The sequence below is a fragment of the Daktulosphaira vitifoliae genome, unplaced genomic scaffold (assembly GCF_025091365.1).
Source record: "Daktulosphaira vitifoliae isolate Bord-2020 unplaced genomic scaffold, ASM2509136v1 Scaffold_5, whole genome shotgun sequence".
NCBI lineage: Eukaryota > Metazoa > Arthropoda > Insecta > Hemiptera > Phylloxeridae > Daktulosphaira > Daktulosphaira vitifoliae.
Window position 1 is genome coordinate 869,158 of NW_026099576.1, and position 72,089 is coordinate 941,246.

Genomic DNA, 72,089 nt, shown 5'->3' on the forward strand with positions numbered 1-72,089 from the left:
CACTGTGCTACAGTTTTTTTGTGTTTGTCACTCTTTTTTTTAGTTCTCACTGGACCGATTTTTCTCAACGATATGTCAAAAGATTACAAATCGTATCTAGCTAAAGACATTACCCTCAGAAATTGAAAAATTTTCCCTCATTCCCCATAAATAGTGAAAATCCCCCAAAAAATTACCATTTTTAAAATCGTTAAATTTTGGGATATTTTTCATTTTTTTACTAAAAATTTCCATAACTTATTGAAAAATGAACTTATCAAAATAATTCTTTTTTATATTAAAACCTTAGATATTTTCCTTTCATTTGGTATAATTTTTTTAAAATCTGACCCTTTACCTGCCCACAGAGGGGGATTGAAATTTGCAATTTCTGCAAAAAAATTTCACTATTTCAACTTAAGTTTTGAAATTGTTCCAAGTATACTCCGAGCTTCATACATATGTGGAAATAAAGCTTATGTTGTGTACTATATGTTCAAAAAAAAATTTTCACGAAAACATATCTTCTATGTGAAAATGGTTGCCGTAGATAAAAAATATGTAATTTTGTTATTAAAATTTACGATTTCATATTTTATTTTTTCAACTTTAAATTACTATAACTATTTGAAAAATGTATGGATCAATACAGTTATTTTTTCATAAATATTTTAATTTACTTCTTCCATTTGATATACATTTTTTGAAAACCTGACTTTTGGCTTAACCACAGGAGGGTTTCAAAATAAAAATTTTTACACACAAGTTATATAAACAAATATTATATAAAATTTATTGACATAGAATATAAAGTTATAATAATTGTCTGCGACAATTATTTTTTTGCAATTTTTCCTTTATTCTTTTTGAGTTTTGTTTTTGAATAATCCACTAATTTCTTAAAATTAAACACTATATAGTAATACAAAAATAACAAAGATGTTTGGGTATTTTTGACCAAGGTTGGATATTTGGGAATTTGGTCAATTCAGGAGCAACGAGGGTTTAGAACAGTAAAGACAAGTAGATATAAAAAGATATGTATTAAGTTACTCTCATAGAGGTATTAAACGCTGAAGTATTTTTGTAGTGGCCGGGATCTTGGCCTCCTATCTGACATCCAGTCGAAGCGTGACGTTAACTGGTATGTGCTTTAGTGGAAATACTGAGGCGTTCATGGAGTTGCGGAGGCCTCCTCTCAGACACCCAGTCGGAGTATATGACCAAGCACTAACTAATTATTAATAATTAAATTAAATTATGTTTAAAAGAATCTATTGCTTTACCATTCTTTACTCAGATTATTAATTCTAAATAATTGGGTTAATATGAATTGACTTACTTTATTAGATATCTTACGTTCAGATTTATACAGTTCCTTTTAAATAAATAAAGTATTGACGCAAAATAATTGTATTCGATACTGTTTTAAAATGTATCGACGACAACACGGAGTCGCGGCTAGTTTGATCAAAATAAATAGATAGAACAATTCTGAATTCTTTATTGAATTCAGATTTTCAAAAAGGAGAGAGAGAGAGTGAGCCTCTTTTAGAAAATCAGCGCCTTTTTATATTATTTTTAAATATCCCCATCATGGGTTGTTGCCGTTAGCGCTTTTAGTGATTTTCAGTTTATTGTATAAAATTTGAACATAACATGATAGTTATTTTAAGATAAGATGCATAGTATACAATAATCAATTTAACATGTATATACATAATAAGCTATTATATATTATATATTATACAGAGTGTTCAGTAAACAAGGAAACGAATTTCTATTGTACTCATTGTTTGTAACAATTTAACTGTATCTTAACTTACTGAACACCCTGTATAATAGCTAGTGTACAAATGTGTATATATTATGACAGATAAATAAATTATTTGTTTGTATACAATTAGTATTAAATATAGAGTAATAATTTTTTATTGATAAATGTAAGATGAGTAATGGAGAACATTGTGCATATTACGACAACTATCTACAGATTTGTATCGAAGTGTTTCTTATGATAGTGACTTTAATCACTGTCAGATATCATCTAAACTAATCCCAACTATGCCGCGACACTACTGTGCTAGGATTTTTTTATTATTTATTTTTGTTAATTTTCTTGAAAATTATTTGTCAAAAAAGACGAACTTAATAAAAGGTATCCCCTTGATATTAAAACGATTGTTTAAATTATCTTCTTTTCAAAAGAACATTTGTTCTCATAACTTCCAAAATCTGTGATAATGTTTATACCTACGAAAATATTTAATTATTTAAAGTCTAAAATAATATTTGAAAGTCTATAGTAATTTTTATAAATATTTTTTACTCATCATAATGGAGGAGTGCATACTTGTATCTAACTAAATGTTTCTAGAATCCACACATGACTCAGTTACAAATATGTTGACCTTAAATTAAAATAACTTTAAAGTTTATAAATGTGTTGATGTTTTTATATAATAATTATAATTATTTATTTGTACTGTCTATATGAAGTACAAAAAAAAAAAAAATGAAAATGTTTTGTGTATAAAATACAAATACTATTAAAAAGTATTTAATATATATTTTTCTAAAATTATTACAAATTTTCAGAATACCAAAATTAGATTTAAATATAAGTATTTAGATATTTTAACAAGACTATAGAAAAGTGATGAATAGATATTTTTAAAAATTTATTAATGAATACATTCATGAAACTTCCGACCTGACTTTAAAATTTGTTCACTCAGTTTTAAATCCAGTCGAGAACATACTAAAATAAACAAAGATTTCATCATTTTTTCTTTTATCTGGTACATGTATTAATAATTTAGTATATACGTTTTTATACTATTAATCAAATAAATAATTTTATAATCAAGAAGCCTCATATATATATACACCAGTTATAGGTTCAAATTAAGAAAGACTTAGAGGGGCTAGACACTTCAAAATTTCAGAAAAATTACATATATTCATATATATTTTTGTTGAAATTACGTCTTTGTTACAAATTTAACAAAATTTGTATTATAATTTTGGCAACTATTCGCAGTGTTAAAACTATAAAAGTACAATTTGAAAAATATTAATTTAAATTTTTTATCTCCTACTAGAGATAAATAATCCTACTAAAGAATTATTTCGTTTTAACGTTTAAATTCAAGTAAATTTATAGAAGCTTATATCATTAAAAAGAAAATATTAATTTGAGAACAATTAAGTCGTTCAATTGCAAAATCGAAGAAACATTTTTTTTTAATTTTGCTTTTTCTTGATGGATTTGCTAATAATAATTAAAAATGATAAAGAAAAATAATGAATATTATTTTTTGAACATATGAGTGTTTGAAACAGAATGACTCAGTTTTACCGAAATTTCAAAAATAAATAAAATTTAGTTTTGGCAGAATAAGTTGTCTGATAAGTTTTTTTATATCATTGCAATGACAGAATGTATTTTTTTATAAAAGGTCAGGACACTATAGCAAAAGAAAAATATTATTACCTACGATTTAAAAGTGATATAAAGGAATAAGGGTAAAACACCCCCACTCGAGTGGTGAACATCTGTCGATGGAAAGGCAGTCCATTGGTTCTCAGACGATCTTCAAGATCCTCAAGTAAAAAAAAACCGTTACACACGTATAAATAATACTTTGATTCGTTAGTACATTTATACCTATGTTTATACATATATATATATATATAAAAGTAATAAGTAGTATGTCCCTAGTTCTATTACTATCTATATTATTATTAAAGATAGTATGTAACATGTTATATGCTTTAGTAGTCCACACTGGTCGACAACACGAGATCTATTCTGTTCTTTGTGTGTAGAGCCTTGTACGTGCGGTTGCTCCGTGTCCCAACTACCTATCCGCGCTCCCATCGATTGCTGTTAAGCGGGTCTGTGGCGTGCCTTCTACGTTCTTGTAGGCATCGCAGCAACCAGTTTTGGTTCAACAAGTTTATCCGACCGGCGTTTCGTACACGAGTGTATACCAATACGTGTATGCATGGTGTATCTCCGAGCATACTCCCACCGCTGGGTTTCCGTATGTTACTGCTGCTGACTAGGCATTGTAGCACACATATTTGGTCGTTTTTTCCTGTATACCCTAATAAAATAGCCGCCAACAAAATTCCTAAGTGCGTCGCCGCGTTCATTAAAACGATTTTCGTTAAAATTTTGATGATTACGTGAAGTAACAGTGCTAAAATGTTTGTAATAATGTTATTTCGATATATTTGATGAATTTATTGATTTAAATTTAACGCATTTTTAGAGAACTTGATTTAATGTAAAAATCTTGTGTATGATTTTATCGTGTTCAGTGATTACGATAAATTATCAACTATTGACAGACTGGAATATTGGATTCAGTTATGTCACTGGTCGTTAAACTTTGATAACCATAGTGGGTAAGTTAATTAAACTTTTATATATACTTATATTTGATATAGCTATTGTAACAAGATTATAAATGGTAACCATTTAATTTTTTTCTTGTTAATCTTTTGTAATATTCACTCTATATAGGTTTTATTTGTGTTGTTTTATAGTTTTAAACAAAATTATATTCTTTAAATGTAAATATTATTTTTTAGTTTAAATAAAATAAATTGTGGTAAATATAGACACGATTTGAATTTTTATATTTAAAAAAATTAATAAGCTGATTGATTATTTTAAATGTCTTAATAATTTTTATACATTCTTACTTTATGCTTGAAATCAAAACGTACAAAATATTTTTAAATTTATGCTCCATAAAAAAATAAATAAAATTTATGTTCTTTAAAATGTTAGTTACCTTGAATTATAACTAACTTTTATAAAAATATTTGTGTGATTATTTTATCAAGTAATATGTAATTCAAGTTTGACTTATTATTCCTTTAAAAGATTTAAGATCGTTTAGAAGGAAAATAAACATATGTATGTACAAAATACTTTGTACTTATAAAGGTAGTAAAATTAATTAATATATTAGCCATATTCTTCAACTACATTTTAGTTTTGATACGAAATTAAGAATGTATAGAAGGTCTACTATAATGTGTCTTTTTCCTATTGCCACTTTTTCTTAGTTCTTACTTTACGATACGTCAAAGAACACTTAAACGTATCGTATCTAGTCAGTCATTACCTTCAAAAATTTTAAAAATTTCCCTCTCTAAAATGGACTTTTACTTCCACACAATGAAAGATTCAAATAGCAACTTTTGTTAGGAAAACCTTTTCAACTTTATTAATTTGGTGTAAAAAATAAATGTTTCAAGTTGTTATTTTTATTTAAAACTACTGTAACATTTTGAAAAATTAATAAATTAAAACAATTTTTTTTTTTTTAATTATTTTAGATATTTCCTTTTTATTTAGTATCATTTTTTTAGGAATATGATTCTTTATCTGGCCACAGGAGGTTAAAAGCTGTAAGTTTTAATTTCATACTAAATATTATTTCTATAATACGTGTTTAATCATATATTATTCTTATTTATCATAAATCTAGTAATCAGGATATGATTAGGGAAATTTAAATTGATGGTACATTGGAATAATCCAACAATTCCTTTTAAAAATTAAACTAAATCATCTGATTTTCATTGTACCATTTTTTGTGATAGTGATTTTAATTACCATCAGATATCTTATATATTTGTACACATTATGCAGTACTGTTTAAGTTTTTAAATTTTTAAAAGTACTAGCAACCGAAAATTGAATAATAAGGTTTTAGTTTAAAACCCTACATTTTATCTAAACCTTTAAGATAAATTATTGAATCATCAATAAGGAAAATACTTTTTTACAAATATATAAATTAGTTTCCTATAAGAATATAGAATAAAAAAAAAAAATTTGAAAATGAGGTTTGAGGCCAACCCAACCCTACTTGGCTCTTTCTCAAAAGTACGTTATTTCCCATAATAGATTCACGATAAGTGCAATTTAAAATAATACTTTTTATTAGGAGATAATGTTTTGATACAATTTCTTTATTTTAAACGAAATCATCTAAAATTTTTTATTTTATGAATAAAAAATCAAAAACAATATTGATGGGTATTTATTTATGTCACAGGAAAATTTACTATAGACTAAGTTGAGGAATTAATAAAAAAAAGTCTTAAAAACCTAAAATTGCCCGACCATTAGTGATTTAAATTAACTGTTGGAACGGCGTGATACCTTCCACACTTATGTAAGTCTCGCCGGAAGCGAAAAATTAGAGCAGTGAGCGTTGAAAAATTTTACCGATTTCATCGTTTTATATATATATGTAAAACAATGTAAAAAAACCCAGCACAGGAGGTTCGCGGCACAGTGGTGACGTGGCATAGTTGGATCAATTATAATGATATCTGACAGTGATTAAAATCACTATAAAAAAAAACGCTTCGATGCAAATTTTTAGATAGTGTTTAATTTTAAAAAATTGGTGGATTATTCCAAAAACTACATGATCTGCTATTTCCTTATTATTATCCTGAATGAAAAAGGGATTATTAAAAATATTATTTCTCATAAAAAAATTGTGTTGATCCATACACTTTTCAATAAATTATAGCATTATAAAGTTAAAAATGTAAAAAATAAAATCAAGAATTTTCACACGAAAATAGCATTTGGTAACCGTTTTCATCACGAAGACAAGTCCAGAGGTCAAATATTTTTTTTCATAATAAAATAATATTTTTTTCATTATCTTTAATTTAAGATAAATATAAAAGTGTCAGACTTTTCGGATCATTTTCAAAAGTCAAGTTAAAAAATTTCTACTTTCTATAGCATTTTTATGTTTTGAATCACCCCTGTATTAAGGGAAATGGTCCGATTTAAAAAAAATGTATGTTGAATGAAAGAAGTATATAAATATTATTTCTCATAAAAAAATTGTATTGATCTATACATTTTTCAAAGATTTATAGTGTTATAAAGTTAAAAATATGAAAAAGAATTTTTTTACAAAAATCGTATTTTTTTATTAACTTTGATGACTGTTTTCACCATGAAAACAAAATAAAGTCCGAAATTTTTTTTTTAATATTAAAGTATATAACATAAGCTTTAATTTAAAATATATATAAAAGTGTCAGTATTTCCGGAACACTTTCAAAAGTTAAGTTGAAAAAGTTGTCATTTTGAATCCTCTCCTGTGGGCTGGCAAAGGGTTAAATTTATAAAAAAAATATACCTAATGATAGGTAGAGACATCAAGCATCCATAAAAAAAATTATATTGATTTGTTCATTTTTGAAAAAGTTACGGCAGTTTTTAGTAAAAAAAATTGAAAAAATTTCGAAAATTAGCGATTTTTATATTTTAATTTTTTTGGAGGTTTCCCCCATTTACGGGGAAAAGGAAATTTTTTAAATTTTTGAGGGTAATGTCTTCGACTAGATACGATTTGTGATATTTTGACGTATCATTGAAAGAAATCGATTCGGTGAGAGCTGAGAAAAGTGGTAACAGACACACAAAAAAAAAAAAAATACATCATAGTAAAATTAATACTTTCTCAGCTTCGCATCAAAGCTAAAATTTTGTTCAAAAAACAATATAAATATACTTCAAAGTAAAATGGATTCATTCTGATCTACGGATAAAACCTAAAATAATGTGAATTTTTGACAGAAAATGAAGATGAGTGAGTGCCAATAACCGACATTTTTTCTTTTTTTTGAAATTATTTAGGAGGCACTAAATTTAAATAATTTTAGTATTAAATTCTTAAATATTATGTGTACTTAGAATTTCTATTTTTACACTATTAGTTTTTCTAGTGAACGTACAGTTCTCGTTATCACATAAAACAGTTGAAAAATTATTTTGTACCAAAAATTATAAAAAATGGAGCAAGCCGGTTATTGTACTAATCCCTTCAATATTTTCTTTATAAATTGTAAGTAACTATATCATTAACAAGGATGGAGTTAATTTGCTCTTTACTAGTTTTTTAATTATTTACTAGTAGATGTTTATCAGTTTATTAGGAAGTTTTTTAATTCAACTGATAAGGTTAACATTGCATTAACAGAAATTTTATTATATGAGATATTGTAATATTTCATGAAATAAAATTCGTAGAAAATAATAAGTGTATTTGATTCAAAACTGTAAAACGCATGTGCGTACTTATATTCCTCGCGGTCGATGTTGTGCGCGCGCTTATCCTTCTAAGTAACAATTGGTGCACCTTAATTCATACTGTACAGTTTTGTATCTAAATAATTTTACTAATACAACAGAATTTATCAGTGCTATCTAAAGAAAATATTTGTAATGGATTTAAAATTTTTGAAATCAAATTAATTTTATTTAATTTTTACTACAAATGAGATCGTTTAGAATCCTAAATAAAGAAATTATACAGACATTTTGCAAATCATGATTATAATTGGTTTTTATTAAATAAATACTTAGCGTCAAAATTAATAAACAAATTTTTAATTTTCCTAATATTAATAATAAACATAAAATAATTTAAATATATAAATAATGAATTAAAAATATATTTAGTATAATATAAGAAAATATTCCACTCATTATTATGTTACATTGTTTTTCAAATTTTTGGTCATGGTAAGTAATTTATGATAGTGATATATTTCTTATAGTTTGATTATTTTTTTTAGAATTGGACTTATTAATAACTTATTTAACGAGTAAATAAATTATTTGATGTGATAAATTCAGGTAAAACTATAATTATAGGCACAACTAGAATACATTATTGAGAGTGCTAATTATATTTTCCCATAACTCTAAAATATACTTTATACATCAATTTACATAATTTTTAAGATTCAATTTGTCAATTTAGTGTCTTAACCCCTTTAGTCCCTCTTGAGTTCTGACGTTTCGGACTCAACTGCAAACATGGATATATCCTCAAGCACTTCAAGTAACAAGACAATCCATGAAAGCTTTAACACATTCATAACCAAGATATTGATAGTAACTACTATCATAACATGAAACTAATAAGTGAAAAATAAATATAGTTTAAAAGCGTGTTTTTTAGTTTTTTAAACTATATTTATTTTGTAATATATGTGTTCTTATATGTAAGTTAAAATAATGATATAATAAAAACTGTTTTATAACTATTATTTCAGGGTTGACCCAACAACTACATTATCTAATTCTAAAGTCTTAACCATGGCTACATTAAAAAAGGTAAATATACACAATTATATAAGTAATTTCATTATTCATTCGTTATTATCTGTGTGTAGTTTATAGGTAGTATCTTAAAGAGTGTTGTGTTATAAATGATTGTTAACTAAACAATAATATTTAAAATACAAACTACTGGGAAAAATAATGATCTTACCAAAAAAAAGCTCTTTTGAGATACTACGTTTAATATTAAGAGATCTTGGTCAAATCCACGAATCGGTAGCTACACGGGTATGCCCAAATATTGTCCCTATATCCTTAAATGGATTTTAATTACCTAAACGAGATACAGGCAAACGTGTACCTTAGTTACTAATGAGATTATAATAAAATTAAACTATTGATTTATATCAACAACAAAGTAAATTGATTACAAATTATATATTCAGTTAATATAAGTTATGTGTAATGTAAATATGTCTGACCTAGTTTAGTTGGTTAGTATATATATCCAAGTTAGACGAGGATGGTTGGTTATAGTTATGATGACAATTGGCGATAGACAAGTTGTTGAATAAATTAAGTTAAGTTATTGACAAAATGAATAAGGTAAAAACTATAATTATAGTTTTACAGTAACTTTGGGCTACAAAGTAAAAACATCACATCAGCACCTCGCTCTATGCTAATTCACATTTATTAAGAATTACATTAGCAATTAAGAATTCATTATTCAACGCGTTTAATATAAGTAGTAATAATATTGTAATAAATGTTCTTATAATTTTAATTGCTTAAATAATAAAAAGCCCAAGATTGCATTATAGTCGGAATTATTGAACTAGCTACATGGAATTTTCAAAAAATAAAAATAAGGGCATTTTAGTGCAGCCTGGGTGGAAGTAAAATATAAAACAATATAAATTATAGATTCAAAGATTTTTTTTGGTGGGTTATTCAAGTAAAAAAGAATTTTTTAACGAAATAAAAAGGGTTTAAGGGTGGTAGAATGGAATACCCCGGCGGCACAATTTCTATATGTGGCCATATACACATAACATAAAATATATAACCTAGCATTATGTATTAAAATGATACGTTAAAATGTTTTAAAAATTAACGAAAATAATAAAAAAAAAAAAGACTGAGAACAGTGGGGACGTGGCATAGTTGAGTCCAGTATACAGAATGATTGAAATCTGTTAAGACACTCATTTTCTCAGAAAATATTGAGAATTTTAAATTTTATTATAGAGAAAAAATATCAAGTTCAAAAAACTCTACAATAATATGTAGTCAAACCATTATTCTTTTCGTCCCTTCAAGGATAAAAACCCCTATTTTAACTTTAAAATATGAAAGAAAAAAAATTACAAACAATTTTGTTGTTATAATTTTTAGCTTCGATGCGAAGCTGAGAAGGTATTGGTTTTACTATGATTTGTTTTTTTTTTTTTTTGTGTCTGTTACCACTTTTTCTCAGCTCTCACCGAACCGATTTCTTTCAACGATACGTCAAAATATCACAAATCGTATCTAGTCGAAGACATTACCCTCAAAAATTGAAAAAATTTCCCTCATTTCCCGTAAATGGGGGAAACCTCCAAAAAAATTACAAATTTAAAAATCACTAATTATCGACATTTTTTCAATTTTTTTACTAAAAACTGCCGTAACTTTTTCAAAAATGAACAAATCAATATAATTTTTTTTTTATGGATGCATGATGTCTTTACCTATCATTTGGTATACTTTTTATAAATTTAACCCTTTACCAGCCTACAGGGGGATTCAAAATAGCAACTTTTTTACAAAAATTATCTTTTGAAAGTGTTCCGGAAAGACTGACACTTTTATATATACCTTAAATTAAAGCTTATGTAATATACTTTAATTTGAAAAAAAAAAATTTGACCTCTGTACTTGTCTTCATGTTGAAAATGACTACCATATGCAAAAATATGCTATTTTTGTGAAAAAATTCTTGATTTTATATTTTACATTTTTTAACATTGTGTTATGGACCAACACAATTTTTTTATGAGAAATAATATTTTTTAATTATCTCTCATTCATTCGACATACTTTATCTTAATCAGGATATTAATAAAGAACTAGCAGATCATGTAGCTTTTGGAATAATACACCAATTTTCTTAAAATTAAACACTATCTAAATCTTTTTATCGAAGCGTTTTTTTTTTTAAATCTAATCTTTTTTTTATAGTGATTTTAATCACTGTCAGATATCATTATAATTGATCCAACTATGCCACGTCACCACTGTGCCGCCAACCTCCTGTGCTGGGTTTTTTTTTAACATTATGTTGCTATAACTTTTTAAAAAATGAATGAATCAATTCTATTCTTTTTAATAATAAATACTTTATATATACCTCTTTCATTTGACATACTTTTTTTTTAAATCAGATCATTTCCCTATATACGGGGTGGCTTCAAATCTAAAAAATGCATATAGAAAGGAGAACTTTTTCAACTTAACTTTTGAAAGTGTTCCGGAAGGTTTTACCCTTTTATATATATCTTAAATTAAAGGAAATGTAATACTTTAATATGAAAAAAAAAATTTGACCTCTGGACTTGTCTTCATGGTGAAAATGGCTACCGAATGCTATTTTTGTGTGAAAATTCTCGATTTCATAATTTACATTTTTTACTTTATAATGCTATAACTTATTGAAAAGTGTAAGGATTAACACAATTTTTTTATGAGAAATAATATTTTTTAATAATCCCTTTTTCATTCGACATACTTTATCTTAATCAGGATATTAATAAAGAACTAGCAGATCATGTAGCTTTTGGAATAATACACCAATTTTTTAAAATTAAACACTATCTAAAGATTTGCATCGAAGCGCTTTTTTTTTATAGTGATTTTAATCACTGTCTGATATCATTATACTTGATTCAACTATGCTACGTGATCACTGTGCCGCGACCTGTGCTGGATTGTTTTTATCCGATTAACCATTCGTCCATTACAGCTTGTTAAAGTTAAGTGATTTTTGACCAAATTTCTATTGTCATTTTACTGTATTAAATACAGAAGTCATTATTTTTATTTGCTGTTACATGAACCAAATTTTATTGATCAAGTTATGACAGGTAAATTAGCTATAAAAATTTACTACGCACTAAATGAGTAATAACAATAATAGATTGAAACCGGGTTTTCGGTGTATTATTAATAGCTAAGTGATATGCCACCGACTCGAAAACACCTCTTGGTCGGGGCACCCAGTATCTTCGCCTATTATGGACACGACTTGACTAACTAAAAATTTAATGACAATACTCTTTGACAGAACAAATGTAAATTTTATTATTACTAAACACAATATTACATAAATTAATCTACCGTTACTACACAATTATATATTTAAATTCTTTATATGCAAGCTGGTTACTTCGTTAAGCCGTATACAAGGACCAGACACGTTCTTCAAAACATGAACCCGTGGATGGGCATCCAAAATTTCTTTTCCTTTTTTTTGCTATTGAATTGGCGATCACGGAACTTAGCTGTGGGCTCTCAAGTTGCAGCGCTCCACTGTCCGTCATAGGATCGTTCTTAATAGCATAAGCGCCAAAACCAGACTCGCCATACGCACTCAACGCGTAACAAAACTCGATCGCGTGAACCGGTGGTATGCAAGTGGCGCTACAAATGATGGGCGGCCAAACACTAAGTCTATGGTTTTGTAAGACTAAAGGATCTAACAAAAATACCGGTTGCACTGCCACCGCTATTATGAAACATAATATGTGACAATATTTTTTCTGGAAATCAAAATCTTTAAACAATTATAAAACGTAAACAGTTGTTCGGATAAAAAAATTATAAGAACAAAATTGTTTGTAATTTTTTTTTTTTCTATCATATTATCAAATCAAAAATAGTGGTTCCCATTTAAAAAAATTATAAATAAACATTTTTATCCCTGAAGGGATAAAAAAAAATATTTAACTTCATATTATTGTAGAGTTTTATAAACTTAAATAATTTTTCTTTTTACAAAAATTTAAAATTCTCAAAAGTGTCTTACCAGATTTCGCTCACCCTATAGATTTAAACTTACAGTCATTACAATCACAAATCATAATAAACTATCATAAAGAAATTACAAAGGAAAATTATTTACTTTTGTAGTTGAAAACTTTTATCATATCAAATCTAATTCGACAATGAATACTTTAAGAATATTAGAAATTAATGATTTTAATAATTAAAATCATTAATTTCAATTTAAAAACAATTATTGTTTTTATGAATAAAGTAACGCTTCGATGCAAATCTGTAGATAGTGTTTAATTTAGAGAAATTGGTGGATTTTTCAAAAAGCAANTGTAGATAGTGTTTCCTTTAGAGAAATTGGTGAAATATTTCAAAAGCAACATCAACTCTTATTTCTTTAATTATATCCTGATTAGTAGTTCTTTGATTTTAAAATATAATATATGAATAAATACTAATTATAGTTATTAAATTTAGTTTGAAATTGATATTCATTAATTTAATATTGTAATTTATACGGAGAAATTATAAACCTAATAACGAAGTTACATTTTGCTTAACTTTTACATGTATAAAAATTTAAAGGGCTTAATACAATATTGTTCAATAAAAACTGTTTGTTACTATAAATAAATGCACTGGACAACATGGAACTTTCATCAGAAGCAAAAATATACTTTTCTAAATCAACTTTTCGCGTTGTTTTCAAATTTGCAATTAGACTTTTTCTATAATTTCTAATTTTTTATATTATTACTAATTACATATAAAATAATAATTAAAAAAAAAAAAATTGTTTTCGAATTGTTACTGCTATGATTTTTAATATGTNTTGTTTTCAAATTATTACTGATTTGATTTTTAATATGTTAAAAATAATCGGTTCAAATTTTCTATTTTAACCTATTTTTTTTTTTCTTTAAAGTTGATGAAAAATTTTTGATAAAGTTTTGTGAAAGTTTATAGCAAAAAAAATTGAATGTGTTACCATAACTTTTAGCTCAATTACAAGTTTGAAATTGACATCATTAAATAAAAAAATTTTTGAGAATTAAAAAAATTGTATCGTTAAGATTAATATGCAGTTAGGAAGTTTTATAAATACTATTTACAGAATATTTATCAGAAAAACTGATTATTTTTTTGCATTTTTATCGTAATAGAACACTTAAATAGAAATCTACTATGNAAAGCTCAATATTTTTTTGCATTTTTATGGTAATAGATAACTTAAATAGAAGTAATAGTAATAATTTCCTAGTAACTTTTGGTGTTTGAAAAGNCCTAGGAACTTTTGTTGTTTGTTGAAAAGATTCTATAATTGAAATATTCAGAACTTAATTAATTTTAATGATTTACTTTAACTAAATGAACCAATCAAAACAAAGTTGTTAAAAAAATATACTCGATTGAGCGTATTATAAAATTTGATTATATTTGTAAAAAATTATTAAATTACAAAGTAAAATGATTTAATTTTGTAGTTGAAACCTATCATATCAAACTTGATTCGTCAATAAATACTTTGAAAACATTAGAAATGAATGATTTAATTGTCTTTATGGAGAACATGTAATTGATAAATTAGAATTTTTTTTTCAATTTTTGAGGGTAATATCTTCAACTAGATACGAATTGTAGTCATTTGACGTATCGTTGAAAAAAGTTAGAGCAAAGAAAATAAATGATAGTCACAAAAAAATATCNAAAAAAGTAGGTCAAGTTAGAGCAGAGAAAATAAATGATAGTCACAAAAAAATATCTTCTCAGCTTTGCATCGAAGCTAAAACTTAAAATATAGTAAAATAATTTTAATACGAATAAGAAATTTCTTCTTACAAGGGGCGACTAAAGTGATGGGATCCTTGATCTTTATTGAAGTTATTGAATCTAAATGAGATAAAAATCAAACGAGTTAAAAATTTATACTAACTTTAAAAAGAATTAAGAAAAAATGCAAAAAATTCATTGCTATACGCGGGATGGAACCTCGTACCCCAAGCGTGTAAAACATAAATCTTACCAACTGGGCAACCGTACGTCGATGCCGTGAAATTGAAAAAAATTGGCTATTTAAGCTAAATTAAATTTCAAAGTTATTTTTCTCGACTTAAAAGAAGCAAACAAATTTAAATAAGTTTAACTGTCTATGCTATATTAATTTTAATTTATATAATATTTATGAAAATCTGTACTCCCATTGTCAGATATTTTAAAATAAAATAAAATACAAAACCCAGAATTTTAACACAAAAATAGCAAATTTTTGAATACGGTAGTCATTTTTACCATGAAGACAAATCCAGAGGTCAAATTCTTTTTTTTTTCAAATTAAAGTATATTACATAAGCTTTAATTTAAGGTATATATAAATGTGTCAGTCTTTCCGGAACATTTTCAAAAGTTAAGTTGAAAAAGTTAATTTTTTGTAAAAAAGTTACTATTTTGAAACCCTTTCTGTGGGCTGTTAAAGGGTCAAATGTTCACAAAAATATATAAAATGATAGGTAAATATCTAAGGTATCTATAAAAAAAAAAATTATATTGATTCGATCATTTTTAAAAAAGTTATGGCAATTTTAAGTAAAAAAAAATGAAAAAATATCGAAAATTAGCGATTTTTAAATTTGCAATTTTTTGAGGGTAATGTCTTCGACTAGATACGATTTGTGATCTTTTGACATATTGTTCATCAAAATCGGTCCAGCGAGAGCTGAGATTGAGCGTTCACAGACACAAAAAAAAAAAATAAAAAAACACATCATAGTAAAATTAATACCTTCTCAGCTTCGCATTAAAGCTAAAACACATAGTAAAATAATTACTTCTCAGCTCGCATCGAAGCTAAAAATTGAAGGTTAATAAATGTGTAAAATGGATAAAACGTAAAAAGGATAAGTTTTGGTATCTTGGGAGTTAGGTAATATTCAATAAATTATGTTAAATATCCCTTAAAATTGTATAACATATTTTGATTTTTACGTAATAGATTGTTTATGGTTTGAATGCATAGGTTAAATTGTGCTTACCTTATGTCCTATGTCTAGTAATAATATTTTAATTAATCCAATGTTGATTTTGTATATTAATTGCACTGCGTTTTAAACACAGTTCACACTTCGCGTTGTATGGTCAATATAATTATTTACGATAACGATTCACATTTTAATAATATGACTTCATTACACAAAATCTATAACTGATTTTTATATGAAATAGATTCTAAACACTATATTTTTTATCTTTGTTGAGTGAGTATATTTCTTATATCTTCCCCTGGCCTGGCCGAAACAAGATTTAAAAATATTTATATATATGTAAAAATTTTATCAAGCCGATAATGTAGTGACCCAATGTGTCCCGACGCTGACGTCTTGAATTGATGCGGCACAATGATCACCAAGACAAAATTTAGACACTAAAAATATATTCGTAAGTTTCCTTGTGCTGTCCTCCAGCGCGATGTTCGTTAGAACAAAAATATTAAACTCTAAGACTAGCTAAGACCCAATAAGAAAAGTTTACAATTAATTAATAAATATTTAAAGTTGGGTTGGATTTATTATTAAAATAAAATAACTTAAACAACAGGGTTTAATGTTTGAAATATTAATTGACGTTTATTTTCATCATAAGAAAAAATAAATAAAACATTATTATTTAATGAATAATTAAACTTTAATAAAAGAATCATCAAAATAAAATTTTTTTTTTAATTTCTGAGTGTCATTTTATTTGAAAAATATTCTAAGTCCAAATTAATTAAAAGAAATGACCTAGTCCTAGAGAGCGAGAATCTTGAATAGAGTGTCGCAAATTTGTGTGTATTTTAATGTTACTGAAAAAACTGGTTTTAACGGGGAGAAATGGTTTTTTATAGTCAGAAGCGGAAGTTTAGCGATCTCCAGCATGATCTTGGAAGTGAGGCCTTCTATTCTAATTATTTAATTACAAAGGGGAACTGCGCGTAGTCATTACTTAAAAATCTGTACAATAAGTATATTCTTAATATGTGACATACAAACGATAACATCATATATTATCATATGCTAATATTATTATTGATAATATAATATTACAGAATACAGTTGTGATTACGCAACCAATTCGGAAAGTGTCAATAGGTACTAGTCCTTTAAATTCACCTCATGTTAAAAGATTACCATCAGCTGCTGTTACATTACAAGGATGGCTTTATAAACAAGGAAGTGAAGGATTAATGTTATGGAAAAAACGATGGTTTGTTTTATCTGAATTTTGTCTTTTTTACTACAAAAGTATGTCTTTTTCGCACAGGTATCAAATTTTTTAGTACAAGAAAACTTTTTTTAATGTTTTTAAATATTTTAGATGATGAAGAAGAAAGATTATTGGGTTCAATATTGCTACCATCATATAAAATATCCCCGTGTTCACCTTCTGAAGATAAAATTTTTCGGAAATTTAGTTTTAAGGCTGAGCATGACAATATGAGAACATATTACTTTGCAGCTGATTCAAGGGAGCTCATGATTCAATGGATGGATGGTTTAAGTTTAGCTACAATTCTTCAACAAAATAATGGGTATTACATACACCACCAATACACATAAAAATTCAAAATTGTCATTTTTCTGATATTTTTCCATTTCTCTCATTCTTTATCTTAATCACTTTTATTATAATATTTAATTATCAACTAGACTACGGTTTTATAACCACCCTATGTAAATATTTATATTATTTGTATGTATTATGAAAATACCACAAAATTAACACATTTTATAATACTTCCATTTTTTATCCACTTCGAATAAAATTACCAATATTTGACATAAATACCATACAATAGGTAACATTTATATACTGAGTGTTTGATAAGTAAGGAAACAATTTTTATAAACAATGAGAACAAGAGAAACCTGTTTCTTTACTTACTGAACACTCTATATGTAGAGTGGAATAGATCTAACTGACAACTCATAAAACTTTTGATCTACATAACATTTTATTTATTTTTTTAATCAATTTTTACAATATAGAACTTAATTTAAAATATGTTTTATGTTATTTTTCGCAATTATAAACAAATATTTTAAAAATTATTTTTTTTAAGATTTTAAGGTTATCATTTTATAGATAAGTTTTAAAGAAAAATTTTAATACCAAAAACTCTTATTTTAATTCAGTAGTTACGTTTATATAGCATTTTGAAGTTTGTTAAATTTTAATTTTTTTTAGTATTTTTTTATGTTATCAAATGTTAGTTTATATTAGAGATGTTAAGTTCGTGAACGAATAGTTCATTTGAACTATTCATTTAGATGAACTATTCTGAACTGTATCAGTACCTGTAACTTAACAGTTCACAGTTCGAAAAAAATTGGTAGCAATGTATAAATGAAATAGTTCGCAAACTTCTTTAAAAATTCTCTGTGGTTCGTTGTTCGAAACCTGTAAATGGTTAATAGCTGTTTACAATTAGATAACAAATAAATTATATTGTTAAAATGCTACACGGTTCTTAACAGTTTAACAATAAAATAAATTCATACAATGTACAAATATTAGATCAGATTTCTGATTTAACTTAGGACTACTGGTCAATATATCCACCTTGGATTAGGTGATAATGATAACATGAGCCACGAGGGTATTGATAATAATTTTTTCTTAGTTTATGATGTTCAAGTTAAGGTATAAGGTTAGTTTATAACTTAATTGCCCATAAGTAGTGTGAAATACTACTGAACTGTGTACTGCTGTACTAATAGTGATAAAATTAATAGTTCATTGCCAAACAATATCAGCATGATCAATAAAATTAGTGAACTTGGTATACACTAAACGTAATAAGTAAACACTTATTACGTTATTTACTGGTAACAGTACGCCGATTTCTTTTCCATGAAAATTATTAACATTTGAATAAGAATTTATAACTGACATGAAAAAACAAGTAGTAGAATAATTAAGATTAAAAAAAATTATAGAAACATTGTCTAAAACATGTTGAGTTTTTAATTAAATACGTTCATATATTATAAATTTAAAGGTGAATAAGTGCATTTATTATGAAATCTCCTAACAACGAATATCCTATAATAGTATCATTATAATGATAGGATCACGCAAATTAAAAATTGTTATCACTTTTAACTTTGCTAACCATGAAAATTAGAGATAATAATTTCTGTATAAAGCACGTTAAACGTAATTTTATCCATGTAAAAGAAATCGCCTACTGTTACCAGTAAATAACGTAATGAGTGATTACTTCCGTATTTTACATAATATAGACTAACATTTGATACCATAAGAAAATTGTAAAAAAAATCAAAATTTAACAAACTTCAAAATGCTGTATAAACGTAACTACTGAATTAAAATAAGAGTTTTTGGTATCAAAATTTTATTTTAAAATATATCTATAAAATGACCATCTTCAAATCTTAAAAAAAATTAATTTTTAAAATATTTTTTGTAATTGCGAAAAATAACATAAAACATATTTTAAATATATTTATATATTGTAAAAATTGATTTAAAAAAAAAGTACAAAATGTTATGTAGATCATAAGTTATACAGGGTGATTTTTTTATCATAACCCACTCAATTACTTATTGAATAATAATAATTAAAATTTTTTTTTTATTATTATCTTTAGTTACACATTATTCTTGAATTATTAACTATGTAATACTTTTTAAGTTCATCCCTTATGCCTGGTAAGGGTGTCAACTTTGTTTTTTTAAATGGTAACACATATTTTTAATTTAATAAAATGTTTGAGTTTTTAATTCAATAATAAATGGCATTTGAATTTTGACACGACTTACGGCGCAAAAATGTANATTGACACGACTTACGTCGCAAAAATGTGGTCGACACTGGTTTTGAGGGTAGAGACCCGTGGGCCGTTTATTAAATGAGCGACAACAGATTATGTTAACAAAAATAAAACAAACCGAAAAGATTAACACAGTAATAATAATCTTCGCATAATATCGCGGCACTTTCGCTGACGTCGACGACGCGATGTCCGGCGTAATCCTTGGACGGCAAAATGGTTAGCAGCGTTGTAGGCGACAGTGCGCGGGTGCGGATCGGTTGGTCGACATTGTCACTTTCATAACGGGAGGAAGACTCTCGCATTATTTGCGGCGGGTCGTCGTCGGCCGTTCAGCATTTGCTGGACTTTGCACCGTAGCGTAGAACACGCGGTGTTGGTCAGTCAAATATTCATAGTAGGGCGACGGCTGATAAAGGTGGCCGAGTCGCGGGGCATCGTGTATAACAAAGCGACGCGGGCCGTGTCAATTTTTAATAAAACTTAATTTGTTTATTAGATATAACATTTAAAGTTTCAAATTTTTGAGTTAATATATAGGTATAATATACAAGGGATTACAAATACAGGTAGCTAATTGGTTTTTTATGATATTGCTATCACAGTCACGGATTGTTTATTATCAATTGTAACTATCAATAAATATACCTTTTGTATTGTCAGTTGGTGTATTTATAAACTCACAACAATGTACCTTACTATCATTGATAATAACAATGCTGTGTACCTGCTAATATCGATGTCATAAAAAATCAATTAGCTACCTGTATTTGTAATCCCTTGTGTATTATACCTGTATATTAGTTCAAAAATTTGAAACTTTAAATGATTATATCTAATAAGCTAATAAAGTTATATTAAAAATTCAAATGCAATTTACTATTAAATTAAAAACTCGAACATTTTATTAAATTCAAAATATGTGTTACCATTTAAAAAACAAAGTTGACACCCATTCAAGGGTAATAAATGAACTTAAAAAGTATTACACAGTTATAAATTTAAGAATAATGTGTAACTAGAGATAACCAAAAAAAAAAAAAAAGTTTAAATTATACTTATTCTGTAAGTTATTGAGTGGGTTATGATAAAAAAATCACTTTGTATGTGGGATGATTGGTTTATCACAAATCACTCGATTATTCTCAAAATAAATACAATATGGAAAAAAAATATTTGGTTTTTTTTAGTTAGATATATTTTTTGATTTATGAGATATTAATAAATTTTTAGGATCATCCTTATAATGTATAGGGGTGTCAACTTTATTTTTTTTAAATGGCAAAATAAATATTTAACTTGCTTATAAAATAGGAAATAATTTATCCCAGAAAATAACTAGTCTATAACAACTTTTGGACTAATATTTTAGAAGTTATTAACAATTTAAAGTAATGACTAGTGGTGAAAATTGGTGTTGCTATTTGTTAAGAACAGGACTGACCAGTGAACGAACTCCTATTCTTACGAAGGCGACAAGAGAAAAGCCGGTTAGTCAGTTGATTTTCTAGTGTGACTATCTGATTTATTTGTATAGGAATGTGCGTGGAGTGGAGGGATAGGGAGGAATTGGAACAATTAAACTAAATAAAAATTATAACATCAAGTATTATACGAGTAAAAGTAAATACAATTTGTCCCATGTGTAAGCCAATTAATTCCAATGCTATAACTATCTTACCTGTAATATGTGCTCAGTTAGGTCTTTATAATATATGATTTGAGATAGTGGACTGTATATGTGCTCAAGAGTGAAATGAAAATATGAATATTCAGTGCGACATGATTCAATGAAATAAGTAAGTTTATTGCAATGAGCAAAGTACAAGAGTATGATTTAATACAGACTTAAATTCAATTATTTTGTACAATTCTATTAACAAAGTAAAGTAAGAAACTAGCAGGTATTGAACAAAACACAAGTATAATTGCTATGAACGTTAACAAATTAAGAGAGGGATAAGTAATAAAAGTGGTCAAGAGAAGTGGTTGAATCAAATATATGAAAACAAAACAATTGGTATCAATTATAAGTTTATAATCAAATGGTCAAACATTAGAGTTCAATAGCCAAAGGACAAAGTTAATTTTAATAGTGCAAAGACCAGTGGTCGATTAAATCAAATTGTAATAATAATATAAGAAAAGACTAATTTCATTACAATAAACAATTAATCAAATAAACTATTAACTGAGCCACTCAACTATTAATTTACTTTAACTTATGTGGACTAATGGATTTGAATTGCTTTGTACTACCATAAATAACATAAAAGATAATCATAGCATAAATTACTAGAAACTTAACTACAATTTTAACTTATCTAAATTCTAAATTAAATAATACTGAACAACTGTACCAAGGGGCTCGCACTTTAACAGTTTGCTGATTGGGTTTTAATAGAAGAATTGTATTGTTACAATCCAGAATAGAGTTAATAGATTTAAAGATAGTTTCATACAAATGACAATGTACCCTATGGGTAATGTGAGCTAATGTGCGAACCACAAGGTATATAAACAACAAATATTAAATAAACGATTAAAATTATTACCAATTAATATTACACAAATTTGGTTTCGTATTACGCTGCCGATTCAAACAGGCTAACAAAACGAATTGACACCAAACGGACGATTTTTGTTGTAACAAAAGAAAAATATAATGTTTAGGTTAGGCGGATAAAAAATAGTTTACAACGAGAGCGATATAATAACGCGGTTTTTACAATAACAAAGACAACAAAACAAGCGACGGTTCTCGAGAGAGTGAATTAGAAACTATAACGGCCAAGCGTCCGATGGGGAAGTGTTATCACCAGATAGTACACTATCAGTATGACCAACTTGAGTGTTCACCCGAACACTATTTTTATCACTAGTCATTTTCCGGCCTTACTCTTAGTCGCATCTATGTATATAAATGAGTATAACATTCAATATGTTGGTCCAAAAGTTGTTATAAACCAGTCATTTTCTTAGTTAGATAATTTTCTATTTTATAAGTTAATTAAGGGATTATGTAAGGAATGATCCTAAAAAGTAATTAATAACTAAAAATTTCTTGATTAAAGAACTATTTTAAGTCAATTATTTATAGAGAATATACTCCAGTATTCATTTACGCTATATGTATTAAAATACTTGTAACTCTATAAGTACTCATCCTAAAATTGTTAAAAATTGTTAAAGATTAGTCACAAGTGATCAATTCTTATTACTAAAATTATTATTGTCCCATTTAAATTTTTTGTAAAAAACCATTTTGATCAGTAATGTGAGAGTTATTAGTTTAAACTGTGCAACCCTATATTAACAACAGTTTAGAATGACATTGCATTGAACGAATCAAATTTTTCTTAAGCTGCCGGTACTATTGTACAATATAATTTAAATTAAAAATTGAATACTAATTATTTAAATAAAGTAAATTTATTTTTGATCATTTTTCATATACATACATATCTTTTTAGCACTTATTTCAATTGGACAGATGATATTCTACTTATAACTCTTAATAACTATCCGCGAGGACACGCAAATAAATTTTACATATTCTGAAAGCTAACAAAAAAGCTAAAACAGAAGTCGACTGTATATTTACAATTTGTAAACAAAAACATACATATTGTGTAACTAAATAAAAAATAAAATAATAAACGGAATAACTTGTATGCACTGGTATTTTTAAATTGTTATTACAAATACATATGAATAAAAAAACAAATTAATAAAAATTTACCTCATTATGTAGGCTATGTTAAACGACTAAATTAATTTTTAATAGGTATACTGAACGAAATATGAAACTTCTTCAATTCTCAAATAAAATGGAATTTCAAAACTCAAGTTTCATAAATTCATCGATTTATTCAACACCAAAAAATTTAAATAATACTGAAATAAACTGTAAGACTTATAATAATCAAATTGCTCAACCTCTTTATGCAAATGCGCCACCTAAACCCAGACGTGTAATAGATTCCCTAGACGAACATCGTCAAATCGCTCAACCTCAATATAGTCATTCATCTTTAGTGAACAATATTTATAAAATATCATTGAATAGCTCCGAACGTCGCACACCTGATGATTATGGAAGAAATGATTTTAAGTATTCTAATTCAAGTGAGTACGAAGAAGTTATCGATAAATATAATACACCAATCCCAATTCATTATCGAGAGAAGAAACACTTTTATAGACCTCATAGTGCTGATTTTTTGGATTACGACACTAATCAAATTTATAAAACTCAAACACTGGGTATAACTGATTATAAGCCTTATGAGTATAATACTGTTGAAAATAACAAAAGACCAAAATCAAGTCTAGATTTTATTGATGATTCCGATAGCTATTGGTCAGAGAATGCTTATGCAGAGAAAATGAGACAAGCATCTTTAAGTCTAAATAAAGATAGCAATTTTAAAGTTAACACATCAGCTTTATCGCTAAAACAATTGGGAATCTATTTAAACGATGTAAAAACGGAGCCTTTTGGTGAATGTTTATTCCAAATTAAAAATCAGAGAAATTTCATCAAAGAACAAGAAAAAAGATGGAGTGACTATGTTAACTCATTTAATAGGTCAGCCAGTGCCAGAGTAACACGAAATATAGAAAAAAGTAGTCACGAATTAAATAAACAAAAAAGAAGCACGAGTTTACAACGGAGAAATAGTGTGAATTCTAAAGATAAAGAAAAGAAATCACAGCAGGTTTGTAAAATTTATTTGTTCTTGATAAAATTATAGTTTTAAAAAAAAAAAATTTCCATTCTTAAGCGAGAAGAGTCAATGAAACGCTTATTAGATTGGAAACAACGTATGTTACAATCAACTTTAACTAGAAAATCATTGGAGTCTCCTAATCGAAGTTCTGCTCAAAGTGAACTTTCAATATATTATAAAAAAAAAAGAGAAAATAGAATGACTTTAAAAAACGATGGGAATAATTTTGGAAAAAAGTTAGCTAACGTTAATTATAACAAAGCTCCTGATTATCTTATTAACGAATTAACAATTGAAAATGATTTTAATTCTTCTGAAGATGAAGGTAAGAATAATTATAGTAGCTTGAACATTTAAATTATTTCAAATTGCTATATATATGCTGCATTTATAATTTTTACATGTCGCCGACTCTTTGGATAAAATCCTGTATCTTGTCGTTTAGAGATTTTTTTTGAAGAATACATACTACAAAGCTTCATAATAAGCTCTTTTTAAATAAATTTTTTTTTATTCAGTTGATAATGATATATATGATCAAAATTGTTATGGGTATTCATTTTATTTTTATTTAAATTAATTTCTCTTATAGAAACTAGTAAATTATATATGTTGCCTATAAAAATAATTAAGTTGATATCTTTACAAAATATAAAAAATTAATCTAAAAATTAATTTTTATTTGGTAAATTTACTATATTTATTTAGTATAATTATTATAGTCTGAAACAACTTTTTAAAATCAACAAATTTATTGTTATACAAACGAAAAGTATTTTATTGTCGATAACATTGTGGGGACGTGGCATAATATATATAGTTGGTACAAATATTGATAATATCTAATAGTTATTAAAATCACTATCATAAGAAACGCTTCAATGCAAAGCTGTAGATAGTCTTTAATTCTAATGAAAAATGTGGATAAATACAAAAGCAACATCAACTCCTTAATCCTTAATTATATCCTGATTAGTAATTATTAAATTAAAAAATACAATTTATAATTTTCAATTATATACTATATAATTTGTATAATTAATTGTTTTCAAATTATTATTGATTTTAATTTTTAATATGTTAAAAGTAATCATTTTTAACTAACTTATTTTATCCTTTGAAGTGAAAGGTTATAATTAAAAAATATATATAAATTTATTACTATAACTTTTAGCTCAACTTGTAAGTTTGAAAATTGACATCATTAAATTGAAAAAATGGTATTGTTAAGATTATTAATATGCAGTCAAGAAATTTCATAAATACTATTTATAGTAGAATTATCAGAAAAGCTCGATTTTATCGTAATATATCACTTAAATAGGAATCCTAGAAAACATTTCTAATTAACTTTTGGTGTTTAAAAAGATTCTACAATTGAAATATACAAAGAACTGAATTAATTTTAATAATTTAACTAAAAAAACCAATAAAAAAAATTGTTAAAAAGATCTACTCAATTGAATGTATTATAAAATTTAATTATAATTGTAAAAATCCATTCTTAAATTCAGGTGAAACTAAATATCATTTTTTAGCTTCAAGCCGAGCTAAAAGATTATAGTTTTACTATGTGTTTTTTTTTTGTGCCTGTTACCACTTTTTCTCAGCTCTCACTGAACCGATTTCTTTCAACGTTACGTTGAAAGATACGATCAAAAATCGTATCTAGTTGAAGGCATTATCCTTAAAAATTGAAAAAAAATTCCCTCGTTCCCTGTAAATGACGGAAATCTCCAAAAATATTACGATTTTATAAATCAGTAATTTTTGACGTTTTTTCTTAAAACTACTATAACTTTTTTAAAAATAAACAAAACTTAAATTTTTTTTTCATTGAAACATTAGATATTTTCCTTTTATTTGATATTACTTTTTTGAAAATCTAACACTTAACCTGTTCACAGAAGGGATTTAAAACAGCAACTTTTTTTTACAAAAATTAGCTTTTTCAACTTTAATCATATATCAAATTAAAGCTTATGTTATGTACTATATCTTATGTCATTTTCGTGTTGCGAAGTTGAGAAGGTCTTAATTTTACCATGATGTGTTTATTTATTTTTTTATTTTTTTTTGTGTCTGTTACCACTTTTTCTCAGCTCTCACCGAACGGATTTCTTTCAACGATACGTCAAAAGATCACAAATCGTATCTAGTCGAAGACATTACCCTTAAAAATTGAAAAAAATTCCCTCGTTCCCCGTAAATGGGGGAAACCTCCAAAAAAATTACAAATTTAAAAATTACTAATTTTCGACATTTTTTCAATTTTTTTACTAAAAACTGCCGTAACTTTTTCAAAAATGAACATATAAATATAATTTTTTTTTATAGATGCTTGATGTCTACCTATCATTTGATATACTTTTTTTATAAATTTAACCCTTTACAAGGCCACAGGAGGATTCAAAATAGCAACTTTTTTACAAAAATTAACTTTTAAAAGTGTTCCGGAAATACTGACACTTTTATATATATCTTAAATTAAAGCTTATGTAATATACTTTAATATTAAAAAAAAAAAATTTGGATTTTATTTTGTCTTCACGGTGAAAATGGCTATCGAATGCTATTTTTGTGTGAAAATTCTCGATTTTATTTTTAAAATTTTTAAATTTATAATTCTATAACTGTATGGATCAAAAATTTTTTTATGAGAAATAATATTTTTTAATATTCTTTTTTTTATAAGATATTCTTTGTCTTAATCAGGATATTAATAAGGAAATAGCAGCTCATGTAGCTTTTGGATTAATCCACAAATTGTTAAATATTAAACACTATCTAAAGATTTGCATGGAAGAGTTTTTTTTATAATGATTTTAATCACTATCAGATATCATTATACTTGATATATTTATACGTGATGGGATCCTTGATATTTATTGAAGTTATTGAATCTAAATGAGATAAAAATTAAGTGATTAGAAAATTTTTCTGCAAAGTGCAAATTTTTAATGCAAAATATTAATTGCCACAGACGGATTCGAGCCTGGAACCATAACCGTGAAAGACAAAAGTGTTACCGATTCGGCAACTGTTGGTCGCTTTTGCCGATTAATAAAATTGGCATTTTAAGCTACCAATTGGTTTGGTTGGGTTGGGTTTAAAACTTTAAAAAAGCAAAATAATTTAAATAATTATAACTTCTTATGTCTTATGAACTTTATTCTTAATAATAATATAAGCTTTAATTTAAGATTATATAAAAGTGTCAATATTTCCTGAACATTTTCAAAAATTGAAAAATCTTAATTTGTGTGTAAAAGTTATTTTTTCGAATTCCCTCTGCGGACAGTTTTAGAGTAAGATTTTGCATCGAAGCGTTTTTTTTTTTATAATGATTTTAATCACTGTCAGATATCATTATACTTGATCCAACAATACCACGATACCACTGTGCCTAGACCCCCCTGTGCTGGGTTTTTTATGCAAAAGTTTCTATTTTGAATCTTCCCTGTTTAGGTAAAAGGTCAAATTTTCAAAAAAATTATATAAAATGAAAGGGAAATATCTGAAGTTTAAACGTAAAAAGGTATTATTTTGATTTTTCCACATTTCAATAAGTTATGGAAATTTTTAGAAAAAAAAAAAAATGAAAAAAATGTCAAAAATTTACCGATTTTAAAAATTTTAATTTTTTGAGGAATTTCTATCATTTACTGGGAACGACGGAAAACTTTTTAGTTTTTGAGGGTAATGTCTTCATCTAGGTCGATATTTGATCTTTTGACATATCGTTGAGAAAAATCGGTTCAGTGAGAGCTGAGAAAAAGTAGTGATAGGCGCAAAAAAAAAAACACATCATGGTAAAATTAATACCTTCTCAGCTTCGCATCGAAGCTAAAAAAATGTTTTGGTTTTAAACTGTGAATATATAATATTTCATTCTCTTAAATGTTGTGTATTATGCTAATTTTATTGTGATCTATCTATGGAGCTTTATTTTAATAATTATTTATAATGGTTATAGTTTACTTCTTGCTATACTATTAACTAACCAAAGGTTTTATTTTTTTATTAATAAAAACTATTTATTCTATTGAATTTTTATACTGCTGTTAATGCATGGGGAAAGATATTTTAAAATGTATTATTTAACAATTTTGAACAATTATTTATCCTAGAATCAAAAACGAGGACAAATCAAATTGAAAATAATATATCAAGCACAAAAAACACAAATGAAATAACACCAGATTCAAAATACTATAATACTAAACAATTTTACACCAAATCAAATGTTAAACAACAATTATCTGACGTGACTGCTAGCTCAGTAAATTCTTTTTTAAAAAATGATATTCTTATTCTAGATAGTCGTCAATCTGATAGTGGTTATGGTACGTTACAAATGGGTAGCGTTCTTTCTTCCAAAGATCCCGATATTGACCAGTTATTAAAATTAGATTTTGATAAACAGAATAGTATACAAAAACTTATTAAAAACTTTGAATCCAAAGAAATGAAAGAGCCACTTCAATTTCTGTCTTATCGTACCAATGAAGCTCAAATATCGTCACTGAAAAAAGAAGATGTTCAATATTCATTTGCTCAAAATCCACAATCTGTTAGAAATTTGTTAACTAATTTCGAAAAAAAAAAAGAGAGATGTGTGTTTAGTGACACAGAAACACTTTTATACGAAACTTCAAGTGACACTGAAATAATTTTACCAAATATAAATCACAATGGAATTACATTTACTGATGATGATGACCCAGATATTCAGAAACAAAAATATGATTCCAACGATGAACAATATTACTTACCTATGACACCATCAAAAAAATCAGTTTTAGAAGATGATATTTCAAATTCAAATTTATTAATTATAAATACTGAAGATCAAGAAAACTATGTTGAAATGTCTCAAAGTACAAAACCAATATTAGCTCCTTCTTCAAAACTTGATAAAAAATCGCATTATGAATACATAACATACAAAACAAACTCCAATTATGAACCAGTGTATACAGAGGTTAAAACAAAAGTGTTACCAGATATTTTAGATTCTTCAACAAGTTTAAATAAAAATGCCTTGAAATCGGATAGTTCTGACGCTGACGATGAAGCATCAAAAGATTTAGATTCACTTGACACACCTTGTCATCCTAGATTTAGTTTATCAGATACTTTTAGACCAGCTTCTTATTATTTAGGAGCTGCTACGAATGATGATGTACACGATTCATCGGATAGTGATTTAGTTTCCCCGCCTCCAATTAATTTTGAAAAAATTAATGAACTCAAAACTATTAGAGACAAAATGGAATCTCTTATACAATCTGTATCAGAGTCTGACTCAGACTCAAGTAAAAAAGAAAAACAAACTATGCCCAATATTGATTTAGACTCTATAGGAAGTAGAAACGGTTTTTATGAAATTGATTTAAATTTAGATGATTATTTAGAGAAAAAAGCATTAGATGATAGTGATAGATTTTATGTAAATTATTGTAAAAGTTTAGAATCTAAACGTTTAGATAATGTTGAACCTTTAATTGGCGCACCTTATTATTATTCAGATATAGCGAATGAAAATTTAAGTTTATTCATTTCAGAGTCACATAGAGCTGAAGGTTTAAGCCAAACTTGCAGGAGTCATTCTATTGAAGAAATTATTGATGATAATGTTTATTGTAATTTAGAACCAAGAAAATGTACGTCACCTAAAGAAGCAATATCGAGATTATTGCGTACAGCTGAAATGAAATCTCCTAAAACAACTAACTTAACTATTATAAACTTACCATTGAGATCGAGATCTTTGGATAATTTAGATATTGAACCAGGTAGAAAATCTGGCAGGCAGAGTGCTGATGTATTAAGTAATAAAAAAAATGATGCCATGTATGTAAATGAAGCTGTATTTGATAGGCATAAAGAATATAAAGATGATTATAGGACAATAAAAAAAGGCAGATGTAAAAGTGGTTCGCAGTCTTTTTTAGAGGAGGGTCTATACCCGATGACTCGACCACCATCAATGGAACAACTGGACAGGGAGAAATTAAGACAATGGGATCTCATGTCTACTGTCCCTGCCGTGATGCTCAGTGCAACGCGCGCGTTCAATCGTACTTCAGAGAAACAAGTGACATTAACGCCTGCCGAATCAAGCATCAAGCAGCCATCACTAAGTCGCCATTTGGACGAAATACCAGCAAGTTCGCCAGGTTATTCATAAAAACCAGAATTTAATAAACTTTCTTATTGTATAAATAAGAAAACTTATCTCACAGATAAGTTTTTTTATATTTTAATAATCACATGTGGAATAAAATAATTAGCTTTTTAATAAAAAATAATAATTTGATATACGAGTTGAATTAAAAAAAAAATTAATTCTATTCTTTGTATTTATTTTGCTTTTTCAAATTGTAATCTATAGCGTCCGGTTGCGGATCAGTGATTGGACAAAGCCCAGTACATCGAGAATACCAAGAAATTAATGAAATTATTAATAAAACAATGGGAAGTAATAATATTTTCCCAAACAATAATAATACGATGGTAATTATTTGTTCGATATAATTTTTACATTTTAATGTAAATTTAAAAAAATCAATTTTATTAAATATTTTATGAAAAAATTAACTAACAATTTATTTGTGCATTTTTTTTTGTTTTGCTCTATTTCAAATAAAAATATTGGATTTTAATTTTCTTTGTAATTATAACTTATTAAAATTTGTCAGTATTAATTTTTTTATGAAACACTTTATTTATTAGAATAATCAGTGGAATTTGACAGTATCTGCTGGTGAATTACTTAATCAAACTCATGAAGAGTTAGTCTTGCTATTAATACAATTGAGGAGACAAAGAGTTTCACTTTGTAAAGCCATGGAAATATGTCATAACGATATTAAATCTCAGGTTTGTCTTTTTAATAATTAGAAACTACTTTAATATTATATACAATTTTACAAAAAATTAATTATACATTAATATAATTTAAGATATTAGATTTTCACAGGAAGTCTTAGGGTAAAAGTAGGAGTGCATCGGGTTCTGCTTTAAGTCCTTACTTATTATCTATAGTGATGAATGAAATTACTAGAGAATTACAAGGAGAGGTGCCGTAGTGCATGTTGTTTGCTGACGATATAGTGTTAATAGGAGAAATTAGTGAGGAAATTAATCAAAGGATAGAGGTGTAGAGATCAGCTCTTGAAGAAAAGAGTTTAAGAATAAGTAGAAGTAAGACAGAGTATATAGAGTACGAGTTTGACAAAGGAGAACACGAGGTAGATGAAATGAGATCAGTGACAATAGGCGAGGACGTGATTGGAGAGGTGGAGAGTTTTAAGTATTTAGGGTCAGTTGTACAAAAGAGTGTTGGTATTGACGAGGATGTAAGACACAGAATTAAGTGCGGGTGGTTGAAGTGGAGAGAAGCATCTGGCGTTTTATGCGATAAAAGAATTCCAATGAGGCTGAAGGATAAATTCTATAAGACTATAGTTATACCAGCTATAAGGCCCGCATTTAGGGGGGGGCATTGGGGGCATTTGCCCCGGGCGGCAAATTTTGAAGGGCAGCAAAAATCTTAATAGGTATACAATTTTTAAAAATTAATTATTTTTATTTAATTTAAAATTTAAAATTGATGTCTAATGTAAACAAGGGAAATTGCTTTGAAGACTTTTTTTTTTTTTGCTCAACTAAAAAACCCAACCCAACACTTTTTGGGGGGCGGCAAAATTAAGTGCACCGGGCGGCAAAATTCCTAAATGCGGCCCTGCCAGATATGATGTATAATTCATAGTGTTGGGTGGTTGACAAGGGAGTTGAGCAAAGAATGAGTGTAGCAGAGATGAGAATGCTTAGATGGATGAGTGGAGTGATAAGAGAAGATTCCTATCTTCTCTTAAGGAACGACCATATAAGAGGAAGTATAGGTGTAGCGTCAATCGTGGATAAGATGAGAGAAAATAGACTTAAATGTTTTGGTCATGTTATGAGGAGAGAAGAACCGGAAGCTGTATAAACAGTTATAGAAATTAATGTTGAAGGAAGAAGAGGTAGAGGAAGACCAAAAAGGAGATAGATGCATGTTATTGAATGCGATATGAGGACAGCTGATGTAAGCGTAAATGATGTAGGAAATCGTGTCAAGTGGAAGATTAGAATAAGGGTGGCCGACCCCAAGTAATTGGGATTAAGGCGAGGAAGAAGAAAAAGAAGGAGAGAAGAATTAAATACGCTATTATAAAAAGTATAATATATCCTTATATTTATTTAAGATAGTTGTTTATTTTATTCTAATAAATTATTATTATTATATTAATTATTATATTTATTTAATTTTAGACTAGATTAATAGAAATTGACACCAAAATGGAAAATTTTCAAAAACTAGCTGATCTAAAAAATCATTTGCTTGAACTTGAAAAACAGGTAATTAAAATATTCTAAATTAAATATGTATAATATACATTGTATATATATATATAGTAAATTATAATTTATAATATAACTATTTTGACAGTATGAAAAAGGCAAACCTTTAGTAAACCTTGTTGATAATATGGTGAAGTTGGGCTCATTGTACCAAGCAAGTTCAACTTTTAAAAATGACGATGGTTTAGCTACCTCTACAATATTAAAAGAGCGGCTTGAGTTAAATGATAAAATACAAGAAAAGCGATTACTAGATGAAGAAAGTAAAGAATGGCAAAAAATACTACCAAATGTAAATGATCTTCAAGAAAAAGTTGACATGCTTTATGATCTTGATCAATTAATGCAGGAAGAGTCAGGAAATTTAACATATTTAAGACATGATAAAGAACTGTTAGAAAAAGCGCTAGGTGGTTTAAAACATAAAATGAATGGCATACATAGTCCTGCTGAACAAGAACAATACAGAAAACAGCAAAATATTTTAGAAAGAGAACTTTGCGCAGTGAGAACTGTACTAGCTAATAATTCTAAAGTAAAATTTTACCTTGCAATTAATAATTAAAACTAATATATATATTTATGTAAATTTATGTTTGTAGAAATTGGAAGAAACTGTTGTAGCGAATGCGAGGTTAGAATCTGAATTATTAATACTACGCCAAAAATTACAGTCATCTAGAAGAGTTACAGATACAGGTGTTGGAGGTCCAACTGTAGCTTCATTAGAAGCTGAACTAAGAAAAGTACAATTACTAGTTGGTGATTTACAAAGACAAAGAGAGGATTTAAGTGCTCAAGTTCGACAGTTGACAGAAAAATCTAATACACTTACAATGCAAATGAACAACGATGATAATTTAATAAAAAGAAACAAAAATTTAGTGAATAGTTCATGGGTAGAATCTGACTTAGACAATTTCGACCAAGAGGACAAAAAAAGTAGAAGTTTAAGAAATTCTTAATTTTTAAGTTTAACTATGTAATTTTTTTTAGATAACACTTCTAAGGAAAAACCTCAAGAAATTAAGACTGTGAGGATTGTTAAACGTGAATCTGAAAGACGTCAAAGAGACAAATGGTGTGGTAGTAATGGACATCCATTAACAAGTGCCAGTGTAAAATGTGTACCTGTTATAGAAGAATCTGATATACAAGTAAAAAAAAATTATAATTACTGTATAATTCAATTAAAATATCACGTGTCATTTTAGATTGAGAACAGTTGTATGAAAAAATTATCAGCTCATGAACAGTTGTTTGGTTCATTGACAAATTATGTTATTCATGATAACTTTTTCAACTCAACCCATGAAAATTCACTTTTACTTGAAAAAGATAGTCCATTATCACCTATATACCAAAGTGCAGCAGCTAGACAAATTGTCGAGGAACTGTCTAAAAAAGATCAAAATGATGATTTTAAGCAAAATGATTCTTTAACTAAAAGATTAATACCTAGAGAAAAACGTAGACATCACACAGTTACTAGCTTTCAGCCGATAGCTATTAATGATCCTAATAATGTAAGACTTTTACTTAATTTTTATTAATAGCCACTGATAAGTCATAACATTTATAAACTTTTACAATATCATTATGCATTATGAAAGACATTGAAAAAATTTAAAATATTTTAACAATGATTTTATTCAAATTTTATTTTAATCAAACAAATAAACAAAAAATAAGTCTTTATTGAGAAACAATATAATTGTTAATAATTTGTATGCCGGTGATCGCACTCACGAGTAGTGGACAATTTATCGATACGTAACACCTCGTTTCTTATAAAATTATAATACACTTTAAAGTTTCTCTAAAAAAAATACTTTAGTATAAATCATATAATTTGATCGGGAACTCATTGTACCTCAGGGCGCAGGTATCAATTTTATATTGTATATATTTACGTCCTCTCTAATACATATTTAAATTACAAAGTTGAAAAGACGTCAAATTAAAATAAAAATAAATATAGAGAAAATATTGAATTGTAGATAAAAATAAAGGAGAAATAGGATATTGTCATTATAAGTAAAAATTTTTGATAATAAAAAAAACTCATTACAGCGGGAATGTGGCATATTTGAGACTAATATAGATTATATCTGACAGTTATTAAAATTACTATCATAAAAAATGCTTCAATGCAAATCTGTAGATAGTGTTTAACTTTAAGAAATTGGTGGATAATTACAAAACCAACATCAACTCCTATTTCCTTAATTATATTCTGATTAGTGGCTTTATATTTTATGAAGTTGTGTTTTTAACACGCTTATATTAGTTTCACGTGTATGTTGTTTGTTGTTTGTCGTTTGTAAGTTTGTAACTCCACGCGGCACGTGTTATTATGTCGCGTATCCCGTCGTGTATGACCTTGAGACTATACTGTTGTAACGCATTCGCCTCACCCCGCTCACCACTCGTAGACAACAATATTTTCTAACCCGTAGACGCGCGCTTATCATCAATTGTATATATATATATAACAAATTTTTATTGTAATTGACACAGCCCCGCGTCGTTTTACGCCGCGGTGCAAAGTCCAGCAAGTGCCGCACGGCCGACGACGTCCCGCCGCTATACCGTAGTCTTCTTCTCATTGTCAAAATAACATCGTCAACAAACTGATCCGCACTCGCACACCGTCGTTATCTACGCTGCTAACTTTTTGACGCCCGAGGATCACGCCGGACATCTTTTTCTCAGCTATCACCCAACTGATTTCTTTCAAAGATACGTCAAAATATCACAAATCATATCTAGTCAAAGACATTTTATTTTTAAAAAAGTTATGGCGGTTTTAAGTAAAAAAATGTCAATAATTAGCGATTTTTAAATTTGTCTTTTTTTGGAGATTTCCCCCAATTACGAGGAACGAGGAAAATTATTTTAATTTTTGAGGGTAACTAGATACGATTTGTGATCTTTTGACGTATCGTTAAAAGAAATCAGTGGTATCCATCTTCATATTATTCTACCTTTTTTCTTCTGTATCCAGTTCATCTAAATTTCTTTTGAATTCTTCTGTTATATTTTGGATTTTTTTTGTATTCCAATGCACCATTTTGTTTTTATTGTTACTTTAAATATTGATAACACAATAAAAATGTAGACCACACTGCATATAAGTTTCATAGAAAAAATTTTATTTAGCTATTTAGCATTGCATTTGTTTTATTTAGAGGGATGTTTGGAGATCTCGAGATGATGTTGATATGGTTAGAGTGTTGCGTCCAGGTGCTCCAGATGTAGTACGTTCAACTATGAGTACGACTACTCGATTTAATGCCGAAACTATAGATAGTATATTGGGAACACCTGGAAAAATTTGCATACCTGAAAGATACATTCCAGAATCAGCACCTGTGTCTCCAAACGAACATAAAAAAAGAATGTTCAAAGCAGAAGCTATTAGAAAAATGTTATCCGAATCATCATCTGTTCTTACAATAGGTAATATCATGTAATAAAATTTATTCATGACATTTAGTTATAAAATTATGGTTTTTAAATATAAGATAAAGAAACTAATGAAGTAAATATTACTGGAAAAAATAAACTTATAGAAGAAAAGAAACAAAGGGATCATATACTCCAGTTAAATCAATTATTAGCTCAACAAGTAATGGAAAAAAGCAAGGTAGTAGCCTGTGAGTATAATTTTAATTTTATTTATTTATAGATTTTATATTTTGCATGTTTGATATCCAATGTTTTGTTAAATATATTAGTTTTCCATGCTTTGAGTAGAACTATTTTGTTGTAGGTGCGAGTCCAACAAATACTAGAAATTGATAACGCAGCATGAAGGTGTGTTAAATATAGTTTGTTTTTAATTGTAATCACTTAAGTTATTATAAGGAAAACTCAAAAAATAAAATATAAATAACTATGAATATCGAAGGCGACACTTGGAAGATGAGATAACATAAAACATATGTGCATTAAAAATTTTTAAGAATTATATTTAATAAATCTAAATTACACAATAAAATTATATCATATATAGTTATTTTAACACATAAATCACTATATGATCATTTCGACCGCCAAAGTTGAATAAACAATCGAAAATTCCCCACGAATTTTACCGGAAAAACGACACTGGTAATATACACCTTGTTATAATTATTAAAACACATAAAATGTTTTCATATTAAAAATCCTACATCTATAATATTAAATTTTTAAATTAACAATATTTATATAATCGTGAAAAATAATTAAGTATTTTTGTAAAGGTGATGCCGAAGTTCTACAAAATTACTAAAACAATAGAAATAAATAGCTTCCCAACAATCTGAGTCCTGGCACCCGATCGCTCTTTAAAATCTGTCATAGTATATTATGTCATAAAATAGAAACCTATTTCGTGTATTATAATTTTTTATTTTTTTTTATCTTGTTTTTTGGAATAATACCTTATTAGAGAAATCTTAAAATTAATTATTATGTTTTTATTTCAGTAAATGCTATGGCTCAAATAGATTCGACTGAAAACATATTTTCTGAATTTTATCAAGTAGACTTAACACCTGAAGAATTTCTTCCAATATTCCAACAGAGAGAAAACTTTTTTTCGTAAAATAATAAAACAATTATCTTAAAATGTATGTTGTTAATATAAATATATTGTTGTGAATATTTTTTAAATATTTTAAGTATGGTTGTATAGTTTTAATAAAATTACTAATTAAGCTGATTAATTTGTCTTGTTATATTTAATATTGTTATAGCTTAATAGTTAAATTATTAAGAAGTTATATAATAAACAAATTGAAAAACATTTGTTTCCATATACAATAAACATTTTTTTAGCTTTTTTTTGTTCATTATACATTTTTCCATATTTGTAAGGCCAATTTAATTTAGAAATAAAACAAATTTTTTTCAAAATACCAAATTTAAAAAAAAAAAATTATCACCTTGTAAAATTGTCAAAAGAATTGTAGTTAATTCAACTCAAATAATGTATCTACTGTAATAGTTAGAGTAATTAATTAATGTAATATGATATATATTTTTATGAAATATTTCCGATGATACTTTATCTGAGGGAACAATTTCAAAATCTACCTATAATTTACTCATTAAGATTACTTAAGTCTGTAAGATTTTTAAATTTTTAACTGAGACAGAGAAAAACGTACTTATAAGAACTTCATAAAAATTAAAGTGAAATTTCAATTTTTATATAGAACCATAAAGCATTTTTTATGAAAAAATAAAAAACACTTCATTTTGTAGGAGATACACTAAACTCAAATCTTTTTTACACTAATGTCAAATTTCAGTCATAACAAGTCAATTTAAAGGTGGCTAGGCTATATCTACCTTAGGTACTGAGGTTTCCTATTTAATTTATATTCTCTTAGAGGAACTACCAAGGGTCGCACTACAATATATATATAACACTCTTGGTTAACAACGATATAAATATTTATTAAGTGATTGAAATATTAAATAAAAAATACAACCTGTTGAAGATGATAAATCCAACATGGAGCTGACGGCGACACACACACATACACTATATAAGTGGTAGAAAAGTTAAGTTAATTATAAGACAAGAGTAATGGTCGCGATGATGGTAAAAGGTCAACTGTCGATAGGGATATATTATTATGGCACATTGGCCGTGAATTGCAAAAGTGTTTATGTGTGTAGTCCGCCCTCCTGTTAGTATTGTTGTGTGTCAGTGTGTTAATTATATATATATATATATATATATATATATATATTAAACAGTACAATGATGTTTTGGGTGACTGAGATATGGGCACATGCAAATGTGATCGTATCACGCTTCGATACAAATCTGTAGATAATGTTTAATTTTAAACATTTGGTGGATTTTCCAAAAGCAACATGATCTCCTCTTTCCTTATTTATATCTTGATTACAAGTTTTATGATTTATAAATGTAATATATGAATAACTATTTATTATAGCAATTAAATATAGTATAAAATTGATATTTAACAATTTAGTATTGTAATTTTTACAGAGAAATTATAAAGTAGTTATAACTTTTACGGCAAACGTATATAAAAGTTGAAGGTCTTGATGCATTACTTAAAAAAAAAAAATTGTTCGTTATTTATAAATAAATTTACGGGTCTACAAGGAATTTTCATCAGAGACCAAAATATACTTTCCTAAACTCATTTTTTGCGCCGATTTCAAATCTGCAATTAGAGTTTCGCATATGGCCTAAATAATAACAAAATCCTTCTAATAAATATGACAAATATTTTTGTGTTGATTATTAGGTTTCGTATGAATCAAAGTGATGATAAAAAAAAAAGACATATGGTCTATAATTCTTAGAAGTTACTAAAAAAAAATATTGATAGCGCTAGTTCAAAGAGGGCAATCACCCATACACCCCTGGTATATACAATAATTATTAATATTCTATTTATAATTATATTAATATTATAAAACAACTACAAAAAAAATCGGCAGATTATTATTCATGGGAATATGTAAAAAATTCAATTTTTATCAAAATAATGGTTACTGTGATTTGATGTTTGGACAGCATAGTTGTCATAAATGAAAGCTCAATTTTTATCATAAAATCATAGACTTATACATCATATACGAGATAAATAAGATTATTAATACTGTACTATTCTGATAATGAATGTACAAACTTATACACTTATAACCGTCCTTGAAATCATTTCTTATTAGTCGGTGATGTATGTGAAAGCTAAGAATCGAATTTCAACTTTTTAAGTTCAATCTTCTTTTTCTTTTTCCTAACTTTAATCCCAACTACTTGGGATATCCTAATCGTCCACTTGACACAATTTCCTACATAATTTACGTTCACATCAGCTGCCTCATATCACATTCAATAACATCCATCTATCTCCTTTTTTGTCTTCCTCTACCTCTTCTTCCTTTAAAATTCATTTTTATAACTGTTTATACAGATTCCGATTCTTCTCTCCTTATAACATGACCTAACCATCTAAGACGCTACACCTATACTCCCTCTTATATGCTCGTTCCTTATCCTATCTTCTCTTATCATTCCACTCATCCATCTAAGCATTCTCATCTCTGCTACACACATTCTCTGTTCTACTCCCTTGTCAACCACCCAACACTATGAATTATACATCATAGATGGTCTCACTATAGTCTTATAAAATTTATCCTTCAGCCTCATTGGAATTCTTTTATCGCATAACACACCAGACGCTTTTTTCTACTTCAACCATCCGCATTTTAAAACAGCGCGAAAAAATGTAAAAGAAGAGTATATTTTTGCATCTGATGAAAGTTCCTTGTAGTCTAGTGTGTTTATTTATAAGTAACAAACAAATTTTTTTACCGAGGCAGTCCCCGGTGCCACACGTTTTTTATAAGCGTTAACAATATAGAAATATAAAATTACTTAATTATTTTTATAATTCTCCATGTAAATTACAATATTAAATTATTGAATATATATTTCATACTAAATATGATTACTTCATAAATTATTTATTCATATATTATACTTTTAAATCAAAGAACCACTAATCAGGATATAATTAAGAAAATAAGAGTTAATTTAACTTTTGTAATTATTTACAAATTTCTTAAAATTAAAAACTATCTACAGATTTGCATTGAAGCATTTTTTATGTTAGTGATTTTAATCACTGCCAAATATCATCAATACTTATCCTTACTATGTCAAGTTCATTCCATATAGTGTCCTACTGTAGAACCACTTTTTTTTTAATAAAAACAAGTATCATTAATCAACATACAAACTAGAAAATGAATTTTAAAAACAACGTTTAGATACTTTGTGTTTGATAGTTAGGTCAATACCCAACTCAATTTAACCTTCCTATTTGATGTAATTCAAATTAATTGCATTTTAATATTTTAAAATAACTTGAAAATAGAGTATTAACTTATAGGCTACATTATGTCAATGTTTTAAATTCTTTAAATCAGTATTTATTATGAAATATTAATTTAATGAAAATAGAATTTTACCAACAATACTATGACATAGGTAATACGGTCATATTCAAACTCCATCGTAAATGTATAGAAAATTCAAATTAAATTAATTTAATATGGAGAACTGGGAAAATATCAATAACCTTGATGGTTTTTGATTTAAGTCATAATGTTTGAATTAAAAGTTAATGTTTAGGTATTATGAAAATCCTTTAACAGGAAGCAATAATACCTTGATTACATTATATCAAGGTTACAAGTATATTAAATTAAAATTTATTTTATAAGATAAATTAAAAATAATAATGCATTATGCTCATATGTATTATATGTAATAATAACCAAACGTCTCGATTTTGACCGGTATTATCCTTTTAGCATAAACTTGACAATAATCAATTTATTCTATTAGGTAAAATCATTTACCATTATTTTTATAACAGTAGTGGATTCTTCAAAAAATTTAGAAGTAATTATACACATGTAGGAGAAAAATATCATAGAAATCTTCTCTAAAAATTAAGTTGAAAATCACTGAATTTTAAATTGATCATTAACAAAAAAATCAAAATGGTTTTTTGGTGATAAAAAATCATTATATTACCATTAGTCTTCATATTTTATGTAATGACAATAATTTTAATTAATAATTGACATTTAATGTTAATTGGATTAAAAATTATAAGATATGTCAGAGAACCCTTTCTAGTTCATCTTTAAAATTATTTATAGTTATTTTCTAGCTAATACTACATGAAAAAAACTTATTTCATCATGAGTTAAAATCTCATGCTTTAATTTAGAAATACGTATACTCTATTAATTATAATGTAAGGAGCCTGTTTAATAGTTGAGGATCTTGGTCAAAACCAAGAATCGGAAGCTACCCGACGTCTGCCCAAATATCGTTCCTATCTCCTTAAATGAGTTTTAATTACCTGAAGGAGACACAGGCAATCGTGTACCTTAATTACAGGGGATAGATTATTAAATAAAATTAGACTATTATTTTATGTCAACGACAAAGTAAAGTTATATTTTAGATGTTCAGTAAATACAGGGTGATTTTATCATAACCCACTCAATTACTTACAGAATAATAATAATTTAAACAATTTTTTTTATTATTATCTTTAGTTATACATTATTCTTCAATTATTAACTATGTAATACTTTTTAAGTTCATCCCTTATGCCTTGGAGGGGGGTCAACTTTGTTTTTTTAAATGGTAACACATATTTTTAATTTAATAAAATGTTTGAGTTTTTAATTTAATAGTAAATGGCATTTGAATTTTTAATATAACTTTATTAGCTTATTAGATATAAACATTTAAAGTTTCAAAATTTTGAGTTAATATACATGTATAATACACATGGGATTGTAAATACAGGTAGCTAATTGGATTTTTATGACATTGCTGTCTCAGTCACGGATTGTTTATTATCAATTATGATTATCAATAGATATACTTTCTGTATTGTCAGTTAGTGTATTTATAAACTCATAACAATGTGCCTTACTACAATTGATAATAACAATGCTGTGTACCTGCTAATATCGATGTTATAAAAAACCAATTAGCTACCTGTATTTGTAATCCCTTGTGTATTATACCTGTATATTAATTCAAAAATTTGAAACTTTAAATGATTATATCTAATAAACGAATTAAGTTATATTAAAAATTCAAATGCCATTTACTATTAAATTAAAAACTCAAACATTTTATTAAATTAAAAATATGTGTTACCATTTAAAAAAATAAAGTTGACCCCCCTCCAAGGCATAAGGGATGAACTTAAAAAGTATTACATAGTTAAAAATTCAAGAATACTGTGTAACTAAAGATAATAAAAAAAAAAATGTTTAAATTATTATTATTCTGCAAGTAATTGAGTGGGTTATGATAAAAAAATCACCCTGTATAAGTTATATGCAATGTACAATACGTCTGACCTGAATCCTAGCACAGTTGGTTAGTAGGTATATCCAAGTGAGACGGAGTTGGTTGGCTATGATAGCGATTGGCGATAGACGGATCGTTAAATAAAACAAGTTATAAATAATATAAATAAGATGAAAGTAATAGTATTGAAAACTATGTCTATAACGGCCACTCAAACATAATTGCCCTTTGTTAGTTCGACGTCAGGTAGCTCCGGGCTACAGACGAGTAGAATTGTCACATCAGCATCTTCCTCTATGCTAATTAATATATATTACGAATTAAATAAATATAAATAAAACGTGTGTAATATAAGTGGTAAGAACATAGTAATAAATGTTCTTACAATAATGTATAATAAAATATCCCCTACATTAATTTGCCACGAATAGTATTTATAATACAATATATTGACATATTTAATAGTTATTCAATACGTAGTTTGAACATTAATACTCAGACTTTACTCCAGTTAAAAATTACTCTCTTACTAAACAAAAATTTTACTAATCCTATTTTAGGCACATTTACACCTAATTGTTTTATGATAGTGATGTTAATCATTGTCAGATATCAATCTATATTGGTTTCAACTTTGCCTCATTTCCCCTATGTCAAATCCTGAATACAAACAATGATCGTATTACGTGAATCTCTCCCACATACTTTTAGATTCTAACTGTAGTAGAACTTTGTAAGTACTACTTTATTTCGTGGACTCTTTAAAGAAAAATAATTTAATACATTTTAAAGTTATTATATTTACAGAATTAAAAGTAATATTATAATATTAAATACAGATCTAATATAACTTAACAACATAAGTAAATTTTTACTGAGTACAGATATTATATTTTAACATTCAGTTTCTGAAATCTGTATATTTATACGAATATTGTTTGCTAAGTCTACTGCAGATGCTAAAATTTCACCATGGCCACAAAATATCATTTGGACTAGTAATTCTTCAGAATATTGTATATTGTCATTTCTTAACAACTTTAAGGAACCGCATTTGCTTACTCCGTTGTCTGTAACAAACTAATCAAAATAAACAATTATAAATTTAATTTTCAAGTATATATTTGCTTAAAATAATAACCATAATTTCGGTACGATTAAAACGTGATTATTAGAATTATAATGATGCTGTGCATTTATAACTTTTCTTTATTCAACAAAATTTAGTTATTCTGTCAAGATGTCGCAACACCATTAAATTTTTATTCATCATCTAGAATAGTCTGGTATTGTATTAGAATGCAGCTTATCAATAAGAATATTTTGTATACACCAATAGTTCTAATACTAAATACCCACCCGACGGTACAGTTAGAATCTGTGGTGATTTAAAAATTACGATCAATCCAGTGCTAAAAGGTACAGAATATCCCCTGCCTAAAATTGAACACTTATATGCAAATATAAGCGGCTCCAAATATTTTTCGAAAATAGATCTCAAAGACGCTTGCCAATAAATGGATAAAAATTAAACAAATTCTTATTTCAAGGCACACATTAGCACATTTTGATAAAAAATTATCACTTAAATTAATAGTTGACTCTTCTTCGTATGCACGAGGTGCAGTCTTATCACATGTGTACCCTGATAATTCTGAAAAACCAGTAGTTTTCGCTTCACGAATACTATCTGATGCCGAGTGTAAGTTTCCACAAATAGAAAAAGAAGGACTAGCTATAATATTCGGTATTCAAAAATTCTATGATGTTCTCTATGCAAAAAAATTTACTTTAATTAGTGATCATAAACCATTGATACACATATTCGGAGATAAAAAGGGTATTCCAATTTACGCAGCAAATCGTTTACAACGATGGGCATATGTTCTATCATCATTTGACTTCGACATTAAGTACATTAATTCGAAAAAAAATATAGCTGATTTTCTTTCGAGAATTAAAGTCGACTATCCTAATAGCAATAACGTGGACGATCACGACAGCATTCATTTAAATTTTATTCATGAAAATTCACCGTTCCCATTAGACTGGACAAAATTAAAATTGAAATAAATAGAGATCAAATTACGTCAAGAGTCCTACATGCGACAAAAACAGGTGAATGTAGTGACGATTTTACACTTAACAACGAGTTAAAACCGTATGTCGCTCGCAAAAATGAAATATCTTTGGAACAAGGGTGTTTATTGTGGGGCTATCGTGTTATAATTCCGCAAACATTTCAAAAAAAGTATCCTAGCTGAACTACACTCGTGTCACATAAGTATGACCAGTATGAAAGGATTAGCACGATTTTATTTTTGGTGGCCAACAATTGACAAGGACATTGAAAATATGGTTCGTGATTGTTATGAATGTACAAACGTTAGGCCAAATCCACCGAAATCAACAATTACTCCGTGGAAATGGCCTCAAAGGCTGTGGACTAGGATGCATTGTGATTATTTAGGGCCGCACAGAAATAAATTTTTTTTGATATTCGTAGACGCAACTTCAAAATGGTTAGAGGCATTTCCAGTTAATTCCATGACTGCGCAAACTGTTATTACGAAATTTTCAGAGTTAATCGCTCGTTTTGGAATTCCGCGTACAATAACAACTGACGGTGCGAAATGTTTTAGTGGCATTGAATTAGAAAACTACTATAAAAATTAGGCATTAGACATTTAATAGGAGCACCATTCAATCCTACGTTAAATGGTTGCGCTAAATCAGGTGTTAAAATCGTTAAAGAATTCTTAAGAAAATGCTCGTTCTCTATAAATCAGTTAAACAAATTTTTGCTGATGCATAGAAACACACCGCAAACAATAACACACGAGACGCCAGCTACATTAATGTTAGGGAATTCGACTAGACAAATATTTGATTTACTAATACCCCGCACTAATGAGTTAGTAATAGTTAAATTTCTCAGAAAAAATATGACGAGGATAGAAACATAAACGTAAAAGAGGGTGATTGTGTACTTGTAAAAGATTATAGAAATATTGGAGAAAACTGGAAAAAAAGCTACTATCACTGAAAACAAAAGTAACAAAACACACAAAGTTACATTAGATCAAGATCCCACGTGGACAAGACACGACGACCAAATTTGGCCATTAAACAAAACAAGCGGCTCGTTATCCCCCGTAGGTGAAAATACTGACATAGACAACAATGATTATACAGAATCAACCGTACCGCTCTGAAACAAATCTCGCCGTCCTGTTAGAATTAAAAAACCTATTCAGCGTTCCTCTCCATTCGACTACAAATGACAACAAATAATTTTACACTATGTAAACATTTCTGTCTATATGAATGAATATATTATCTAGATATAAACGGTAAACTATAAGCTAAACCTTACTTTATCATTAAATTTCAATATTCATTTATGTATTAGTAATTATTTAAAATTAAAGTGTATTATAATTTTATAAGAAGCGAGGTGTTACATATCGATAAATTGTCCACTTCTCGCGAGTGCGATCACCTTATTAACAATTATATTGTTTCTCAATAAAGACTTATTTTTCGTTTAATTGTTTGATGTTGTCTTTCATATTAATAAATATAGTTTAAAAAAACTAAAAAACACGCTTTTAAAGCACATCGAACTAAAAAGTTAAAAATTATTTTTAACTTTTTAGTTTCATGTTATGATAGTAGTTAATATCAATATCATGGTTGTAACGGGTAACGGGAAATAAGGGTTCGATTCCGGAGAGGGAGTCTAAGAAACGGCTACCACATCCAAGGAAAGCAGCAGGTGCGTAACGTGGAGGTAGTGACGAAAAATAACGATACGGGAATTATCCTCCGTAATCGGAATGAATACACTACATATCTCTTAATGAGAATAAAGTGCATTAGAATATAAGTTTTAATAATAATTAGAATATATATATATATATTTAAAGGGACTTAATTACGTAAACGTATCATGCATGAGGTATAGCCGTGTTTATGTGGGCGGGCATGGCGGAGGGAACATTATACACGAGGCATATACGGCAGCAGAGGCGTCGGCTGTAGGAATATATAAATGAATATTAACATATACGTATATACGTATAAATATTAATATATATATATATATATATATATATATATTAATATTAGCGGTGGCGGTAGGAATATATAATCTTCGCATAATATCGCGGCACTTTCGCTGGCGTCGAAGACGCGATGTCCGGCGTGATCCTCGGGCGTCAATAGGTTAGCAGCGTAGATGACGACGGTGCGCGAGTGCGGATCAGTTTGTTGACGATGTTATTTTGACAATGAGAAGAAGACTACGGTATAGCGGCGGGACGTCGTCGGCCGTGCGGCACTTGCTGGACTTTGCACCGCGGCGTAAAACGACGCGGGGCTGTGTCAATTACAATAAAAATTTGTTATATATATATATACAATTGATGATAAGCGCGCGTCTACGGGTTAGAAAATATTGTTGTCTACGAGTGGTGAGCGGGGTGAGGCGAATGCGTTACAACAGTATAGTCTCAAGGTCATACACGACGGGATACGCGACATAATAACACGTGCCGCGTGGAGTTACAAACTTACAAACGACAAACAACAAACAACATACACGTGAAACTAATATAAGCGTGTTAAAAACACAACTTCATAAAATATAAAGCCACTAATCAGAATATAATTAAGGAAATAGGAGTTGATGTTGGTTTTGTAATTATCCACCAATTTCTTAAAGTTAAACACTATCTACAGATTTGCATTGAAGCATTTTTTATGATAGTAATTTTAATAACTGTCAGATATAATCTATATTAGTCTCAAATATGCCACATTCCCGCTGTAATGAGTTTTTTTTATTATCAAAAATTTTTACTTATAATGACAATATCCTATTTCTCCTTTATTTTTATCTACAATTCAATATTTTCTCTATATTTATTTTTATTTTAATTTGACGTCTTTTCAACTTTGTAATTTAAATATGTATTAGAGAGGACGTAAATATATACAATATAAAATTGATACCTGCGCCCTGAGGTACAATGAGTTCCCGATCAAATTATATGATTTATACTAAAGTATTTTTTTTAGAGAAACTTTATTATAATTTTTTTTAAGGGAAACTTATTTATTTTAGCTTTAATGCGAATCTTAGTGGGTATTAATTTTACTATGCTGTGTTATGTTAAATTATTTATATAATTTTAAAGTTTATTATAATTTAAATTTTTCATGTTTTTTTCTTTACGATATCAAAAGTTGAAATATGTATTGAGAAAAGAACATGAGAACGAAATTTTTTCACAATATATATTGATATTACAAGTACGATTTAAGATAATACTATTGTCCAATACGCTATGATAAGATAGCCATGAAAATCAATTGGTATGTTATTGTTTTCTATTAAATTAACGAACCCGTTTTCTTTCATTTATTCCTGTTTATTTCAGTATCACTTTTAATCAGTAACTGTGATAAATCATTATATGTACAATTTCTCTTCTCCTTCTTTGGATAAACGACCACTATGACAATCCCATTGTAGTATCACATTTTAATACATGTAATAATTAATACTTATATTTAATAAAATATATCACCAATTCAGTGTTCCCCCGTGGATAAGATGAATAATAAAATAATACCCTTACACAAGATTTAACCACCCTCTTACGCATTCCATAAAACGCCCACGTAAAAGATTCTATCACATTAACCAATCAAATACAGCAAAAAAAATATTTCAAGAATCTCACCAGAGATTTCTAAACCAGTTTTGCGGGCTATAAAAAGGCCAAATTCGGGTGGTTCTCTTACGGCGGTTCCTTTAAGGCTTCCCTTCTCTTACGGTGGTTATGTACGGTTTCTGAACATCCCTCTAGCGGACACTGGGACGCCTTGCCATTCTATCTCTGCATCTCTACGGCTCTCTGGAATTCTCAACCAAGATACAAAAAGTGAAATGTGCATGAGTTTATGTTTCATTCTTAGTTACAATTCTATATAAAATCTGCACTATTTTTACCCTCTTTCACAATTACTGAAAATATTACACATCTTATTTTCAGTCGAATATTTTTGGTGATATAAATATTTGAACACATATAAAATATTGGTGTTTATTTATTTCTTTTTATCTACACTTATACATATAAGCATACTGAAAGGTTACATGACTAGATTGCATTGTGTTCTATTACTTATTGAAGCGCCACAACCTGACTAGACAGAGTACTAGCACAATAACATCATAGTTAATACTCTAACTAATTATAATCATTCTCTAAGNATATCATAATTAGAATTTTAGTTAACCATAAGATTTCTTCATAGTGTCTCTCCACTTATCGACTAGCTAGTCTGATCTCTGCCACAGTGCGGGCAATCGGAGTGTAGGACACTAACATAACTTATCGTGCATAAATCTATAGTACAGTCGCATCTAACCTAGGTCGTCCTACAGGTGATTGAAAAAAAGTAGGCCACATATCATAAGACTCTTTGCATAAAGACTNCATATCATAAGGTTCTTTGCATAAAGACAAAGATATTATTTGAGATCTCGCGTTGGTATATCCAGCTACGAAATACAAATAAATCAGAGTCGAAATATTATACTAAAAACTAATNCTCATCCTGGCTGGACAGAGTGTTAGCACAATAATATCATAGTTAATACTCCAATTAATTATAAGCATTCTTAAAAGTGTCTCTCCACTTATCGACTAGCTAGTCTGATCTCAGCCACAGTGCGGGCAATTGGAGTGTAGGACACTAGTATAATCTATTGTGCAAAGAACCGAAATTGAGCTCGCATCTACCCTAGATCACACTTTGGACGACTGAAAAGACGTAGGCCACTTGGAAATAGTTTGTTGCACAGGACAGTTATGTTGTTTAGAAGTTTTTTATTTGCTTTATAAATTATTAAATAATAAATATATTAAGATAAAACACCATATATAAGGTTAAGGACTATACTACATAAATATACAAAAGGTTTTTACAAAAAACAGAGTTATAATAAACTTAGATTTCACCTTGGGTAGATTTGATATAGAATTGTACTAGAAAAGTAGTTACACGCGAGTTAATAATAATATAAATTGTATAAATATAATTGCGTACATTAATGCGTATACGTATACATCGATAATTGTTACATCAACAACATCATTCATCTCAAGAGAATATCTGCCTTATCAGGATAGTCAGAGGTAAGTAAAACATTTGTTTATATAATAAGTCTATAATAGATCCTTTACTGAAGAATTTTTAGTAATAAACAATTAGAACAAGATAGGTCATTGAGAATAAACTAAAATATTTTTATAAAAAAATACGATACTTGTGACTCGCCGGAAATTAGTGTACGCGTTTCTGTGCGGGAGCTAGGTAGTGACCCTTCTTTGTAATTCCATCTTATTCATACATTAGACGTCTTTACGCAAGCATACATACCCCGAGATCCCTTTCTATTTCATTTTATTGTAGTCACTGCCGGGTATCTATAGCCACTTTTACTTTCCATTGCTGTCCATCCTTTTTACACTACGCCCGCTACGATTATTATTTCCTTATTGGCCACCTGTGTTACATTTCTTTACATTACTTTCCTTTCACCCCGAACCCCAAACACACCTAACAACATTCCTTTGCTACCACTACCATATCCTTTTTACTTCTTTTTGTTTATTACAACATCAAACACCACTCCCCCAACTATCTCTGTTGCATGCTCGTTCTTTCCAATTTTATCGTCCACCTAAAGCACTTACATGTTTTTTAACTAGGTCTTTCCGTCTCATACAATGTCTTCCCATTGGCCTCATCTCTATCGGATCCTTTTCTAATATCATACGTAGTAAAGGATTCTGGCTACGCCAAGCATGTCCAACCTACTTTAGTCTTTTACTCCTTATTGTCTCCAATATATTCGGCTTATGGAAAAATAGTTCTATCTCATTATTTGTTCTTATCGTCCAATCATTGCAATATGTTTCATAGGTCCATAAATCTTCCTTAGAATTTTTCTCTCCCATACTATCAGCTTTCTTTCATCTTCTTTTCGTAATGGCCACGTTTCGGCTCCGTAAGTTATAACTGGACGCAGTAATGTCATATATAGCTCTATCTTAAGTTCTCTCGATAAGGCTTTAGATCCTAGCAGTTTTGCCAGTCCATAGAGAACTCTATTGCCGGCAGTTATCTTTGCTAAAATTTTCTTAACTATTTCATTCTTTTCAGTTATAACTGACCCTAAGTATTTAAACTGCTTGGCTCTACGATAAACATAGTTTCTTACGTTCAAGGATGGGTACATATATGCAGTTTTTCGTCTGCAAATGACCATGTACTCCATTTTGGTTTCATTTATCTGTAATTCTACTTTCAACGCCATTCTTTGTAGACGGTCGAACAGTGATTTCAGGATATTCGGTGATTCCTCTATTAGTACTAAATCGTCTGCGTACACCAATAGGCCTATTGAGGAGTCTTGCAATTTCATTCCTTCGTCGGGTCTAATGATCATTGCTCTAATAATTTTTTCTCTAATACTATATTAAATAACATTGGTAACATTGAATTGCCCTGTCTCAAACCTGACTTTAACGATATTGTCTCATTTTACTACTTCCGACTTTGACTTTAATAAATATCTTCATAATACTTACCTCTACTAACTTTTTTAATTTCTGTGTGAAGTTAAATTCTCTCATAATGCTAATTAAACTCTTTTTATGAATACTGTCGTATGCTTTCCTGAAATCAATAAAAAGAACATTGATATCTTTGTCAAATTCCCATATCTTTTGCAATATCTGTCGAAGAATAAATATTTGGTCCGTAGTTGATCTTTCAGACCTAAAACCTCCTATTGCCAAATTATTGGTAGTCGCCAATAATTTCTTCCGATTTTCCTTTTATTTTCGATAGAACGCAGTTAGAGAATAATTTATAAGTCATATTTAGAAGACATATTTTAACTTTTTCTTTCCTAATATTGTTGTTGCTACACTATTAATGAGGCTTCTTATTTGCTCCCAGTTCCTATGTACATCTGCGTTGGCTACTACTTCACTTCCTTGTAACATGTCCTTAATTTTGTTGTTAAATTCATTGTTTAGTGATTGATCATTCAGTTTGTCAATATAAAACCGTCCTATATTTGTCACACGTTGTTAATTAAGTTTTTTTTAATTTTACTTCCATCCATATCCCAACAAGTAGATCCGAATCCAAATCGGCTCCTCGTAAAGTCCTTATATTCCGAACACCATTCTTGAATTTACTATTAATTAGTACGTGATCTATCTGGTTATTATATTTACCATCTGGGGAGATCTAAGTATACTTGTATATGTCCTTCCATGAGAATATTGTACTTTTGATCACCAGACCTTTTCCCACAGCAAAATCAATAAGTTTTGATCTATCATCATTTGACGTTGCATGCAAGCTATGACGGTGATTCTATAACATTGCTTATATTTTTTGCGTTAAAATCTCCCAAGATCAGCCTGACCTGGCCCACCGAAGTATTAAACATACCCTCCAGTGTTGCGTAGAAGAGCTCTTTTTCTATTTCATTTTTATCTTCGGTAAGAGCATGTACATTAATTAGAACCAAATCAAATTTTTTTGTTGTTAGCCTTATGTAGATATTCTTGGGTTAACTTCCCTAAAATTTTTATTGTATGAATGATTGATTCAGGTACCACAAAGACAGTTCCTAGTCTATGAGCTTGTTCGCACATGCCATTAAAAATAGTCGTTTGAGACAACTTTGTTATGCCAGCATCTTGTCATCTAACTTCCTAAAGCGCCTGAACGTCCTGAAGTACAATTTCTCTACTATTATGTATTTAAATTAAAATCATATTCTAAAATGTAAATCACTTAATATGTAATATTCATGCAGCTGTTAAGGGCACGAACTTAAATAAAATGGACTGCACACGTTACTTTATAAGGCGATCCGGTTTTGTTACACGTTTCCCTTAAAAAAAGAAATTTTGAAGTAACGGCAATATCTACTATGATATAAACCAAACCACATACAAGAGCAAGTTGGCCTAATGATACATTTATAGGTAAAATATAAATTTTCGACCTTTCTTTATATTGTAGTTTAAGAAACATGCACTATGGAATACGCATGTTGATTACTGCGCGATTTTGCTTAGAACATATAGGTCTATGGGCTAGCACTACAGTAAATAAATGCACGTGTATTACTGTATTATATACTTATATTAATAAAAAGTGAAAATTGTCACACAAGAAATTCCAATTTCTAAACCTAATGTAAATAAAAAAAACTCTGATTCTGATGGTAACCATTACGTAAAATGTAAATACTGTAACATGTTTCCAAACATAGTAAAGCTTCATGGAAAAATAACTCGATCACTTGCAATATTAACAGATGGTATAAGATTTAGAAACGATACGATAGAAAAACATATTTCTCAGAAATATCATTTGGAGTCTGTGAAAGCTTTTAGATTATCTACTTTAAAAGTACCAGAAAAAGCAAAAGAATGTACTATGGATAAGACGCTCACACAAATCAACGAGGACCTAGCAAACAATATTGGCGGATTAATGATACATATATATGCTGACGCAAAAAAATTACTCTCAGTGCTTATTCATTTTCATCAAGAATTGTTACTTCCGTAGCTGCTCAATCGTTTCAAGTTAAAAATGTGAGTATCCTGTGCGTTCCTCAAGACATAAATTTTCAATATTTGATCCCATTTCTACAATCTTTCAGCTTAAGAATCAAACATCTACAACAGGCGGCCGAAAAAAATAAATGCACTCTTCGAGGTTGCCTCGTTTATTTGAAGTGCGGTGGTCCGAATTTTCTATTGATTTAATCAATTCTGTTTTGGTTTCTTGGAATGTATTAGGATTGTTCATAAAAGATTGTCCTGACAAAGGGGCAAGAGGATACAGACTTTTTTCAATTAATTATTTATTTTTATTTATTTATTTGGTGTAAACGCCCAGGTGGGCTCAAGTACAGTGACAATAAACATTGTTAAAATAAGATACAAGTATGTTACAATTATAATTAATTAAGTACATAATATTAAAATAAATTTACAAAAAAAGAAAGGTGATTTAATGATATGCATCAGGCTACTAAAATCAGTGTTTTAAGGAATACAAATCATTCATAATAAACAAATCAAATTTTAATTTATTGCACTCTCTGGCTATTCGATCAACAGGGTTATTAAAACCGTAAGATGTTCGATGAAAAGGGATTTCAAATGTAGGACAAGAACGTGAATTAAATTTTGGAACGTGAAAGTTTATGGATTGTAATAGTTCTGGACAGATTATAGCACCATTTACTAATTTAGAAAGAAAGCAGACGTCTGTATATTTTCGCCTATTAACAAGGGAATCTAAGTTAAGGGAAGCCTGTACAGAATTAAGTGATATTGACTCGGAAGGGTTATTAATAGAAATCATACGTCTCTTATATGCGATTAAACGTAAAAATCTTCTTTGTACACGCTCAAGCGATTCTATCAATCCGACTTGTGAAGGATTCCAAATAACTGAGCAATATTCTAACGTAGGTCTAACTAAAGAAGTATACAATGTTTTTAGACACTGTTCATTCTTGAATTCTTTGGTATTCCTAATTAAGAACCCTAGAGTTCTTAGGGACTTCACACAGATATGTTCAATGTGTGGCTGAAATGATAAGTTGGTTTTAAAAACTACCCCAAGATCATTAATGGTACTAATATCCTCAATTTGATTATCAAAGAGATGATAGTCATAAATTAATTTCGTTCTTGAACGGGAAAAAGACATTTTGAAACATTTTGTGATATTCAGTTTTAACCCATTTGAGTGGCACCAATCACAAAATCTGTTCAGATCTTCTTGAATTTTATATTGATCAATAATTGTTATAACATTTGCATAAATTTTGAGATCATCAGCAAATAGTTGGTACTTACAGTATTTAAAGCATGCACCTATGTCCAGAATAAATAATGCAAACAACAGTGGTGATAAATGCCCCCCTTGAGGAACACCTGAAGGCACTGGTATTTTATTTGACAGAAAACCATTAATTTTCACCTGTTGCAATCTATTCTCTAAGTAAGAACTAAACCACGTTAACAATTGATCAGTTATTCCATACGTTTTTAATTTTTCGATCAGCACTGAATGGTTTACCGAATCGAAAGCCTTGCTGAAATCTGTGTAAATAACGTCCGTCTGAATTCCGGATTCCATAGAATTTACCAAGAAATTATAAAAACAGAGAAGATTAGTTTCCACTGATCGCCCTTTTCTAAAACCATGCTGGTTATTATCTAGAATGGTTTTTAATGAAAATGTTAATACATTTGTCACTAATTTATCTAACAATTTAGGCAAAGTTGATTGTTTTGCAATCGGTCTGTAATTTACTATCAAACTTTTGTTACCAGACTTATAAATAGGTGTAATAAAACTGGTTTTCCATTGGGAGGGGAGAGTGCCAACAATTAAAGAACGATTAAATAATCTACATATGGGAACAGTTAACGAGAAGATACATGATCGTAATAAAATATTTGAGATACCATCTGGACCTGGGCATGGATTTAAATCTAAAGAATTAATGGTGTCGAAGATCTCACTAACAGTAAATTTAATATATGGTTGTGGATGACATATATCTGCATAGGTTTTTGAGTAATCAAGACATTCAATAGTATTTAATTTTTTTGTAGAATAAACTGAACTGAAAAATTCTTTAAAAAGATTAGCGACCTCAGGACCACCCGTTGATGACTTGTCCTCAAGCATCATAGTAAGTGGTATGCAATTATTTGTTTTTAGTCCTTTAATGTATCGCCAGAATGATTTTGGATCAGAGGTAAGGTTTGATTGGATTTTTTGTAAATAACGTAAGTTACATAATTTGGATTCTCGTTTGCATAAACTACGTAATCGTGAAAATTCATTATAGATAAGAGGATCTCTTGTAATTTTAAACTCTTTATGTAATCGTTTTTTGTTGTATATTAAATATTTTAAATCTCTACTATACCATTGAGGATACTGGTTTTTATGTTTATAGACTTTAGGGATAAACAAGTTAATTGCATCATGAATGACTGAATTTAATAGAGAATCCCAGTTAATGTTATTTAAGTAAGCATTCATTGACTCATAATTAGCGCATCGAAAATTATATTCTAAGGACGCGGATGGTGATATATGAGAGGAAACGAAATTAGGACCATTTATTTGAAGTGGAGGATGTGCAATATCAACAGAAACTAATGAAAATGAACATTGTGATACTTCTAAAGTATTGTTATCGGATATTACTAAGTCTAGTATATTATTCCTATAATTTGGTATAAAATTGTGTTGAAAAAACTGCTCATATGCAATAGTCTCAGCAAGAACCTTTGATTTATCAGAGGAATGGCCAGATACTATAGCGTGACTTTGATTAGACCATTTTATGCCAGGTAAATTAAAATCTCCAACTATTATAAAAGTGTAGTCCGAGAAGATTACCCTTAAATTCTCTATTTCGGTGCATTGGCATTTATAAACATCAACAGAACTATTTGGAGGGATATAGATAGCTATAATAATAATTTTAAAATTATTTGATTTAAATGAAACGGCTAAGCATTCTAGAGACATATTTTGTAAGGTTAGAGCATTAGGGCAAAAATGATTTTGGATAGCTATAAGGACACCACCTCCTTTAGAACTGTCACTATTCAGATCATTTCGATCATTACGAAAAACAGAATAGTCAGTCAAACCAAGTTCATTACTATCGATATCATTTGTTAACCACGTTTCTGTTAGAATAAAGTAATCGTAATGGTTTAAGGAAGCCAAATTAATACGAACTGTAGATAGTTTTGATTTTAGGCCGCGGACATTTTGATAATAGCCAGATAAAGTGTTACAATTATTACTTAACTTATGGTTGAAGTTTACATAGAGAAAATTATTAATATCACATGACGATTGAATGAAGGGTATACCTGAACCACATATCAGTTTTTTTGGGGCCAATGTCGGTGAACCGCGAACATATTTTATGAACCAAATTCCATTATTCAAACTATTTCTTCTATCACGTTCTTTTTTAAGGTCTGATAAGTTGGACCTTTGTAGAGCAGTTAAATCTGTTGTAATCCAAATGTTTTTCCAAAATTGGTTATTGGAAAGTATTTTCTTAGATTTTAAGACTGCAAGGACTGACTGAGTAGACTCAAATTCGATTCTAATAGGTCTTGGTTTATTCGATTGCTTACCAAGACGAATGGCTGAAGTAATGGTAACAGCAATATTTAATGATTTTATAAGATCAGTAGCAAGCTTCATCTCATCATCTTGGGATTCGACAACATTAAATAGTAATATGTTATGGGATTTCGTTTCACTTTCCTGTATTTCTTTAACTAAATCGAACCCGGGATAGTTATTAGCAGTGTTGGATGAACATGTATGATCCAGAGAATTTGTTTTTAGTTTTTCGATGTCTCTTTTTAATTGCGCACTTTCGTTTTTTAATGAAATAATTTCGGCTGAGAGAGTATCCATTCTATTTAAAATAGCTGTTGACGTATTTTCTTGGGTCAATAGTTTTGAGTTAATCGATTGAATGTCATTCCGCATGATTTTGAGGGTGTTCATTATATCGACAAGAGAAACATCTTTTTTAACATTAGTTGAGGGTGGCTTAATAACTGGAGATTTATTCATGGACATATTGATGAGTTTAGTATATATATATATATATATATTAGGGTGTCCCTTATTTTGAAAATTTTGGAAATTCTTCGGGCTCACCCCCCAAATTTGTGTGTATACATATAAAAATTGGCTACAAAAAATTTCAGGCCGATCAGATAAGTTTAACCCGTGCCGACTTGGGATTGAAAATCGGCCAAAAGGGGTACTTTTTCAGTTTTTAGCAATTAACTCGTAAATTAGCGCTCTCACAAAAAAAAATATTAAAACTAAATTGTAGATCTAATTGTTTTGTATAAATTAAGTCCTTACAGTTTTTCTTTTAAATCCATTAGTTTTCTAGAAAAATGTCAAAATACATAATATTTCGTAAAATTGCCGAAATTAGCATATTTACGAATATTTCATCATATATGACGAACCATATGTGATACGACCTAATATTTCATACAAAAATTGTTTAAAATTAAATTTTACGAAATAAAAGTAATAAGTACAAATTTCATTGAATCGATCGTTTTATTGCTATAGCTGAAATAACTCGATCATATTACGATTTTTACTAAATATATGAATTTTAATGCTTAATTTAAATATATTTCATTTATATTGTAAATTGATGTAGTTGTTTGACTTAAACGCATAATTATACTTACTTCTCAATATTCATGTATAAATAAAAAAAAAATTACTACATAAAATACAAAATGTTTAATTCACAAATTATAACAAGAATATACATTAAAAACTATGTTTTAATGTTTCTTTGTTGCAATTAAGATATAATATGCTATGCTCTTGGACATAGTGTAAAAGTAACTCAGCTTTTTCATCGTTTACAATTAAACTTTCATGAAAATCTTCTATTAGCTTAACCGCTTTCTCTGCAGAGTCATTTACTACTTTAAGTGAACATACAATTTCTTTTCCGTGTAAATAAAAATTATCAGTATTCCAATTACTTGGAACTAAATTTAAAAAATTAGTATTGATATCGAATCGTTTAAAAAATTTCATACTGCTTTTTGACAAAAAAGAAGCTACAGTTTTTTCTAAAATATCAATCACTGAANGTAGATAGTTTTGATTTTAGGCCGCGGACATTTTGATAATAGCCAGATAAAGTGTTACAATTATTACTTAACTTATGGTTGAAGTTTACATAGAGAAAATTATTAATATCACATGACGATTGAATGAAGGGTATACCTGAGCCACATATCAGTTTTTTTGGGCCAATGTCGGTGAACCGCGAACATATTTTATGAACCAAATTCCATTATTCAAACTATTTCTTCTATCACGTGCTTTTTTAAGGTCTGATAAGTTGGACCTTTGTAGAGCAGTTAAATCTGTTGTAATCCAAATGTTTTTCCAAAATTGGTTATTGGAAAGTATTTTCTTAGATTTTAAGACTGCAAGGACTGACTGAGTAGACTCAAATTCGATTCTAATAGGTCTTGGTTTATTCGATTGCTTACCAAGACGAATGGCTGAAGTAATGGTAACAGCAATATTTAATGATTTTATAAGATCAGTAGCAAGCTTCATCTCATCATCTTGGGATTCGACAACATTAAATAGTAATATGTTATGGGATTTCGTTTCACTTTCCTGTATTTCTTTAACTAAATCGAACCCGGGATAGTTATTAGCAGTGTTGGATGAACATGTATGATCCAGAGAATTTGTTTTTAGTTTTTCGATGTCTCTTTTTAATTGCGCACTTTCGTTTTTTAATGAAATAATTTCGGCTGAGAGAGTATCCATTCTATTTAAAATAGCTGTTGACGTATTTTCTTGGGTCAATAGTTTTGAGTTAATCGATTGAATGTCATTCCGCATGATTTTGAGGGTGTTCATTATATCGACAAGAGAAACATCTTTTTTAACATTAGTTGAGGGTGGCTTAATAACTGGAGATTTATTCATGGACATATTGATGAGTTTAGTATGTATATATATATATATATTAGGGTGTCCCTTATTTTGAAAATTTTGGAAATTCTTCGGGCTCACCCCCCAAATTTGTGTGTATACATATAAAAATTGGCTACAAAAAATTTCAGGCCGATCAGATAAGTTTAACCCGTGCCGACTTGGGATTGAAAATCGGCCAAAAGGGGTACTTTTTCAGTTTTTAGCAATTAACTCGTAAATTAGCGTTCTCACAAAAAAAAATATTAAAACTAAATTGTAGATCTAATTGTTTTGTATAAATTAAGTCCTTACAGTTTTTCTTTTAAATCCATTAGTTTTCTAGAAAAATGTCAAAATACATAATATTTCGTAAAATTGCCGAAATTAGCATATTTACGAATATTTCATCATATATGACGAACCATATGTGATACGACCTAATATTTCATACAAAAATTGTTTAAAATTAAATTTTACGAAATAAAAGTAATAAGTACAAATTTCATTGAATCGATCGTTTTATTGCTATAGCTGAAATAACTCGATCATATTACGATTTTTACTAAATATATGAATTTTAATGCTTAATTTAAATATATTTCATTTATATTGTAAATTGATGTAGTTGTTTGACTTAAACGCATAATTATACTTACTTCTCAATATTCATGTATAAATAAAAAAAAAATTACTACATAAAATACAAAATGTTTAATTCACAAATTATAACAAGAATATACATTAAAAACTATGTTTTAATGTTTCTTTGTTGCAATTAAGATATAATATGCTATGCTCTTGGACATAGTGTAAAAGTAACTCAGCTTTTTCATCGTTTACAATTAAACTTTCATGAAAATCTTCTATTAGCTTAACCGCTTTCTCTGCAGAGTCATTTACTACTTTAAGTGAACATACAATTTCTTTTCCGTGTAAATAAAAATTATCAGTATTCCAATTACTTGGAACTAAATTTAAAAAATTAGTATTGATATCGAATCGTTTAAAAAATTTCATACTGCTTTTTGACAAAAAAGAAGCTACAGTTTTTTCTAAAATATCAATCACTGAATAGTCATCAAAAAATAAAGATATCAAAAATTATTATACCTGAAAATGATTTGTCAATATCACTCGATGAAAGAATAAAACGTTTGTTAGGGTTTATTATTGACTCATTATTAAGGAATACAACCATTAATTTTTTTATTTCGGTTGAAATGAAATCGTCCATTTCCTAGAAAATATTACACTCGCGAATAGTCAATGCTACTTTTGCTCTTATAANTATTACACTCGCGAATAGTCAATGCTCTTTTGCTCTTATAGTAAGATTAACAATTCTTAGGTTATAAAAAAAAACTTTTAGAACTTGCCCAATGGATGGAAGTTTTGAACCTAAAATTTGAGTAGTCAAAGACCCTATTAAAAATATTTTATTGTCATTTCGTAATACTACGGACATTTTTACGTACACTAAAAGAAAAACACAATAGGAAGCAGTTCAACTTGATACGCGATGTGAGAGACTAAAGTGAAATAAGTGTGAGTTCACTATATCTATTGCTGCGATTTGTAATAAATTTACGATTTCCAGAGTTATTTATAATTTAATAATAATAATTTATTTATATNGTATTTTCTTAGATTTTAAGACTGCAAGGACTGACTGAGTAGACTCAAATTCGATTCTAATAGGTCTTGGTTTATTCGATTGCTTACCAAGACGAATGGCTGAAGTAATGGTAACAGCAATATTTAATGATTTTATAAGATCAGTAGCAAGCTTCATCTCATCATCTTGGGATTTGACAACATTAAATAGTAATATGTTATGGGATTTCGTTTCACTTTCCTGTATTTCTTTAACTAAATCGAACCCGGGATAGTTATTAGCAGTGTTGGATGAACATGTATGATCCAGAGAATTTGTTTTTAGTTTTTCGATGTCTCTTTTTAATTGCGCACTTTCGTTTTTTAATGAAATAATTTCGGCTGAGAGAGTATCCATTCTATTTAAAATAGCTGTTGACGTATTTTCTTGGGTCAATAGTTTTGAGTTAATCGATTGAATGTCATTCCGCATGATTTTGAGGGTGTTCATTATATCGACAAGAGAAACATCTTTTTTAACATTAGTTGAGGGTGGCTTAATAACTGGAGATTTATTCATGGACATATTGATGAGTTTAGTATGTATATATATATATATTTATGGTTTTCGATGTATAATAATATAGATACCTCAGTCCTGATATAATATGACTAATGATGCTGATCACGTTGGTTCAATAATCCGAACCACATTTGAGTTGTAATTAAATTGCAGGACGACGATGACCAGCGTTAAAATCTCCAAGTAAACAGCTGATCAGTAGTATCAGACAAAATGTATGAATTTATAATAGTGATAACGTACCAAATTGTACGAAGAACATAAAAATTATACATGTAAAAAACCACGATACTAGGGCACAAAACTATTTGAAACGACACTCATATAAACATAAAAGACTAATTAATAAATTAAAACAAACTGCGGGTAAATTAATCTACAAATTACATTACTATGTTGATTACAAACAAGAGCACATATGTACTATCACTTATCACTGATCACCAATTAATTATGACAATCTACAAATAATCCTGGCATTTATTGCAGACGTATTGATGGTTTTCAGCAGATATCAGAAAAAACTGCAGTCTGATACAATTACAATTTTGGATAAGGACAAAGAGACAGTGAACGAGATATCCAGGCTTAAAATATTAAAAACGGAAGTGTTGCTTGGTGGATGAGTGACAACCTTTAAGGAAAAGTGAGAAATTCATAGTGAAAATGAGGTTTTACTAAAAGGAGAAGTCTTAACAAGAAATCGAAAACGTCGTTTAAAGGAACATCACAAGTTTGTTTCTCAGAATCGAGACTACTCCGTAATATGCAATGAACTTGTGGATTCTCTTGTAAATTTTTTGCAGAAGATATTCGATATTGATGCGAATACTGTTAAAATTTTAAAACCATTCACAGAACTAAAGCGATCCATTGATATGAAAGTCGTTCATAAATTGTTAGGAAGCGACTTAGATCTTGCTGAACTTTCAATGGAATATTCGGAGCTCTCACGCATCAAAATATTGAGCAGTTAAAAAAAATCAGCTTGAAAGAAACTCTTCAGGCTTTAGTGACGACAAATTATTTTTTTTCCAATGTTTCTGTTATTATGGCCAGAATTTTTGCAGCAAAATCTCATTCCGCTGACGTTGCAAGAGTGATTAGTGTGAACAATTTGTTGAAAACCAGCAATAGAAGCAGTCTTAATATTGAAAGCGAGAATGAATATCTATATATTTATTTTAATCTTCCTCCATTAGCCAAATGGAATCCTCATCCAGAAATTAATGAGTGGTTTAAGAAAAAAACGAGAGTTAGAGAAACTGTAAAGACGAAAGAACAAGAGTGGTATAAGAGAATATTTATAAGTGTAAATGATAACCAAAAAGATTCGCAAAACGAAGAAAAAGTTCCTATTAGAAAGTTTTAAGTTTCGTTTGTACTGATTTTAATTTTGAGACAAATTATTTTTTTATTATATATTTTTCTGTTTCTTTTTTTAAAGTTTTAGGATTTATTGTAATAATAAAACACTAGTCTCCATTAAATGTAGTACTTTTTTTTACCCACACTAACCTACCAAAGTCTTTATGAAATTTTATGCTTTAAAAAACGTTTTTACTAAAATAAAAAGCTAAAAAAACGTTGGCTCGAAGGGGGTTTTGCCCCCTGTGCCACCACCGGACCCCCCCCCCCCATTGCTTTGTTATCCAAAAAATATTTCGTGATGCACAACATAATAAAAGGACAGTGGGTAATAGAAAAAAAACTTTACAATAAGGCCTGCCATATTTTATAAGTTTCAAATTTATACTATTTTATAATATTCTTACTTTAGCTGACTTATTTTGTACTAAATATATATTTATTACGATATAACCTTCAACTGGATTAGCAGGAATGTATCGTTTAGTGATAGTTTCATTAACTCTAATTAAGTCGTTTTCTTCAATTAAATAATCCAGCAGGTCAGTGCACCAACGTTTACCATCTTTTATAACGAGTTTTTCTAAAAAAAAAAATTAAAATTAAAACATCAATCTATTATTTTCATAAAGTCGCCCCAACGGCCTGCACACCTCATAGTTGCGAAGTTCGCCTTGGATGGGACGACTTCTACCCCGTGGAAGCCAGTGGAAGAGGGAGGTAGGCCGAGGCTACTCATCATTGAATAGCCTAGACCCGAAAAAGCAGGAAGAAGAAAGAGGCAAAGGGAATGTGGCCTGGACCTAAGGGACCCAGACCTGGGAGACGAGGAGGCTCCCGTGTTACGGGGGGCGGCGATATTCACCCGACGCCAACCCGCCCAAACACCCCAGTCGTCCTATTGAACGTGTGCCAATTCAGCTTTGTACCGCGGAGGACTGACCTTACAACCCCAAGAGTTTTAAGGCTCTCAAGTGAGCTAAAGTAATATTTAATAAACCCAGTTTTTCGGTATTTATATTACTTAATTTATTAAAAATTATAAAACATCTAATAAAATACACGAACATTTGTATATATAGCTTATTATTTAAATGATAATCAACTTTTGAAAAAAAAATTAATTATTTATAAAATGTAGCATAGAGCAAAAATATAAAGGTTTGGGAAAAGTACCTTAAGCTATCGTATATTTATGTATATACGATAGCTAGATACATCCGAATATTGCAGTAGATTTTTTCAAGCTCTTAATCTGTTTTTCTGGGAAAATAGTCAAGTGTATCGAGAATTTTAATTTAGTTAGAGAGTGGCTTTAAAAATTAATAAAAGTTTAATCAAATACAGGACATTTCCATTTTGTGCTATTACTTTTTTTAAATTACAAAAAAAAAAAAAATATTATATTATTACCAATAGGATGTTTAACGTCAATAAAAGGTTTTATAATTCCTAAAGCATAACTATTTTTAGCTTTATGAATTGGAAATTTTGAACGATTTAATTCCCATAAAACTGCTCCTTTTAAAACACTAACTGCTGATTGTTCTGGTAAAAAAATGTTTAAATTTTGATTAAAATGCTCTACTATTTTTTCTTGAAGCCATAATGATTGTGCATATCCTCCAACGAGAAACATATGTGTCACATTTTTGTTATTCTTTATTATGCTTTTGATTTGCTAAAATATTTCAAAAAAAAATTTACTAATAAAAAAAGAAAATTATGAACAATTAACGGTAAGTAAAATACTGTAATCTAAATTAATAATATGGACAATATAAATAAGATGAGCTTGCGTGTCACAAGTCTAAAATAATAATTCTTTAATAAAAAAAATTGATAATTATTCTTTACATAATTCATGTGATTATTTTTTTTTTTTTAATACTATTTCAAGAGCAGGAAATGATAATATAAAAATTTTAATTTTGTAAAATCAAAAAAATAGTCTTGTGACAGCGTATAATACTAGTAAATACACTACCAATGTGAATTTGCCATTGCAAATTCACATTGGTAGTATATTTAGTGAGAATCCTTGGTGTCTGAATCCCCCATTAATATGAAATCTAGGGTAAAAATCCTTTTTTTAATTATAAGGGCTATTAAAGGATCAAAAATGGTTTATGAGTCAGACAAATACTTATACTAAAAAGTCGACACAACTGACGCTATTTATAATAATACAAGCTAACGTTTAACTGTAGGAACTTTTAATAATTTGTTAATCCATAAACAAAAAGAGAAAAATTTAAACGAAAAATATGTATAAGAAAAAATTGGGTGTATAAAATAGAATCAAAATGTAAAATATATGTAAACAAATTTAAGCTTACGCAAAGAATAATAAGAAAGGGAATTCTAAAAAAAGAATAAAATAATATATTTTTTTAGCCTTTAAATTATTATTATTTAAATTATATTTACTTCAGAAATGCATTCAAAACTTGTCAAAAATAAACGTTCCACAATCTTATATTTTATGATAAAAAAACCATCTATTTCATTCCATTGAATTTCTTCGCAATTGTAATCTTTAACAGCATCAGATATCTTAAAACATATTAAAAGTAATAATCGTGATTATATAATTTACCATAAAAGAACAACTAACATTTTTACAACTTTAATTTTAACAATTTTTTTTATTTTGAATTGTATCAGATATAAGTGTACAATAATTTAATTATTAGTTTTGATGCACAAGAAAATTATTAATTTTAATCCTATTAAATAATTTATATTTGTTAACAATTCCTATTCCCGCAGGGGAATCCGCAGGGATTACGGCCCTAACAAACCCGTGGACCATAGTTATTTCAGTGGAGGTGTCAACACGTACCACTGCTCTTAAACGGTCATGACTTTGGTTAGTTAGAACGGGTAGGCCTGGGCATACCTGCTTGCTAACAGCGAATAGGCCCCGCTAACCCAGCCATACCAAGTGAAAGGGTTGCTAACTTGTCACAGGGTAGTTAGCCGAAAGGTAAAGAGACCATGTGGATCCTCTATGGCACCTGGCGCACCATAGAGTACACAGCCTTATCACAGTATCGAGCTCTACTATGACGGAACTTTATTTCTCGACTACTCGTGGGAACTATATAGACAAAAACATAGAAACACCACAAAACAACGAAATTGAGACGATCAAGGATCCTACGGACAACCTGTAGGAACAAAATTGTGAACTGGCGACTCTTTGCAGAAGAATCGCCGAACTTGAAGGTCTCAATGCGAACAACGGGACACTTTGGGAACCGTCTACTAGCAAAAAGACAGCAACGTCAAACCCAACCGACCAGGAATCGCAAAATCAACTGGGATCAGTAGCTGACAAAATCGAGGGTCTAAAACTTAGACCTGAGAAACTGATCGGCAGTCAGAGGCGTAAGCTGAAGAGGAGCCGAGCAATCATGGAGGGACAGAAGAACCTACCAAAGGAGGGAGACAAAAGGAACCGATGACTTGAAAAAATCAAAGGGAACCGAAGCTCAAAAACCTGAGGACAAGGGTTAAGAACCTCCATGTAAGGAAACTCATTGGGTACCGACCTAAATGGACGTGATAACCGATGATAAAGAAGTGGCTCTGGTCTTCGCAGGCAACCCAACTAACAAGTTGACCACAGAGGAGGGGCTATTCATTGAGTCTTGTGTTGGAGACTTGATACTGTCGGTTACTGAAGGAACCGACGTATCAAGGTGTGAAGACATCAGACTCACTGATGGAGCACTTGTGATCAGTGCAGCCCAAGAGAGCTCTCTTAAGTGGCTCACTGATCATGTCAACCTGATAAAACCTTGGGACGGTGCAGAACTCCAATTAAATGCTTACAACCCGATCAAGTACAAACGGATGGTCACTCATATACCAGGGCTGCCAAAAGAGTTCAAGAAGAACTTGGAAATTTTGGCAAAACAAAATCCAGGGCTGAATACAACGATATGGAAAGTCCACCATGAGACAGATGTTGGCTCGAAAGGACAAACTTTGTTTCTAAGTGTGGACTAAAAGAGTATAGCCAAACTGGAGGAACTGAAGCGCAGTCCATATTTTGGAATGGGCAGAGTTTCCTTCACAGACTATGTTGCCAAGCAGCCACCAGCCAGAAGGATGTGAAAAAATCTACTCCTCAAAAATCTGGGAAGAGGAAGGCTGAAGAATCATCAGTGCCACTCGGAAAAGGAGGTAAGGCACAGGTAAGAAACAAACAGATGCACTTCACTCCTGCTTCGAAAGGGAAGGAAGTGTGTTACGTAAGGGAAAGGGACCCAGGAAACCGCCACCCTCAATAACGGTCACAGCTGAGGGAAACCTCTTCAAGGATCCAAAAGGAAATGTGGAGAGCGAACCTAAGGTACGGTCGTCACCTGGAGACGACGGGGGGACACCACCCACAAGGAGGGCTATATGACACAGGAACTGTTTCAGACACCTGTATCACACCCAGTACAGCGTGCTTTCTCAAGCGTCATCATCAATTTTTCTGAATGGCTGACAATAGAATTCGATTCACGCAAATAAACCTGCATCACAGTAAAGGGGCCAGTAGTGTATACTAAGGACCCTAACTGAGAGGCATAAAATACCCTTACAAATAGCACTTATTCAGGAACCATGGATAAATGGTGACCAGATTAAGGGACAAAATCTAAGTACTTTTAAACTGTTTCATAAACAAGCAGATAAACCAAGAACTTGCATTTTGGTTAATAATAAAGTTAAAGCCAGCTTGATACTTAATCAATCATGTACAGACTTGACTATTATTAAAGTAACACTAAATGATGGTAAAAATATTATAGTAGCTTCAGGATACCTACCGTATGAGGTCACAGATCCAGATAGGGACCTAACTATGCTCTTTAATTATTGCAAAAATGAAAAATTAGAACTAATCCTAGGTATGGATGCTAATGCACACCACACTATTTGGGGGAGCAGTAACATCAACCAAAGAGGAGAGGTTATAATGAATCTATTGCTGACTATAGACCTTAGTATACTGAATAGAGTTAGTGAACCTACTTTTGTTATCAGGAACAGGCAGGAAGTCATTGATCTGACAGTCTGCTCAAAAGGGTTACTTCAAAAGATAAAAGGGTGGAAAGTGTACTCCGAACCTTCTCTTTCTGATCATAGGCACTTACGATTCATTTTGGAAATTAACAAAGTTGAAACAAAACTGTTGAGGCAATAATACTGCCAGACGGAATGTTCACCAATAACGATAATGAAACATTATCTCATTTGATGAACACATATTTTCCTGACTCTGCAATTAACAACAGAGAACAGGAACATGATGCACAGGACAAACGTGTGAGCTGTGCTGATTGGAGACTAACCAGGAAATTGATAACCCCAAGTGGAATAAGATGGGCAAAAAAAGCCTTTGGCAGTTTTAAAGCTGCAGGTTGTGACGAGATTTTCTCTGGACTTCTGCAAGAAGGGTTAGAGATAATCGTCCCCCATCTCTGCAAAATATTTAGGGCATGCCTTGCTTATAGTTATCAACCGGAAAGCTGGCGAAAGGTCAGGGTGGTGTTTATACTCAAACCTAACCGGACTAACTATTATGAAGCAAAATCCTAAAGGCTAATAGTCTTACTTCATTTCTTCTTAAGACTGTGGATAAACTTATTGATAGGTACACCAAGGAGATGCCTCTTGAGGGGAACCCTTTACATGAAAACCAACATGCGTATCAAACGGGGATATCTACTGATACAGCTCTACACTGCTTAACCACTAAGATAGGGAAAGCTGTGGAGAATAAAATGTATGCAGTAGGTATATTCCTGGACATCGAAAGGTCTTTTGACAATACTCCCTTCAATGCTATGTGTGAATCTGCACAACAGCATGGAATAGATACACTTATTACTAAGTGGATAGAATCCATGCTCAAGGAACGCTCTATTTTGGGACAGCTCAATGGGACCAAAGTAATCAAGAGTGTAAAACAGCGATGCCCACAAGACGGGGTTCTATCCCCCTTGCTATGGTGTCTAGTATTGGACTCGCTTATTAGAGAGTTAAACAAATATTTTTATACACAAGCCTATGCGGATGACTTAGTTATAGCAGTGGTGGGTAAATTCCCAGATACTATTATAGACTTAGCACAACAGAGACTAAACACTATACAGATATGGTGTAGTAAGTATGGTCTATCTGTTAATCCAAATAAAGCAGAGGTTGTTATGTTCACTAGAAGGAGAATAGGACTAGACAGTCTTGACACTCTTCCTCTAAATGGACAAGAAATTAGCTTAAAATCAGAAGTAAAATACTTAGGTATTATCTTGGATAGTAAGCTAAAATGGAAATCACATGTTGAGTCAAGAATCAAAAAAATAATGACCACATTGTGGACTTGCAGTAGAGCCTTGAGAAAGACATGGGTCTTAAACCAAGAGTTATGTATTGGTTGTACACTTCGAAACCTATGATATTGTACGGTGCCTTAGTCTGGTGGACCAGAACAGCACTCGTTACAGCTAGGAAAGAACTTAGTCGCATACAGAGAATAGCTGCTATGGCCATCACTGAAGCATTAAGAACTACACCAACGGTCGCATTAGAGGCACTAATCGGATTACCTCTTATGCATCTAGAGGTTAAAGCTCACGCCGAAGCCACAGCACTAAGATTTCACAACTTAGGTATGTGGACTTTGGAGAGTGATACAACAGAACATGGTAAAATACTAAAAGAGATAGACCAGGGCTTTTTGGAATACCCTTTGGACTATGTCAAACCGGTTCTTAAGAATAACATTCGCTACAAAGTGGAGATCACTATACGTAAAGAATGGAATATTAACCGCCTGACTGAAAAAGGAGGATTTGTGATATATACAGATGGATCCAAAAAATCAGGAAAAGTAGGTGCTGGAATTTGGGGTTTAAAGCTTCAAATTAATGTTAGTATGTCATTGGACACAACACCCTCTGTTTTCCAAGCAGAGGTGATGGCAATACTGATAGAGGCTTAGAACCTGCTGGTATACAAAAATAGGAAGATAACTATCTTAAGTGATAGTCAAGCGGCTTTGAAAGCACTCTGTAACGATCAGGTGAATTCAAAGCTGGTCCTCGAATGCAGGGAAACTTTAGAATCACTATCGAGGTTCAACAAATTTACACTAGCGTGAGTACCGGGATACAATTGACACGGTACCGTATATTTTGCGATACGTGAAATACACGGTCACCTCGTCTTTTCCATCAGCCGCCTTATTACATCGCGAGCCCAGCCTGATTAGAGTACCCCCGCTATCTAGTCAGGGTGCAAAGTCTATCTACTGGAGCGCGGTCGACCACCGAGCGCCGGCGGTGAACGCTCCATCTTGTTTTTGACGTCCTACGTGAATTTTCTGTATCCGCCGTTGTCACGTGTGGTACATTAAAAGTTACTGTTAAAATCTTAAGTTGTATTAACTCTTAATTTAAATTGTAATATATATATATATATTGGTTTAGTTAAAATTTATCGTGCTTTCTTTTGCTCTCGGCCAGTGCCATTGTAGTAATATTTTAGACATTTTGTGCGTATTTGTGTTACCTATATTATAGTTAAGAAACAAACTTTTGTTGACACTCGAAATACCCGTGTCACAATGGTGTCACTGGAAATGAGAATGCTGACTTTCTAGCCAGGAAAGGAGCAGAGAACACCTATGTTGGCCCAGAACCAGTGGAAGGGCTCACTGAGCAATCGCTCNAGTGGTAGGGCTCACTGAGCAATCGCTCAAAGCGTTACCCAAGAATTGGTGCAGAGAACAACACAGGAAAATCTGGAAGTACTTGGTAGTACCTAGACAATCTAAAATGTTTATCAAGACCCCTGGTTTATTGCTGGGTGATCTTAATAGCATGACTAGACATCAAATAAGCACCCTGACTGGTCTACTGACAGGACATGGTCACCTGCTTAAGCATCTTAACGCAATAGGGGTATCGGAATCACCATTGTGCAGGAAGTGTGGAGTAGAAGAGGAAGACTCATTTCACATCATGTGCGAATGTGAAGCCTTGTCCACACTAAGATCAAACTACTTGAATAAACCATTTCCTGAAAAAGAGGATATTAAAAACCTAAAACCCAGAGAGATATTTAATTTCGCCAGAAAGACAGGGCTCTTTGGTCATCTTTAGAGGTGACTTTATGGTTGGTAATGTATTAACACTTTGGTGATAACACTTAGGTGGGTAAACCGAATCAAGACAATTCGGTATGAGGTATGCACGATGGACCAACAGGTCTGAGTGCATGGACATAATGTCCACCTCTATAATAACTAAAACTAACAATTCCTATTTATCCATAAAAAAAAACCTAAATTAAATGTGTTAAGGTGAAAAGTTTTAGTACTTAACTGTCTCTGGCATTTAACTGATTAAGAAAATGTGTAAATTATAATATTTTGAAGTGAAAATTAGTTTTTCTCAATTTATGTGTAAAATTCCCAAATATGTAGAAGTGTGTACATGGTTAGTATCCGATACTATCTTTAATATTTTTGATAATTAAATATTTAGCTCTTGTAATAGTTAAAAGTTATTTTTATGACCTAAGACATGCTATATTAATTAATACATTTGTCATGATTATCGAATCTCGTAGCTGTATATTTGACTTTTTAACTATGTAATATAAGAACAAGCTGCGAAATTCTGTTTATTATTGAATATTAAACCTAGATGCATGGATTGAAACCGTTGATTATTAACCTAGCCCATCAACTAAAGCTGAACTGGTGTATATTTAAATGAAAGTGGAGTTTGGTGATGTCCCGTTACTTACTGCACTAGGGACATGTTACTTTCTATCGCTGTAAAAACTTACATTAAGACACGGT

The 72,089-nt window shown here is 29.3% G+C and overlaps 2 protein-coding genes and 2 long non-coding RNA genes across 17 annotated transcripts in view; 2 read left to right on the top strand and 2 right to left on the bottom strand.

Moving 5' to 3' along the window:
- The first annotated feature begins 3,838 nt into the window (after positions 1-3,838).
- LOC126908080 (uncharacterized) lies at positions 3,839-37,831 on the top strand. Of its 5 annotated transcripts, none has more exons than XM_050689933.1 (18): positions 3,839-4,194; positions 4,260-4,395; positions 9,100-9,160; positions 17,223-17,418; positions 17,492-17,705; positions 23,759-24,692; positions 24,759-25,029; positions 28,835-30,886; positions 31,102-31,223; positions 31,443-31,589; positions 33,027-33,113; positions 33,205-33,651; positions 33,719-34,058; positions 34,113-34,273; positions 34,331-34,642; positions 36,308-36,578; positions 36,644-36,775; positions 37,592-37,831. In XM_050689933.1, exons 3-18 carry the CDS (start codon positions 9,143-9,145, stop codon positions 37,708-37,710), a joined length of 5,823 nt encoding a protein of 1,940 aa, XP_050545890.1. In that variant the 5' UTR covers positions 3,839-4,194; positions 4,260-4,395; positions 9,100-9,142; the 3' UTR covers positions 37,711-37,831. The 5 variants fall into 5 exon arrangements, 4 of the variants coding, with proteins under 4 accessions (XP_050545890.1, XP_050545889.1, XP_050545888.1 ...); XR_007704700.1 differs by lacking the exons at positions 3,839-4,194; positions 4,260-4,395 and adding exons at positions 8,407-8,563; positions 36,876-36,935 and having other exon boundaries at positions 37,592-37,645; XM_050689934.1 differs by lacking the exons at positions 3,839-4,194; positions 4,260-4,395 and adding exons at positions 8,408-8,563; positions 36,892-36,935 and having other exon boundaries at positions 37,592-37,721.
- Positions 11,881-22,747, bottom strand: LOC126908111 (uncharacterized). The gene is made up of 3 exons (XR_007704712.1): positions 22,527-22,747; positions 14,981-15,031; positions 11,881-12,906 (listed from the first exon to the last, which is right to left on the bottom strand). It is a non-coding gene; the product is annotated as an uncharacterized LOC126908111 (long non-coding RNA).
- LOC126908113 (uncharacterized) lies at positions 14,603-15,905 on the top strand. The gene is made up of 2 exons (XR_007704714.1): positions 14,603-14,806; positions 14,856-15,905. It is a non-coding gene; the product is annotated as an uncharacterized LOC126908113 (long non-coding RNA).
- A 5,937-nt stretch (positions 37,832-43,768) lies between the features above and the next one.
- The window catches only part of LOC126908082 (heat shock 70 kDa protein 12A-like), a 59,552-nt gene continuing 31,231 nt past the window's right edge, over positions 43,769-72,089 (bottom strand). For 8 of the 10 annotated variants that reach the window (XM_050689943.1, XM_050689941.1, XM_050689944.1 and 5 more), the window contains 4 exons: positions 65,648-65,773; positions 64,631-64,898; positions 63,625-63,800; positions 43,769-44,088 (listed from right to left, as the gene is read on the bottom strand). In XM_050689943.1, the coding sequence (XP_050545900.1) occupies positions 43,903-44,088; positions 63,625-63,800; positions 64,631-64,898; positions 65,648-65,773 (756 nt within the window). In that variant the 3' untranslated portion in view covers positions 43,769-43,902. Of the gene's footprint in view, positions 44,089-48,758; positions 48,933-63,624; positions 63,801-64,630; positions 64,899-65,647; positions 65,774-72,089 lie in introns of all 10 variants that reach the window. The other 2 variants (XR_007704701.1, XM_050689946.1) reach the window with 2 other exon arrangements.

Coding starts and splice junctions, on each gene's coding strand:
- LOC126908080 (XM_050689931.1), top strand. CDS start 8,532: ATGTTACATTGTTTTTCAAATTTTTGGTCATG. Junction 8,564..9,099: donor TTTTCAAATTTTTGGTCATG/GTAAGTAATTTA, acceptor CTATTATTTCAG/GGTTGACCCAACAACTACAT. Junction 31,590..33,026: donor ATAACGATATTAAATCTCAG/GTTTGTCTTTTT, acceptor ATTTAATTTTAG/ACTAGATTAATAGAAATTGA.